The sequence below is a fragment of the Vigna unguiculata genome, chromosome 7 (genome assembly GCF_004118075.2).
Source record: "Vigna unguiculata cultivar IT97K-499-35 chromosome 7, ASM411807v1, whole genome shotgun sequence".
In the NCBI taxonomy this organism is placed as follows: Eukaryota; Viridiplantae; Streptophyta; class Magnoliopsida; order Fabales; family Fabaceae; genus Vigna; species Vigna unguiculata.
The window spans coordinates 16732475-16804563 of NC_040285.1; the positions used below are offsets into that span (position 1 = coordinate 16732475).

A 72089-nucleotide genomic window follows, 5' to 3' on the forward strand; every position below is an offset into this window, starting at 1 on the left:
TCTTTGACCCGGCTCAGACTGACATCCAATAACTACCTCTCTCTGATTGAGTTCAAGAAGTCACTAGATATAGTAAGAGTACTATACCTAATGGACTCGGACCCCAACTCCACCTACAGCCTCATGTCCCTGAACTTCTCCAGTAGTTTCACCTCTTTAATCATAAGGTGTGCAGTATGTACAGTCTTCCTACTCAAGGCATCAACCACTACATTTGCCTTCCCCGAATGATATAGCAGTTCAAAATTGTAGTCCTTCAGGAACTTCATCCATCTCCTCTGCCTCATGTTCAGCTCCTTCTGATCAAACAGATACTTAAGGCTTTTGTGGTCGCTGAACACACGAAACTGAGCACCATAGAGATAGTGCCTCCAAATCTTCAAGGCGAACACTATGGCTGCCAACTCTAGGTCATGAGTGGGATAGTTGCGCTCATGCACCTTAAGTTGTCTCGAAGTATACGCCACCGCCTTTTTCTCTTGCATTAACACGCAGCCAAGCCCCAAGTGAGAAGCATCACAATAAACTTCAAAAGATTGCCCAACATTCGGGATCACTAATATAGGCGCACTCGTCAATCTCTGTTTAAGCTCTTGAAAACTCTCCTCACACTTGTCTGTCCAAGTGAAAGGTGGGTCCTTCCGAGTAAGCTGGGTAAGGGGCGCTACTATCTTGGAGAATCCCTCTATGAACCTCCGATAGTAGCCAGCTAGCCCCACAAAGCTTCTGATCTCAGTTGCAGATTTAGGACTCTCCCACTTAACCACCGCATCCAGCTTCGCTGGATCCACCGCTATCCCACAAGCGAATATTACGTGTCCCAAGAACTGTACTTCATCCATCCAGAACTCGTACTTGGACAGTTTAGCATACAACTATTTCTCTCTCAAGACACCAAGCACTAGTCTCAGATGCTCGACATGCTCCTTCTGGGTTCTGCAATAGATAAGGATGTCATCAATGAAGACCACGACAAACTTATCTAAGAACGGTCTGAAGATCCGATTCATGTAGTCCATGAACACAGTCGGAGCATTGGTCACACAAAAAGGCATAACCACGTACTCATAGTGGCCATATTTGGATCTGAAGGCCGTCTTCTATACATCATCAACCTTCACCAATATTTGATGGTATCCCGACTGTAGGTCTATCTTCGAGAACACCGATGACCCATGTAATTGATCCATCAAGTCATCAATTATTAGGAGCGGATACTTGTTCTTGATCGTCATTTTGTTTAGTTTCTTGTAGTCCACACACAAGCGTGAACTCCCATCCTTCTTCTTCACCAACAACACTGGTACTCCCCAAGACGAAGTGCTGGGTCGGATGAACTACTTCTCCATTTGCTCCTCTATCTGTTTCTTGAGCTCCACCAACTCTGCCAGAGCCATACGATACAAGGCCATCGACACTGGGCCAATTCCAAGCACTAGGTCAATAGAGAACTCCACCTCTCTATGGGGAGGCAACCCCGGCACTTCCTCCGGAATACATCCTGATAGAGGTCGTACCCCACCAAATTAAAACATATTAAATATAGTATATGAAAGTGAACCAAGTCGTCTCCCAACGACCAATATTTTCATTTAAAGCGAAATTTCCAGATGAACACAACAATAAAACACAAAAAAGGGGGGCGGGGTTTGGCAGATTCACACAAGTTTGCTAAATTCTAATCAAAACTGAATTAAACACACAATTCAAAACGTACTGGTCCCTTGATTCCACTGAAAATCAACCAATCACAGGTTACTAAATCAAGTCTCTTATCCAATTTACTCTCATGAAATCCGAATTAATCAACTATGCGAAAATTAACACAACTTCATTATGCCATTAAGCATAGCACACATCCTTTTTTCAATTTCACACACACACACACACACACAGATTAAGCAACTGTGGCCAAAACCCGAACTCACTAAGCATGACAAGGATTCTGAAATTGTGCAAAATATGAACCCACGATTAAGCATCACAATTTCCATTTCAAAAGCTACGAAATTGAATAGGATGAAGAGAAATTGGGAATTGGAGTGCATTGCAAAACATCAACCTCATGGTTTCAATTCAGTTTCTTCAAGGAACCAATACGAAAAACTTAGCTATACATGGAAAATGAACAATCAAACACTTCAAAACTTCAATAACAAAACAGAACCAAGAACCCTATTTTATGAAATCTGAAAAACGCAATTCAAGAGCAAAAATAGAGATTTCAAAGCTTAAATGGAATGCAAAACGGTGTTGTCATATATAAATGCGAAAACCCCATGAATGGGTATTGTTCCAAGTCAATAAAACCCACAAAACGAACTGCCCAAGCAAGAAAACAAATTCCAAACGTAAAACCCTCAATGGGTGCTGTCAAATATGCATAAAAACGGTAAAAATGAGCCAAAAACGTGAAAAACCGCAAGGGGGACGTCCATGGAAGCTTGGAGAACGAAAATGGAGGTTTTGAAGAGAGGTTGAAGATGATGGAGCGGCTGGCCTCCTCTCATGCAGACCTAATTCGTGGTCATATCACCCATGCCACTCATAATTACAAAACTGCCACTCTGCCACTCAGATTTACAAAAATGCCACTCTGGGCCTCAAATGTTGACCCATTGACTTTGCTGACGTGGAAATGACATGGAAATGATGTGGCAATGATGTGGAAAGTCTCTTCAACTAAATATTAAAGTCCAAGCTCCAAAATTGCTTCACCCAAATACCTAAAAAATAATTAAAAACAAAAATTAGGCCAAATAATGTGAAATTAGTCCAAATTCGGAACAGTGGCCCAATAAAGCCCAACAGATGAAAAACACTCTAATGATGAACAATTAAGCACTAATCAACTGTCTAATGGGTACACAAAGGCTAGTGAAATGGAAGAAAATAATGACTCATCAAAATCGACCGCACTTACCCTTTTGCACTCCTGGGCAAAATTAAAGAGTAAAGCAAAGCAAGGACATCACAAACATAACAAGAGAGACACAAAGACACAAGACAAACAGACACATGACAAACGGACTCGACACAGACAAATGGAAACACATCTAACACAGAAGGATTCAAAGCTGCAAGGTATCCGTGAACATCATCCAAGCAGTTCAAAACATGTCAAGTACTCAGTTCAGCTTAAGGAGAGAATTGAAAGCAACATAACCTCATGAAATATGCACTGTATCACTCAAATCTCTAGGCTACTGTTTACTCTCAAAGCACCCTTGAAAAACAAACATCAAACAGACTTGGCAAGCCTCTAGAACGAACAACCAAACCAGAAACACATGCAGGTCAAGATCAGAAGGACTTTTCAAGGTTGTAATGGGGCTGAGGACAAGGTGTGGAACATATGGATAAGTAGCTAAGCAACCAAGGAAATAGAGGAACAGTGGGGAATAAGTCTCAATCAATCATGAAAGTAATCCCAAACACCAACACTTCCAACTTCGGTTCTCACACAATGCTCAAATCCAAACTCCTTTTTATTTCTTTTCTTTATTCTCTTTTCTTTTTTTTTCTTTTTCTCTTTTTTTTCTATACAGAGAACATGCAGAGAAACAACAATTTTGAAATCCCACTTTGGTGTACAAATGAGCAATTCCAAGAACCAACAACAAGTGCGCGCACAACCACACTTGTTGTGCGCGACCACACTTAATTGAGCACCCATTCCCAAAACAATTCCAAAGCTCCAAAATTTCCTAAGGTAGGAATAATCATGGTTTTTCAGGCTAAGGGCTTGTAATGAGCTGTAAAACAATGAAAGGGTATGCAGGCTCAAAAAGGGGTATCAACGGAAACAGTTTAAGGTAGGCTCATCTGGTTGTAGGCTCACAGAACAAAATTGCCTAAATCATATCCCAACATGCATGTAGGTTGGACAATGGGAGGGCCTTCTTACTGAAGTCTTGAATGAAGCGCCTGTAAAACCCTGCATGGCCAAGAAAAGAACGAACCTCTCGCACAGAAGAGGGGTAAGGCAATTGTGAAATAATTGAGATCTTGGCAGGGTCAACTTCAATGCTCCTTTTTGAAATTATGTGCCCCAATACTATGCCTTGTTCTACCATGAAATGACATTTCTCAAAATTGAGAACAAGGTTAGATTGGATGCACCTGTTTAAAACTCTGTCCAAACTATCCAAACATGCATCAAATGAGGAACCATATACAGTAAAGTCGTCCATAAACACCTCTATGCATTTTTCAAGAAAATCGCTAAAAATGCTAAGCATGCACCGCTGGAATGTGCCAGGGGCATTGCATAGGCCAAACGACATCCTCCTATAAGCAAAAGTGCCAAAGGGGCAGGTGAATGTGGTTTTCTCTTGGTCCTCAGGTGCAATGTGAATTTGAAAATAACCAGAAAACCCATCAAGAAAGCAATAGTGGGACTTACCTGCCAAGCGCTCAAGCATCTGATCAATAAAAGGCAGGGGGAAATGGTCTTTTCTGGTTTCTTGGTTTAGCCTTCTGTAGTCAATGCAAACCCTCCAACTGTTTTGCACTCTTGTTGGAATTAGCTCCTCTTTTTCGTTCTTGACTACAGTGAGGCCAGTCTTCTTTGGAACAACATGGATGGGGCTAACCCACTAACTGTCAGAAATGGGGTAGATGATCCCAGCTTGTAGAAGCTTGGTCACCTCCTTCTTTATAACATCCGAGATGACAGGGTTGAGTCGCCTCTGTGGCTGTCTCACTGGCTTTGCTCCATCTTCCAACAATATCCTGTGCATGCATGTTGATGGGCTAATACCAGGGATGTCAGCTAGTGTCCATCCAATTGCCTTCTTATGCTGCTTAAGAACTTGCAACAACCTCTACTCTTGTTCAGCAGTAAGGGAGGTGGAAATGATGACAGGCAGTTTGTTCTCCTCCTCTAAGTAGACATACTTGAGGTTGTCTGGCAGTGGTTTCAACTCTAGAGTACTGGATGCTGGCTGAATATCAGGAACCAGAGGGGAGGGAGAAATGGGTTCCACAGCCTGTACCTGAGCATAACAATTAGATGCATGTGTACTTCCTGCAACATGGTTAGTGCAACCTGATTGTATAACACCAAAGTGAATAGGTACAACATCCAGAGAGTCAAACTCATTAGATTCAATATTATCCACATCATATTCAGCATCATCAGAATCAGAAGCAGAATCAGAATCAAGAACATCAATGCATGCAAATTCAGATAACTCAGACACGGATGAATGTTTTAATGCATGCAAAGAGTGGAAATCAGAAATCAATCCATCAACAGCATCATCAATAATATCCACGTGAAAAACAGAATGATCCTCAGAAGGATGTTTCATGGCATCCAGAATGTTGAATCACACAACAATATCATCAAACTCCATGGACAAAGTACCTGCATGGACATCAATTTTGGTTCGTGCAGTTTTCAGAAATGGTCTGCCTAAAATGATTGGTGCAGAACCATGTGAAAATCCCTCTTCCATGTCAAGAATGTAAAAATCAGCTGGGAAAATCAATTCACCGACACGAACCAAAACATCATCAATCAAACCTGCGGGGTGGGCAACACTTCTATTTGCCAACTGAATCACCACACCCGTAGGTTGCAGGGGTCCAAGAGAAAGAGATTTAAAAATAGACAGAGGCATTACATTTATTGAAGCACCAAGATCAAGCATTGCATTTTCAAATTTATTGTTACCTATGATGCAAGGTACACAAAATGTACCTAGGTCCTTGCACTTCTCAGGAATTTGAGGAACAGATTTACCTATCAATGCTGACACATTTCTGCCCATGCTGATCTTTTCGTTTCCCTTTAGCCTCCTCTTGTGCGTGCATAGCTCCTTCAAGAACTTTGCATATCTGGGAATCTGTTTAATGGCATCCAACAGAGGTATGTTCACCTCCACCTTCCTGAAAGTTTCCAAGATCTCCCTGTCAACCTTTTCCATCTTTTTGCTTGGAATGGCTCTTGGAGGGAAAGGAAGAGGTATGGAAGGTGCAACAGTAGAGGTGGAAGGTGTAGAAGTCGCACTAGATGTGGAAGGACCAGCTGCATGAGCATCACGCTTTCTCTGAAGTGTGGCAGGGTCGGCTTCCTTTGGAGGTGTAGGCTCAGAAGTGGGAACTTCAATGTTCTTCCCAGATCTCAAAGTAATGGCACTCACATTCCTAGGATTTTCCACCGTTTGTGATGGAAGCTTGTCAGAATTCTGAGCTTGTGCCTGGTTTAGCTGAGTGGCCATCTGCCCCATTTGATTTGTCAAACTCTGGATTGAGGCCCTAGTCTCCTGCTGAAATTGCATATTTTGAAGGGTCATCATCCTGACTAACTCTTCCAATGAAGTAGAAGAAGAAGGTGCAGGTGCTGCAGCAGGAGCTAGTGTGGGTACAGGTGGAACAGGAGCAGCTTGTGGTGCAGGTGCAACTCTTTGTTGTGGAGGTGGTTGCACATTTTGAAATTGTTGGGGCTGCTGGTTACCCTGGTTTCCCCATCTCAAATTAGGGTGATTCCTCCATCCTGGATTATATCTGTTGGCTGACAAATCATGGTGGTTTTGTTGTTGCTGTTGGGGCCTATTGTTGTTGAAAATATTTGCTGCATAGGCCTGAGGGGTATCCACTGGTGTAGAAGAAGAAGCCTGTTGTTGCAATGCTGGGCAAGAGTCTGTAAAATGATCAACAAATGTACAAAGGCCACAAACTCTTGCAGCTGGAGCTCTCTGATTGGAAGCAAGTTGATTGACCAGTGTGGTAAGAGCATCAATCTTACTTTCCAACTTCTTTGTATACTCGGCTGCTCCTACATCATGAACACCTCTAACAACTATGGCATCACTCCTTGTGCCAAATTGTTGAGAATTTGAAGCCATGTTCTCTATCAGTTGTCTGGCTGCAGCTGGGGTTATGTTACCAAGGGCACCACCACTTGCGGCATCAATCATATTTCGATCCATGTGGTGCAAGCCTTCATAAAAATACTGCAGGAGGAGATGTTCAGAAATCTGATGGTGTGGACAGCTTGAACAGAGATTCTTGAACCTCTCCCAGTACTCATAAAGGGTCTCCCCAGATTGCTGCTTGATGCCAGAAATCTCCTTCCTTATGGTTGTTGTCCTTGAAGCAGGAAAGAACTTGGCAAGGAACAATCTCTTCAGGTCATCCCAGCTTGTGATGGACCTAGGTGCTAGGTAGTACAGCCAGTCTTTCGCATTACCCTCCAAAGAATGAGGGAAAGCCTTCAAGTATACATGGTCCTCTTGTACATCTGCAGGCTTCATGGTGGAACAGACGACATGAAACTGCTTCAAGTGTTTGCACGGGTCCTCACCTGCAAGACCATGAAACTTTGGCAACAAGTGTATCAAACCAGTTTTCAGCACATATGGAACCTCCTCCTCAGGGTATTGTATGCATAAACTATCATAAGTGAACTCTGGTGCAGTGAGCTCACTCATGGTTCTCTCATGAGGTGGAGGAGGTTGAGCCATGTTATCAGTATGAAAATGCTCAGAATAAACAGTATGCTCAGAATGTAAAGAATGAGGAGTGTCAGGAATGTGATGAGAATCAGAAGAATCAGGAAATGTCACTGAATATTCTGCATGCAAAGATGGATTCCTAGGATGCTACTTCCTCTATGGAATGTCCTATCAATCTCAGGGTCAAATGGTTGTAATTCACTTGGGTTTCCCCTAGTCATGCACCAAAAAGCATTAATTGTGGTGATATTGGCATAACAAAGGGTATAACTACAAGTATACTCAAACGACCTCCAAATGACTTGAAAATTGGTAGGATATTCCTTTGAGTGGTCAAACAGAAGCACAAAAAATCAGATCAAAACTCAAAGCACAAGTATTTTTAACAATTTTTCAAAAGTGGAAAAAATGAAGAAAAATCACAAAAAACATTGCTGAAATGTAGAAAATGGCATTTTCTGGAGAATCTGAGTTTGCAAACCGGCGAGGCTGGTTACAAAAAGGTAGGAAATCAAATTCTACCCCAAATCCATATAAAATAATAGTGATTCTGATAACCAGAGCAAAAGTTATGGTCCTCTGAAGTTTCACTAAAAATCAGTCCAAATTTTTTTTGAATCTCTTAACTCAGACCATACCAACTGCTCTAGCTATTTTTCCTATCAAGTTCAACGTCTTAGAAGTGGGGGAAAAAAAATTTCAAGTCAAAACAAGCTCCGTAGCTACCAAAACAAAAATCCAGAAGTTAAATGCCAGATTCGGACACTATTCAAACACTATTCACTACTACAAATGACATTATTCATGCGCGCCGCGACACTATTCACTACACTACACAGAAACACACAGGAATGGAAACAGGCACAGAACTTAACACAACATTAACATCACAATGAACATATACCAACTCAACCACACTTGAACTACACACACACCAAAACACAAAACACAAACACACTGGAAATTTTACTTTGAACGAAATGATTGGTCCCCGGCAACGGTGCCAAATTTGATAGAGGTCGTACCCCACCAAATTAAAACATATTAAATATAGTATATGAAAGTGAACCAAGTCGTCTCCCAACGACCAATATTTTCATTTAAAGCGAAATTTCTAGATGAACACAACAATAAAACACAAAAAAGGGGGGGGGGGGGTTTGGCAGATTCACACAAGTTTGCTAAATTCTAATCAAAACTGAATTAAACACACAATTCAAAACGTACTGGTCCCTTGATTCCACTGAAAATCAACCAATCACAGGTTACTAAATCAAGTCTCTTATCCAATTTACTCTCATGAAATCCGAATTAATCAACTATGCGAAAATTAACACAGCTTCATTATGCCATTAAGCATAGCACACATCCTTCTTTCAATTTCACACACACACATACACAGATTAAGCAACTGTGGCCAAAACCCGAACTCACTAAGCATGACAAGGATTCTGAAATTGTGCAAAATATGAACCCACGATTAAGCATCACAAATTCCATTTCAAAAGCTACGAAATTGAATAGGATGAAGAGAAATTGGGAATTGGAGTGCATTGCAAAACATCAACCTCATGGTTTCAATTCAGTTTCTTCAAGGAACCAATATGAAAAACTTAGCTATACATGGAAAATGAACAATCAAACACTTCAAAACTCCAATAACAAAACAGAACCAAGAACCCTATTTTATGAAATCTGAAAAACGCAATTCAAGAGCAAAAATAGAGATTTCAAAGCTTAAATGGAATGCAAAACGGTGTTGTCATATATAAATGCGAAAACCCCATGAATGGGTATTGTTCCAAGTCAATAAAACCCACAAAATGAACTGCCCAAGCAAGAAAACGAATTCCAAACGTAAAACCCTCAATGGGTGCTGTCAAATATGCATAAAAACGGTAAAAATGAGCCAAAAAGTGAAAAACCGCAAGGGGGACGTCCATGGAAGCTTGGAGAACGAAAATGGAGGTTTTGAAGAGAGGTTGAAGATGATGGAGCGGCTGGCCTCCTCTCATGCAGACCTAATTCGTGGTCATATCACCCATGCCACTCATAATTACAAAACTGCCACTCTGCCACTCAGATTTACAAAAATGCCACTCTGGGCCTCAAATGTTGACCCATTGACTTTGCTGACGTGGAAATGACATGGAAATGATGTGGCAATGATGTGGAAAGTCTCTTCAACTAAATATTAAAGTCCAAGCTCCAAAATTGCTTCACCCAAATACCTAAAAAATAATTAAAAACAAAAATCAGGCCAAATAATGTGAAATTAGTCCAAATTCGGAACAGTGGCCCAATAAAGCCCAACAGATGAAAAACACTCTAATGATGAACAATTAAGCACTAATCAACTGTCTAATGGGTACACAAAGGCTAGTGAAATGGAAAAAAATAATGACTCATCACATCCTCAAATTCCTGCACCACTGGTATAACAAACTTCATCTGTCCTCCTTCCACCTCTAGATGTGTGAAGATCATGAAGCACTGAGCACCACCTTAGCTCCTTTAGAACTCCTTGGGAGGATAACAACTCGGGCTCCTCCGAGTCGGGGAATAACAATCTCTTTTCTCGGCAATCTATAAGAATGCAATTGGCAGAGAGCCAATCCATCCCCAAGATTACCTCCAACTCTTGTAGAGGCAGGCAAATTAGGTTCACTTTGTACCTGTGTCCCTCTACCTCCACTGGACACCTAGCACATAAGGACGATGTCCTGACCAAACCCGACGTTGGAGTAGACACCGCAAGCTCACACTGCAGCTCGCACACCGCAGATCCAACCGTTTCATACATGCATTTGGCACAAAAGAGTGTGTCACTCCAGAATCATATAACACACAACATTTCATCCCAGCTATCAAACAATAACCTATAATCAGGTTACCTGAGCATGCAGTCTCCGCTCCGGTCATGGCATGCACTTTGCCTGTCGCCTGAGGCCTGTTGCCTCTGTCCTAACTAGAGGGCGTGTCGCTGCCTTAGCAAGGTTGGGGCAATCCTTCCCAAAGTGGCCTTCCTTGCCACAATTGTTGCACCGAATTTGATAACGCTGTCATTGACGCGTTCAAATTAATACTACTTATCTATAACAACTTCAGTATTGTTAAGAAAGTAGTCAACAAAATAGAAAGGATAAAGTAACCCAACGTCGTCTCCCAACAAACACGGAATTGATTTTTAACAAATTAGTTCTTATAAAACTATACAAAGCGGTTAGTCAAATAAAATAAAAAATATTGGGGATTAAGATAAACAAAGATAGAAATAAAATTTAAAAGATAAAAAGAAATAAAAACAATAGTAAAGAAAATAGATTGATTGCATTGCTTTTTCAAAATAGATTCATCATCGGTTATCTAAAGATTATTGCTCAATTAATTATTGTTGTAGATTTGCAAATTAATCAATGTAAAGTCTCAATTAATTTGTTGGCATTCTCACTTTTAACCAAAGTACAGTCTCAATTAAAAGTGAGAACTTTTAGATTATCCATAGTAAATTCAATCAAAGTACAGTCTCAATCAAATTTTACTATGCCTAATCATGTCTATTCTTTTATCTCCTCACCAAATAAAAAGCTTAATTAATCAAAGTAAAGTCTCGATTAATTTTCATTAGAGTAAATACCTTTAACCAAAGTAAAGTCTCAATTATTGGTAAAAACTCATTTAATCACATGAAAGTTTCTAAATAAAATCAAAGTAAAGTCTCAATTAAATTTAAAAACCCTTGAACTCATATGATCAACATGCATATAGATTTAAAATCATTACTTTTTACGAGATTCAAAGATAAAAGACATAGATGAATTAAAACCTCAACAATAATAAAAAGAACAAAGAAATTAATTCATTCTAACCTCAAAATCCATAATGAAATTACAATGGAATCAACCCAAGAAGTTTAGCAATCCATGGAATACAAAAGAAGAATAGAGAGAAGAAAAGAGAGAGAAAGGAAACGAAATTAGGCACCCCTAAGGGTTCCAAAACTCCGAAGTCCCGAGCTTGTCCTTCTGCTTCTCCCTTGGTCTCTTTATATAAGAATTGGACTAGGTTTTTCTGTTGCTAAAATCTCTCAAATATCTTTTAAAATAAAGATAAAGATAAATATTTAAAAAAATATTTGGAGAGATATAGACTATTTGACAAATATAATTGGTTGATAATATCAATATCTAATATAATTAAATTAATTAATTAATTAAAGATATATGATAAATTATCACCAATTAGTATTTGTATAAATTTTCCAAATCAACCCTTTGCAATCTTCTTAAATTATCTTCTAAATAATCCAATATCTTCAAAATATATTTGTTTGTTGTGGAACTAAAAAGATTCAAGAAGATCTTTTCATATTTAAAAAGATTTGGTAGTTATCATCTTTCAATATTTTGATATAATTAAATAAGATAATTATTTAAAAATATCAAATAAAATATCTAAAGATATATTTTTCCCAAATTATCTTCTATCATAAAGATAAAGAAAACCGCAAGGTCCAATTTTTTTTGTTCCTCTCTTCTTGGTTTAGCCAAACTTATTCACTTTTTCAAGTTTTTCTTGCCGTCTTCATGCAATGCTTGGCTTTGATTTTTGTGCTTTTGATAATTTCTTATTCTTGGATTTATCTTTAAGGTGTCATGAAGCTTTAATTAATTTATTTTCACACCTCCATGAGCTCAACATAGCTGCAGCTGTACTAGCACACCTCAAAATATCCAAAGAACATTTATGCAACTAAAAAGCTATTTTTAACATGTTTTTGTATCTCATGTTCAATAAACCCAATTATAGGAAATCCCAATTAAATCAATCTTTAAGCACAAAAATTCAATTAAATACCCAGAATTAAACATTAAATGAGGGCAAAAATACGCACTCATCAGGCGTGTCGCTGCCCTAGCAAGGTTGGGGCAATCCTTCCCAAAGTGGCCTTCCTTGCCACAATTGTTGCACCGACGGTAACCCTCTATACGCGGGCAGGCGTTCCTCAGGTGAGGGCCTCCACATATATAACATTGTACTCGACCCTGTTGGGAAGGGAAACTCCTAGACCCCTGGGACTGATGGTACGGTTTATCATATGGCGTCCTCCGCTCCTCATACCTAGGTTTGGACTTAGATGGTCCACCAATCTTCTGTGGTTGCTGGGGCTGCTGTGGACGTTGGCCTTCTACCTCACGTTTCATCTTCTCCATCACTCTGGCCTTCTCCACCAGAGCGGCAAAGTCCTTGATGGACAAGGGAGCCACCATCAAACGGATATCACCGCGGAGACCATTCTCAAACTTGCGGCATCTTCGTTCCTCGTCAAGCGGTAGAGTGTAGAAGTAGCTGAGATGTTTGAACTTCTCAGCATATTCGGTCACCGATTTCCCTCCCTGTGTCAATTGGAGGAATTCTACCTCCTTGGCATACCTCACGCTGTCGGGGAAATACTCTGAGAGAAACCTCCCCCTGAAAGCCTCCCACGTGACCGGCTCATCTCTCTCCTCCATGATGGACTTCGTGCAAATCCACCAATGTTCCGCTTCCCTGGTGAGCATGTATACAACAAATGAGAATTTGTTCTCTGTTGGGCACATCTTCGCATCGAAGATCCTCTCCATATCCTTCAGCCACTGGTCTGCTGCGTTTGGACTGACTCTAACATCAAATTTCACCGGATGATGTTTTAAAAAATCCTTCAGGCTCCACTCCCTAACCTTAGGTCGTGGCTCAAGACCAAACACAAGGGCAGCCGCCCTGTTCTCCTCTAGCTGGCAGAAGGCCTCCATATGTTGTCTATGTGCATCCTCGGTAGCCACTCGTGCAGCCTCCATCTGCTGCATCACTATCTGCTACTACTCAAGCGACGCCACCTATCGCTGTATCGATGCCTCATGCTGTTGCATCATCGCCGTGCTTTGCTGCGTCATAGCAGCCACCATTGCTTCTATAGCCCTGGCAATATCAGGTGCATCGCCTTGAGAGGATTGAGAGGTCCTACGATGAGGTGCCATAGTTCACTGGCACACAGAAAATCACTTGGTTAGGTTTGATAAGATAGAAATTTAACTAAGAACACTCAGAAGACACAAAGAAAGCTAAGAGGACATCCAGTCCACAGACCTAAAGAATGACCACTCTGATACCATAAATGTAACATCTCATTTAATTAATAAGCCCAATTAAAAGAAACGTCACATACAAATAGTACAACAGCGTAGTCCTGAGGTCTTAAACACAACCCCTACAATCCTAGGCACACCACAATGCCAACTATAAATCAGTTGAAAAGTCTAACAGGAGAAGATAGAGTATTAAAGGGTAAAGCAATACATGGGCCAAAGCCCAAACAAAAGCCTAAAACAAAATGCAATGTACAACCCAAACGGACTATGCAGCGAAATCGTCTCTTCCCAGTTGACCTCGAGTGCTTCTCGCATATGCTCACATCAACAAGTTGATGATCGTCGCAAGAGTAGAAGAACAACATACAAGACAATCAAACAGACAATAGGATAAGCTAGAGCCATAAAGATTTTATAAATGCAATCAAATATACTTTCGTAGTCCAATATACACACATCACCCAAGCATGTTATGACCTTCCAAATCAATACACTAAGACTCGACTCGACTTATCCAAATACATATAATCTGGTCGGATTTAGCGGATGCTTGCACTTGTGGTGGATACCTCTGCTCACTCCCGAGCTACTCACCCCGAGCTATGTGTTACAAGTGTTACAATGAATCAATTCCCTCACACACAAGGTTAGTCCTTAATGAGTTTCGGGCCTCCTGCTACTCTCACTACAAGAGTCGATCCGCTCTAAGTGAGACTAACTAACTCCTTAGAGTGTTAGGATGCAGTCCTTACCTTGAATCCTTACCAAGTTATATAGATGGGGCACCACCATGGACACCCACTAACAGGGGTCATGGAATTACGTCCCGACCATTGAAGCACGACCCAGAAATCCCACCTAGAGATTTCCAAGGAATTACGCACTGACACGGAATAAGCATACCAGACCAATCAATAAAGATTTATTACACAAATACATATACATCGCATACCATCTCTTGATAATTCACCTCTTTCATTTCCTTTCGAGTAGTTCCATGCCCATCCATTTCTCTCAAACCATAGTTGTGGAATTTCAGTTCATGCCAATACCATGCCACTTTAACACCAACCATCTCATTTAGTTTCATGCCAAGTTCATACCATACCCATCATTCACCATCCATGAATCATTCACTCATACATAGCAGTTCATTACATATTTTTCATCATAACAATCATACCCAAGCAAGCGCCAATCATCAAAGAACAATAAACAACCAAGCACCATACTGCCTCGCCCACCTCCTCGCTTAGGCTGAAGGGTCTCGCTCAAGCGAGAGGCTCTCGCAAGCCCCCTGCGCCTAGGTGAGGGCTCGAAAAGGGGAACAGTAGCCTCACGCTAAATCTCGCTTAGGCGAGACCCCTCTCGCTTGGGCGAGAAGCTCGCTTGGGCAAGAAGCTCGCTTGGGCGAGAAGCTCGCTCGCTCAAAAAGGACGTGGGTCGCCTGAGCGATCGCTCGCATGAAGCAGCTTGGGCGAGCCTCTATTGATCTCACCTAGGCGAGACATGTTCGCTTAGGCGAGAAAACCAGAGTTCACCACTGTTCTCGCGTATACAAACACACAACAACCCACACATGGTTCAATAATGTCGTTCACACATTCGTAATAGTACACCAAGCATATTATAACGGTAAAACAATAGCATAAACTGAATACACACAACAAAAGGGTGAACCCTAGCTTCCCTTACCTGGAAAAGGGCCAACAGCTGGGTTCTTGGGTGCGAATAGAGAAGTGAAGTAGCTCCTAGAGCGGTTTAGCGAGCTGGAAACACAAGAACAGAAAGACACGAAGCTACTTAGTACGACCCTAGTTGGAACTCGAAGCAACTGTGCTAAACAAGAGAGGTATGGGATGGGATGCAACTTACGTGGAACGAAACTGGCTCGAACAAGTGCGATAGAGTTCCAAGATTGAACCCTAGCGGAGTGGCGGCTGCGGCTCTAAGCACCAAGGGAGCAGATTCTGAAAGTGTAGAATGAGTCAATTAGGGCAGACTTTGGGGTGGTTTTATCCTTTGGGCCAGCCCTTAGGCCCAATAGCTTAAAGGCAACCCTTAAAACTTTAGAGTAGAAAACTGGGCCTTACATTTGAAGCATATATGTTGGTATGAGAATTTTCTTTCAAATTCCCTTTTAGAAAATAAAAGGGTTAAATATGTTTTTGGTCTTTTAAGTTTCATTGAATTTTGGAATTAGTCCCTCTTCGAAACTTTATACCAATTTAGTCCTTCATCTTTAGAAATACGTGAATTTAGTCCTTCTTACCAAATTTTGTTAGGTTTATTTAACATTTTAAACGTATTTTATGATAATATTTGAGTTAGTATTAAAGTGAAAATGTGTCAAACAGTGTAAATAATTTAAATACTATCATGAAATGCGCTTGAAACGTCAGATAAACTTAACAAACTTTGTTAAAAGGACTATATTCACTCATTTTTAAAGATGAAGGACTAAATTGGTCAAAAATTTTGAAGAGGGATTTATTCTAGATTTCACTGAAACTTGAGGGACCAAAAACATATTTAACCCAAAATAAAATTATTAGATTAGGAATAACAATGTTATTATTATATTGTATCTTGACATATATATAGTTAATATTATAGTTAACTAACTTGATAAATCAAGAAAATATGGATTGAAAATGGATGTTTGCTGGTCAATTATCAAAAGAATATGAGGAAGGGGCAAAAGAGTTTATTAGATTTGTAGTTTAGCATGCAAAAATCCCTAGTAGAATCATTTGTCCTTGCTTGAAGTGTTGTCATGCAAGGGTAGTGAACGTAGATGTGTTAGAAGAGCATTTATTATGCAACGAAATTAATAAAATTTATTCATTTTGGACCAAACATGGTGAAAATTTAGAAAATGGTATACATCATGATTTTCATGATATTGCAAGTTATGCATCAAAAGAGATTGACATAGCATATGAGTTAGATCATATTTGGCAGATTCACAATTTCAACACAAAATTAAAACGTAATTGTAGATTTGATTAAAACGCATCGATTCTTTGATTCGAATGTAATTATAGCTATTATAGTCACCAAATTAAGCACGCTATCCACAAACTCTTACGAAATCACAATTAAACGATTAAGCAAAGATTAACACGATTTCATTACATCATTTAATCAAACCCAGTGATTAATCATCTATGAGACAACCACAAACAACAACCCAAAAATATTAAGCATGAATTCAAGTGTATTTCAATGTAAGTATGAAAATCCTAACATTAAGCATGTCCAAAATTTGTATTCAACAACAACCCACCGATTAAAATGATGAAGAGCAACATAAATAGGGAAAATCATGCACATAATCTCAAGATTTCCTTACACTCTCCTCAGAAAATCAATTGCAATGTTTACCTAGCCATGTAAATGAATTTGCAATATAAACAAAAATGAAAATGCATTATAAGAGTAAGGAATCCCCGACTTTTTCAATTGGGTATATAGATGAGTATGGGAATTTTCATATCCGTCCTCGTCCCCAAACCCGTTAGAATACCCATCCTGGCCATATCCCCATCCCCGTTTAAATTATTAAAACATTCACAATTAAGTAAGTAACCTTATATATATATATATATATATATATATATATATATATATATTATTACACAATTTCTATTTTTATTTCTTCTAATTGTTTTGTTTGTCATGAAATTCATTCGCATCTCCAATATATTTTTCATCTTATCATAACATTTATGTAATTATGTTCAAATTATGTATGTCAATTAAATATTTTTTATGCTTCAAATTTGAATATTTCTATTATTTTTTAATATTTTTATTTATTGTATCTTTTCCTTTTACATAAGAATGTTTAAAACTCTCACTTTAAGTGTTTATTACCATAAACCTTTTATTTACTAGGTAATATAAAAAATTATCTTATTTACTCTATTATTATTAATTTTTGTTTCATTTGAAGAACTTTTTTGTTTCACTAAAACAATTTTCATTATTTCTCAACCATTAACTATGTTGATATTTGAAAAGTTTTCTTAGATCTCTAAGGTATTTTTCATCTTATCATACCCTTAATTCTACATTTGCTTTCCTTTGTACAATTTCATTCAATAATCTCTTATTGTTTCTAAGACACACATTTGATAATTTTTTAATATTTTTATTTGTTGTTTATTTTTATCATGTAGAATACTATTTTGATATATTTTATATAATTATTTTTTATTTTCTAACTCATTATCAATCATATTGTAACTTTTTTACTATAATTATATAAATAAGTTTTATTTACTATAATATAAAAATTTAATGTCATTGCCATGAATTTTGTTTTGTCACCATCCAACATATATTGAAGTTCAAAAGATACAAGATCTATGTTAAAATTTAATTATTATTAATTTAATATTTGTTCTATGCATGATTTTGATAAAGTGATGTATTATAACTTTTATTTACTATCATATAAAAAATTAATGTAATTGCCATGAATTTTTTTTATTACCATCCAACATATATTGAAGTTGAAAAGATACAATATCTATGTTAAAATTTAATTATTATTAGTTTTATATTTGTTCTTTCCATTTTGCGTGATTTTGATAAAGTAATGTATTATAGGTTTTATTAGTGTATAAAAAAGATATTTATTAGAATTGAAAAAATTAAAGTAAACAAATATTTAAAATATATTTTAATTTAAATAATTGTTTTCCTTTTATATTTTTAAAAAATACTTTTACATTTTATCAACTATGTTCCATTAATGTTTGCAAATTAAAAATGTTTTGGTTCTCGTAAAGTTTTATTTGGTATTCTAATTTGAAATGTATACATTTATAATTTCTTTCTAAATATTTGATATTGAAGAAACAACACTCCTCGTAACATTGAATATTTGATAATATTATGTTTCATTTAGAGTAATTGTTTATTATTTTATAAAATATAATTAATTAATATTGAAATAGTAAGAAAACGGGTACTGATATGAGGATGGTGATGAATTTTTTTTATGTGGATGGGTATGGATAACAAAACCCGTCCCCGTCCCGTCACGTTGCCTTTTACTTTATGCTTTATGCCTTTGCTTTACTCTCTCCTCTACATCATTTATGCTCTCCAATCACCATGTGCCACCTAGTATTGCTTTCTTACTCCTAATTAACCTACAAAGCAAATAAACATAGATTACCATGTTAGCTTAAGTCAAGTCAACTATAGTCAACAAGTCAAACCTAGTCAAAGGTCAACAAGTCAACTAAAGTTGATTCAACTAAGTCAACTTAGGGAATCAAAAATAGCAAACACAAATGAAAGGGATGAAGGATTAGTGAACTTCCTTTCTAAACATGCTTAGTCTTCTTAAGCATTTGCCTCCATCCTTGGTTGGGGTCAATCCTTCATCATCCTCCCCTCCTTGGAGAGAATTTGACCACAAATTCTTTAAGCCTTTGTAGATGGAGCTTGACTTGATTTGGGGGAGGATTTGCGCATCCCTTTTATGAGCTCTTGTTCCATCCTTTCTAAGGGTATTACCCCTAGCTTTGGTTAGGCCATCTTTATTTTCTAAACTATTCTTCCTCTCTTGCTTGTGCTTTGGGCCTTCCTTTTTGGCTTGGGAAGAGAAGGAAGGGTGATGTATATCTTGCTTTGGAAGAATTTTTTTGTAGGCAAGTAACACCTTGGTGAAAGCTTGCCCCTTTTCTTTTTCTTCTTTATCTTTTCTTATTATATTTCTATCCTTATTAACTTCTTGAGGTGATAGAGGTTGTAAAGATGTCTTTTTCCCATTTATGAAGAAAATGTATTGGTTGGTATGACCATCATGTAAAGTTTGTTTATCAAATTGCCATGGCCTACCTAGTAAGATATGTGTGACTTCCATGGGAACAACATCACATAACACCTCATCTTTGTAGCTTCCTATAGAGAAGTTAATTAGGACTTGTTTATTGACATCTATTTCTCCCTCTTTACTTATCCAAGCAAGCTTGTAGGGCTTAGCATGAGGAATGGTCTCTAAGCTAAGCTTTTCCACCAACCTTGTGCTAGCTATATTGGTACTACTTCCTCCATCAATAATTAGAGAGCAAACCCATTTGGTAATTTTGCATCTAGATTGAAAAAAGTTTTCTCTTTGAGTTGGCTCAAGCTCACTTTGATCTTGACCTATCTTGCGCCTTAATAACATAGGATCTTTATCAAAAATTTTAGTTTTACTAGAGGAAGAAGATTCGTTTGAAAGAGAATGGGGAGATGAGTGTTCACTTTCAACATTACTCTTTTTTAAGATCATGGTCCTTTTGGTTGGGCAATTTAAAGCAATGTGATTATAACCCAAACATTTAAAACATTTAATGGAACTTGATCTTTGAGAAGTGGAATGGTGAATGTGATAACTTGGTGACTTACTTTTACTTGGTGGTTCTTGATGAGAGTTAGAAGGGAACTTATCATGTTTCTTTTTATCCTTTCCCTTCCATGAGTGACTAAAGTAGTGCTTGGGTGAGTAACTCTTCTTTGCCCTTCTTTTTCTTTTCAATTGAATTTCAATCCCAAGGGCAAGTGTGAAAACATTATCAAGAGTGAAGTACTCATACAACTCTACTTGGTCTTGTATGTCTCTCCTAAGACCACTCACAAATCTTTTTATTTTCTCTTTGTTAGTTTCTTTTACTTCAACCCTACGCATTTAAGACTTTAATTCTTTAAAGTATTCACTCACACTCATAGGACCTTGGTTAAGCCTTTGGAGCTTCAAAAGAAGTTCCTTCCTATAGGAGGGGGGAACAAATCTAGCGCGCATAAGAGTTTTAATGTCCATCCAAGAAGCCGCGGGTGGCCCTTGATCATAATTCTTACAAAATTTATGCCACCAAGTATTGGCATACTCCAAAAATCCTAAAACTACTAGATCAACTTGTGCTTGATCCTTTACATGATTTTCAATGAAAATTTGATCAACTTTAGCTTCCCAATTAAGGAAGATTTTGGGATCACTTCCACCATAAAACTTAGGAATCTTTGGAGTTTGCTTCTCTTGTGATGGGTTGCGCCTAGAATGACCTCTTTTCCTAGCCTCTCTTTCTTGCTCTTTAGCTTCAAGCCTTTGAATGTGCTCTTGGATTCTTAGGTCACTTTGCTCCTTGTCTTTTCTCAATTGTTCAAAGGTCTCCTTCCTAGACAACTCCAAATCCCAAAGCAATCTCATCAATGTATTGTTTTTGTTTGGTGTAGGTGCATTTGATGAACTTACCATGATTCCTACAACAAAAACACTCAAATTCGAGACAAAATAAATGGATTAGAGGTTAGACAACATGAAAACCAAGACCAAATCCAACCCAAAATGTAACCCAAGTGTTTAGATCATTCTCCCAAAATAACAAGGCAAGGCTAGCACTCAAAATCCACCAAAGAAGTGAAGCAAACACTTTTAAAAACTTGTTCAGAACCTTTCAAATGCAAGACAAGTGATTCGGCTACAATACCCCAAGAGTTTCAAGAAAAGAAAACTACTAAGACAAAACAAAGAACACCTAGTAACAAGCAAGAAAAACACAAAAACAAGGAAAACTAAACTCTAAAGAAGAAAAGTTTGAGGCAAAACTTTTAATAAGACTAAAACAAGAAAAACACATTTTAAAGACTCTTTGAAAAGTACTTGACAAGCATCTTCGAGTCTTAAATCATGCATACACCAAGAAAGATCATAACTAAGTTAAAGCATGGAACTAATTAGCCAATATCACCCAATTCTCAAGTATGAAAACTAGTAGCATAACACCTAGCGAAAAACACACTTTTAATTCACCAAGGAGCAAGGTTGCTCTTGGGTTTTAGGCAAAAATTGGTGCAAAATTTTCTTCTTTCACAACTAGTTTCATAAAATGGTGAGAAAGAGTTTTAGGTGGCTTGGACACTTAGTTCCTCAAGTTTTAGGCCAAAATCAATTTCATGGAGCATACATCAAACAAGACATAAAGTGAAAGCAAGATTCAAATACTTGGAAAACAAGAATAAGAAAACTTCAAGTTAACATATGACATATGACTCAAGCAAAAGTTAGGCACATTTAAAGACTCAACATGACATACACAAACACACAAACATGTAGTTATCATGCATTTAAACTCATGGATTTGAGGCTCAAAGACTAAGCATCCAAAGACATGTTATCCAACCACATTTAGGAGCTTAAAGAGGTGCAAAAACCGTAGCCAAACTGCCACAACAGAACTTGAAAACGTTGATTCACGTATTCTTGGCAGATCTGACCTTTGCTCACTAATTTGATCATAACTTTCTCCATGGAACATCAAATGTGTTGGTTCTTTTTTTTCTGGAAACTAGACTCAAAGATCTTTCTTTTGACATTGAAAACGTAATTTTTGGACCGCTGAGCAGGTGCAGTTTAATGTTTTAAAATCGTCAAATTTTCTGCCAGCACTATTTTTTGTGTGTAATGGAAGTGGATTCGAACCATACAAAGATAGCTACAACAAGACAATGTTAGCACATGAAAAACACCATATTCAAGATAACCTAGGCTCTAGATACCAAATGATGAAGGATTAACTTGTTTCCTTTTAAGATTATTGAATATGGTGTGAGTTGATTAAGAAAGCTAAGTGAAATCCCCACTGGACATTAAGATAGCAAGCTATCTAGATCTGAAGGTTCCTTTCACAAAGCTCAAGAGAAGAAGATGATGGATTGATTCAAATCAAAAAGGAAATGGAAAGCACATAAACCATAGAAAACCAAGAACAATTGATGAGTGCGTATTTTTGCCCTCATTCAGTGTTTAATTCTGGGTATTTAATTGAATTTTTGTGTTTAAAGATTGATTTAATTAGAATTTCCTATAATTGGGTTTATTGAGCATGAGGTACAAAAGCATGTTAAAAATAGCTTTTTAGTTGCATAAATTTTCTTTGGATATTTTGAGGTGTGTTAGTGCAGCTGCAGCTAAGTTGAGCTCATGGAGGTGTGGAAATAAATTTCTCAAAGCTTCATGACACCTTAAACTTAAATCCAAGAATAGGAAATTATCAAAATCACAAAAATCCGAGCCAAGCATTCCATGAAGACGGCAAGAAAAACTTGAAAAAGTGAAGAAGTTTGGCTAAACCAAGAAGAGAGGAACAAAAAAGTTGGACCTTGCGGTTTTCTTTATCTTTATGATAGAAGATAATTTGGGAAAAATATATCTTTAGATATTTTATTTGATATTTTTAAATAATTATCTTATTTAATTATATCATAAAATATTAAAAGATATTAACTACCAAATATTTTTAAATATGACAAGATCTTCTGGAATCTTTTTAGATCCAGAACAAACAAATATATCTTGAAGATATTGGATTATTTAGAAGATAATTTGAGGAGATTGCAAAGGGTTGATTTGGAAAATTAATACAAATATTAATTGGTGATAATTTATCATATATCTTTAAGTAATTAATTTATTTAATTATATTAGATATTGATATTATCAACCAACTATATTTGTGAAATACTCTATATCTCTCTAAATATTTTTAAATATTTGTATTTATCTTTATTTTAAAAGATATTTGAGAGATTTTAGCAATAGAAAAGCCAGTTCAATTCCTATATAAAGACACCAAGGGAGAAGCAGAAGGAAGAAGCTCGGCACGTCGGAATTTAGGAACCCTTAGGGGGGCCTAATTTCTTTCTCTCTCTTTTCTTCTCTCTATTCTTCTTTTATCTTTATTTTGCATTCATGGAGTTCTAAACTTCTTGGGTTGATTCCATTGTAATTTCTTAATTGGATTCTGAGGTTAGATCAACTAATTTCTTTGTTCTTTTTATTATTATTGAGGTTTTAATTCATCTATGTCTTTTATCTTTGAATCACATAAGAAGTAATGATTTTAAATCTATATGCATGTTGGTCATATGAGTCCAAGGATTTTTAAATTGAATTGAGACTTTAATTTGATTTTATTTAGAAACTTTCATATGATTAAATGAGTTTTTACCAATAATTGAGACTTTACTTTGGTTAAAGATATTTACTCTAACTACAATTAATTGAGACTTTACTTTAATTAATTAAGCTTTTTATTTGGTGAGGAGATAAAACAATAGACATGATTAGGCATAGTAAATTTGATTGAGACTGTACTTTGGTTGAATTTACTGTGGATAATCTAAAAGTTCTCACTTTTAATTGATATTGTACTTTGGTTAAAAGTGAGAACGCCAACAAATTAATTGAGACTTTACATTGATTAATTTGTAAATCTACAACAATAATTAATTGAGCAATAATCTTTAGATAACCGATGATGAATCTATTTTGAAAAAGCAATGGAATCAATCTACTTACTTTACTATTGTTTATATCTTATTTTATCTTTTAATCTTTATCCCTCATATTTTTATAATTTTATTTGACTAACTCTTGTATAGTTTTACAAGAACTAACTTGTTAAAAATCAATTCCGTGTTCGTTGGGAGACGACTTTGGGTTACTTTACCCTTACTATTTTGTTGACTATTTTCTTAACAATACTGAAGTTGTTATAGATAAGTAGTATTAATTTGATCGCGTCAATGACAGCGTTATCAACAATTAAAGGAAGAAGAAAACATAAAATGAAAAGGAAAGGAATGGTAAAAATGTGAGAAGCACGCCACTACAAGGCTAGGCTAGAAGCCATGGCAACCTTGAAGATGAGTGGATGTGTGCCGCCACTTGCTGTGCAAGATAAGGCTTAAAAGTATTCACTCCCAAGGGAGGAAACTCTCACAAATGGTTGAGACACAAGAGTGTTTTTACTTCAAAATCTTCAACCCTTTTACATGTCTAGGAACACCCCTTATATAGAAGAGTTTAGGGGCCTCTAAGCAAATAAAAGATACCTAAGGATGTCTCTACAAAAATCTAACCCTAGCTTCTAGAAACTAGGTCAAATAAGGCTACAAAAAATGAGAGACAAAAGAGCTAACTATGGTGTGTGCAAGGCTAATTTCGTTCTAGCACAAAAGGAGACAAAGAATGTGTCTCATATGTCTCCAAAAAGTGGCCAAAGTGTGCTAAAAATAAACAAGATCAAAGGTACATAGGTACACTTGCTTCATGCCTTTTACTTTATGCTTTATGCCTTTGCTTTACTCTCTCCTCCACATCATTTATGTTCCCTATTCACCATGCGCCACCTAGCATTGCTTTCTTACTCTTAATTAACCTACAAAGCAAATAAACATAGATTAGCATGTTGGCTTAAGTCAAGTCAACTATAGTCAACAAGTCAAACCTAGTCAAAGGTCAACAAGTCAACTAAAGTTGATTCAACTACACTAGTGCAGAATTTCCTTATATGCTTCGGTTGGCCAAGAACCAAAGCATATAATGGCGCGGTGGCATTTTTGCAATTCCAGCCAAGTTTTATGCCTCGGTTCAGCTAACACCCGAAGCCAAAGACAGCTATAGGCCTCGGTTCGCGCAAAACCGGTGCCAAAGAGTGCTATAGGCCTCGGTCCAACAAGACCCGAAGCCAAAAAGGGACTGCATTTTTGAAAAAGCTTTTGTCTAGGGTACCACCCGAGGCAGAAAGCTGAAGGGGAAAGGTTCTAGGGTTTAAAATTGGGCAAATATATCATCTTTTTTGCATTTCTCTTCACGAGTCACGACTTCCTTCTTATGCGCGTTGTTGTTTCATCCTCTTCGTGTTGCTCCCGTTGGCACCGTTGTTCTGCACCTCCACCACCGTTGCTGTGCGCGTCCACCGTAGTTGCCATCGTCACTGCTGTGCACATCCATCGCAGTTTTCATCGTCGCTGTTGTGTGTGTCCACCTCGTTGCTGTGCGCGTCCACCGCAAGCCGTCGTCGCTACTATGCGCGTACACCGCCACTGCTGTGCGCGTCCATCGTTGTTGCTGTGTGCATCCACCGCAACTGTCGCCGTCGTTGTTGTGCTGGTCCACCGCAGCTGCCGTCGTCGCTGTTGTGCGCGACCAACTCGCTACTTGCCGGTCCATCGCCACCGCTGTTGTGCGCGTCCGTGGTCGCTGCTCTGCACGTTCGTCGTCGCCGTTGTGCCCGTCCACCGCCGTTGTTCATCACGTCTCCACTGCTACAACTACTGTTAGTGTTGTTGAGGATAGAGGTCGTGCAGTGCTGCACGAAACCACCGTTGGTTTTTTTGCTACATTTTTTAATTTATTTTTTATCCTTTATGTGTGTAATGGTGGTCCCTTGTGTTTTGCAGGATGGGGAAGAGAAAATTGAATGAAAGTGATAGTGATTATAGTGATGATTCTGATGTAGAGAGAAAATGGAGAAATCAGATTTATTGAATGACCAGAACGAGTCCGAGTCAACTAAGGCTGAGGGTAGTCTGGGTTCGGTGACTGGTGGAGGAGGCACCTCTAGTTCCGGCTCATGTTAAAGTGGCTCCGAGGAAGAGCAGGAAATTGTTGGACAAGGAAAAGTGGGATCTGTTAGGTTGTAGAGTGATGAAAGTATTGAACCCGTATTTTTTATTTATTTTAATCACTTTTATGCCTCGGTTGCAACTATACCCGAAGCAGAAAGTCCAGTTCTGATTTTTTTTAATGCTCATTAGGCCTCGATTGCCTATAGAACCGAGGCAGTAACTGTTGAATATGTCTCGGTTGAAAACCGAGGCAAAAAAGTGACCTTTTTGGCCTCGGTTTTATATGCCTCGGTTTTGAAACCAGGGCAGAATAGTAAAAATAACCGCAACCAAATGCCCTGTTTGTACTGGTGCTAAGTCAACTTTGGGAATCAAAAATAACAAACACAAATGAAAGGGATGAAGGATTAGTAAACTTCCTTTCTAAACATGCTTAGTCTTCATAAGCGTGTGCCTCCATCCTTGGTTGGGGTCAATCCTTCATCATCCTTATTTTCCAAAACTGATAGTTTAGGCCACGAAACATAGGTGGGTCTATGAATAGAGGCACCTTCAGCAAAAGGGAGTTTACTTTTAGTTATTTCAAAAGATTTTCTATCAAACTTGAATACGTTTCAAGAACCTTGCTCTAGATACCAATTGTTAGTTTAGAAATGGTGAGTTTAGCCAAGAAGGGGGGTGAATTGGCTTTATAAAACCTTTTCGAAAGCTTAAACTTCTTTTCAATTGAATCTAATGGACTAGAAAGTTTGGATGTAAATGCAGCAGACCCGTACACTTTCAGTCGATTAAAATATAAAACAACAGACTAAATTGTTCTTGATGCTATGAAATAGTCGATTAAAAAGACAAATCAGTCGGCTAAAATACTGGAGAATCATGCAAAATGCAGAATTTGCGAATTGAACTCAAACAAGTATCTTTTACATACAAGACTTGTTCCAATCAGTATTTGTAACAAGTATAAAGCCTCAGATTCCACAAGAACGCATTAAATCACACCAAAGATCAAATTGCTTGGTTTTCTTGAGTTTTTAAAGAGTTTCAAAGAAAGCGAGATGAATCACAACTATTTTTCTACTGGTTCACTCAATCACAGAGCTACATCCAGTTTACCAGGACAACCTAAGCCTGGTTTCCACTATATTCAAAAGTTTTACCAATCAAACACCAAGATTACACTTTTGAATAACAAAACTCACAAGATTTTGACTCACACAGAAATCTAGACACACAACCTACAAGAATCACACTTGTAGACCTAAAATCACTTCAGGCAAACCATCCAAAGGCACAAGAACATCCAAACCTGATGGTGGTTGTCCCTAGCCAACCATACATGTGTTCTTCAAGCTACTCACAAGCCAAAATGCCTCCAAGATCAACCAAGTTCTTCAAAACACAACTTATATAGTCTGGTTTAAGTGAAAACAGTGGATTGAATTTTTCGTACAGTCAGCTGATTTCACCTGACTTAAGTGAAATCAGTCGATTGAAAAATAATTCAACTAACTAAATGCATTCATACTAGAAACTATATACAGCGGGACTTTTAACCTGTTAAAACCCATTTTACTAGATTAAAAGAGACATACTAAGACACACAAGACATCTAACCTATGTCATATAGCCTATCAACAATGTATAACACTAACACATTACATTTAACATGTTATTTATATATTTAAGACATTAAAACTAAATCTTCAAGTGGATCTTCATCAATCTTCATCAAACACCTAAGATCTCATGCACATGACTTTATCAATTCTTTGCTTCAAGCTTGCTTGTGCCAACACCCCCAATTTCTTGCAAATGAACCACAGTAAAAATTTTCTACCCCGTATTTGTATTTATAACCAGCGTCTCAAACGTTTCAATTTTTCTCGCCAGAAGTAACGATTAGACGAAGCGTCACAACGAAATACGAAACGTCACAACACTCTAAACGACGACACCCTATGATTAGACCTCTGACATCTGCCACCCTTTCACCTACTACCACCTCTTAAGACTTTAGCCTTAACACTATTCATCACACTTAAAGGTTAGGGGACTAGTGTTCTGCACCTAGACAGACTAATGATATTACTCACACTTCTCATCCTTTGTCGCTATGCCTTCATCGACAAAGGCTAGGGAACTAGTGTACTGCACCTAGGCGGACTGATAAAACTGCATGGCTAAGCCCGCCTACATATAGCCCCACAAGCATTTATTAAATGACTAACCGAACAAGCGTAAGCGGCCTGGGCCGCCTTAGAGGACAAGACGACATATGTTGACCAGTCCAAACTTAGAATATTACAGACAAGACCCTTAGTACCAACAATCATTAACTAAGGGCCTGGGCCAAGCCCAAGCCCAGGGCCGTCTATGACCCAAATAATGGCCCAACCCATGAAAAGGCCAAACATAATTAATAACTCTATAAATACATGTGGACCCCAATAATTAAAGGTACGCATACATTAATCCCTTAATCAAGAGATTTTACTTTCTGAGAATCCTTTGGCTGACTTGATCGTCGGAACCCTTTCTGCAGGTAACCTTTCATGGGTCCAAACCGTGTACAGCAACAGATGGCATACGCAAGCCGAGGAGGAGCCAACTCGAGAGATTGAGGATTGAGGTAAGGTGATATTTATGTCCTTAACATCTCTTATTTGTTTCCGCAGGAACACGTTCTTACAAATATTAGTTTATGTTGTGAATTTAAAGTGAAATTTGGGGAAGAAGAATGTAATTGGTATGATTTGAAATAATTTAATCAAAATTTGATGAAAAAGCTTATTAGAAATCGATTTATTAAAACAAAAGAGTAAGTTATGATGTGTGTTAAAAGAAAAGTTAGATAAAAATATTATAACTTAGCAACGGATAGCTAGAGTTTTGAACTCGATATAATATAAAAATAAATGGAAAAGGAGTTAGTGTTCGAAAGTTAGTAAAAAAGAAGCATATTGTTAAAAAGATCAAAGGGTTATAAAAGAGAAAATCATTTTGTAAAGGTGGATCTCTACAAAGAGAATGAGTGTGACTTTGACAAAACTAGGGAGTTCATATAAGCTCCTCCTTATTATATATTAATAATGGTCAATTTAATCTATAAATAAAGTTTGAATGTGAGAAGTGAAAAAAAATATATATGTACCACACCGGGCCAACTTAGTAAAATAACAATAAACGATCACCATATTTACACGCAGAATCATTCAAGTAACCGGCCTGAGCTGACGTAAGCCTAGTCGGCCTACACTGGTAACATAAGACGCTAAGAGGAATAACCCACCTAAAACACCATATGCGGACCGTTAAAGAAAGTAGTCGGTTCAGGCCGACAACCTTAAGACACTTAGCTAAATCAAATCCCTTTGATATCCAATGAGCCCATAGTAATCGAACTAAAGGCCTAGGCTAGGGCCCAGGCCCACCTACAGCCCAAACTAGGGCCCAGCCCATGACATGGCCAGACATAATTAATACTCTATAAATACACATGGACCCCAGTAATTAAATGTATGCATTCATTACTCCATTAATTACCTGATTTGACTTTTTGAGAGCTTTGGCTGACTTAAGCTTCGGAGTCCCTTCTGCAGGTAACCCCTCCCGGGTCCAAGCTGACATATGCCAACTGGGAAAGAGGCCAATTGAGGAGATAGCAGACCATGTGGGTAAGGTGACACTTGTGCCTAACTTATCTTGTTTATTCTAATTTATATACAAAATCAAATATACATTAAAAAAAAAAAGAAACTGTAGTTCCAAATGTTGGTAGACACCCAAAATAAATAAAAAAATGTGTAAAGTATTATGTCCTATGATGCACCGATACTTTAATTTTGGGTTACGTATCTGTGTCCGACACGTATTCGTGTCTGATATTTTAGGATACTTTATCGATACTTTATCGATAGTTATCAATGAAGTATCTAATTTATAAAGTCGTAGTAGATTACAAGAAAATATTTGAATAATGACCAATTTTAGTGACAAAAATAAATAATTACTATAATGAACAATTTAGGTAACAATTTATAAACTAAACATTATTGGTAACTAAAATAGTTCAAAAAATTATAATTGGTCTCTACATTGTTAACTAAAATAGTTTCCATTATAAATTAATTTATAAATTGATCATTAACATTAGCTACCAATATTTTAATTTGATTTGCACAATAACAATCATATATTTATTATGTTTTTAAGAATTATTGTACATTTTTTAATATTTATATATCATGTATCTATTACGTATCATATCCTATTATTTTTAAAATAAATATATTGACGTATCGGATACGATACACGTATCGTTTACGTGCATAATAGATTATGCCACCTATTCTTGTATGAAAATTTATATTCATGTCTCTTTCTTATAGAAAAGAAATATTTGTATTTCTGTTTAATATATTTCTTTATTTTAATTGTTTATTTTACCTATCCATAATTCGTTCTACAATTTAATATCCTTAGATTGATTATTCACGTCTTATTATTTGTTTTTATGTTGTTCCTTTTACTTATAACTTTAAGAATTCAAATTGGAAGTTCAATACATATTCAAAAACATTATTTTCCGAAATTAAAGTGGTATGTGATAGCCAGCTTTACTTTTCAAAATTAAACTATATTTCTCTGTTTACCTTTTCTCGGTGAATAGAGAAACGTCCAATTTTATTTTTGAAACCATTGAGATGCCTCAAATGTCAAATGAAATGAAAGTTGAGCAAGAAATTCTAACACACGACTTTTCCGTTTATGTTCTTCACATGCCTCAAATAGTTAATTAATATTAGTGCACTTAAAACTTGATATCTCTTAGCAATATAGTGTAGGGTTATCACTTTTTGTAATCATTGATTATACTTGATTTGGATTAAGCACAATAGATACAAAACCCAACGACCATTTATGTTCACATAAAGATGGGTTATTGGACGGTGGTATTCCCCACAATATATTATTTTAAGTCCTAACTTTAATGTAACTTTTAAGAAAAAAATTATTTAATCATACTTTAATTTAAATTTATTCAAATATTATAAATTTTGGATACTCACTTTTTAAAAGTAAGATTTTTATTTATTTTCCATTCTAAACTAGAACAGACTTTTATTACTTTTAAAATAATATCATCTTTAAATTTAAATAAATTAAATATTATTTCATATATGAATTTGATTCATTAAGAACGTAATAAATCCATTTTAATTCATATAACAAAATAATTATATATAAAAGTAAATTTACTTCATAGAAACATAGAAAATAAATATATATATATATATATATATATATATATATATATATATATATATATATATATATATATATATATTATTCCAACTATATATGACACAGTAAAATAGATATTGATTCTTTGATTTTACTTAGTCATCCCTTTAACACTTCAGTATCTCATGTAGCAAACACACTTGAAACATTCAAACATGCATCATATATCCAAATGTGGCAAAAGGAATATTAATAGAATACCAATGAATTAATAGAACCCCTCACCCTTGCGGTCTACACCACCAACACTTCAACACTGCAGGGCCACCACCTAGACACTACAAACAACCCCTTTTTTCAGTTGGCCTCCCACCACCTCACCTTCAATCGACAAAATAGTAGCCAAGCATTTCGGAAATTGTTATTCAATCAGGAAACAAATTTCTTCAAATGATAAATATATTTAAATATGAGGGATTAGAACTCACTACCTCTTTTCATAGAGAATGCAAGAAAAATGTCGAAGCCACCATCTCCCTTTCGGTGCCCACTACCCACCTCCTTCAGCACCAAAGAAACACCGAAGAGAACACGAATATGAACCCACCACGTCTTCCGAGTCCAACAGTCGATAGCTCCACCACCTCTTCAGGGTCGATCCGGCCGCTCTTCAGTAACCACAACAAGGGCCGAAATGGTTTTCCGTTGAGCGCAAATTAAAGAGGAAACCGAAACTTTCTGAGTGGAAGGAGGGATTGAAAATGAGAAAGCAAAGGAAGCAAAATGAGAATGGAGAGAAAGAAACTCTCTGCGCGCGAGAACGAAAGTGAAGAGTTAAATTTTGGTAAAGTGAAAATGAGGCAATTGGTAAAGTTAAAATTTATCTCAACTTTTCACCTACTTCTTTAAGCGTCGGCCAACTCACTCTCCCTTCTAAAAAAATAATATTTTTTTTTAACTTAGGCCAAGCCATCTCTGCAAAATTAATTTTTAATTTTATTTTTATTAAATTGCGTCGTCTAGCTCACGCTACTGATTATGTCCCTTAGCTCTCCCTACTATCTTAATCTATTTTTCCATTAAAAATAAGATAAGAGTGTCGATCAACCCACTCTATTCTTTAATAATAATGTTTTTTTTTACTTTACTCTAAGCCATCTCCGCAAAATTATTTTTCCTTTTTTTATTTTTCTAACTTGCGTCGGCTAACTGATGCTACCGATTGTGACTTAATTTATCCTTTTTCATTACTTATACAAAATAAGATCAAAGCGTCCCTTGAGCGACGCTAGTCTAAAATACAATTGTGTCCCATAACCATTGTTCTGAAATTTATCTTTCTTTTAATACATTTTTTTTGTAATACTGAGTAACTAGCGTCCCTCACGCTAAGGGTGATTATCAAGAGTCGCATAGCCCACGCTAAACTTATTATTTTATTTTGTGACTCTTAGCCGTCGTTATTTTTGACTCTAATAGCATGCAGGATAAAGTCGACGTTAATATTTCGACTCTAATTGCTTGAATTCTTATAGTGTTTGGATCAAGAGATTGGATTTAAGTAGGTTTGAGTGGATTTGGAGAGATAGTCGTTTAGATTAAGAAAAAGATTGTGTGATTTAAGTGCATTTGAGATAAAAGTTTATAAAAGTTTGTGTACAAAACCTGCAACGGATAGAGAATGGATATTGTAAATAGATATGCATGAGTAATGGGTACGTGTATTTTTTATATCCACATGTTAATGGAACGAATATGCGTATCGTATCCACACCCGTAGAAAGTTGTACCAGTTATACTATAATTTAAATTAAAAATAAAAAATGATTAAAATATTAACGCATTGATTTTGAATGAGTTAATTGGTTTTAAAAAATCTTCATTTCTTTGTAAATTATCATTCAGTATTATTTAAACTTTGTTTGAAATGTATGAATCTTATATATTGTATTTTATTTGAATTTATAGTTAAAATATGTTGTTAAATATTTTAAACCTTTTTTTGTAAATATTCACAAGTATTCGTAATGTATCATAGTAATGTATCATACCCGTTCGGTTGACATCCTTAGATATGAGAGATTAAAAAATTATTTTATTTTTTAAAATTAGATGATAATCATTTTACCTTAATGATAAATGTGATATTACTATTATTATTATTATTATTATTATTAATATTATTATTATTATTATTATTTATTATTTTAACCTCTTCTTCTTTTGTAATTGCAGAGGTTTCATCTTTTTCATCCATCTAAGCGTCTTCTCTATCCCTCTCGTTAGAAGCCTGCGGCCATAGTTCTTCCACTCCCCATCAGAATAAATGCCTTAAGCATCATCACTGCCTTAAGAAAAATTCTCAGAACAAAACTCTTTTCCCTCGTGCATCAAAACTTTTTTCCATCCACTCAACTGCTTACGCCCTTGATCTCCTCCCACTGGTGCAGCTGTCAGGGCGTTATTGGCATCGCTTCCAGAAAGACATGATGGATTCTTCAATATTAATTCAAATCGTTCAAAAAGAAACACGCATGAACATTATTCAAGGGTACTTTAGTATATTTACACTTGATGAGTTGGCTTCCTTGATTTATCATTGCATTTGAGCGAACATCGTATTTCAACAATTCCCGCAAATTTTCACTCCTAAATCTCCTCGAATCAACATAAACAAGCATACACATTGTGCGCTCTTCGTTCGTCGTAAACAACATTCACAAAATGTAAAGACATAAAAATTATATTTCACAACCAATAAATATTTAAAAATAATGAAATTCGATTATTTTAATATTTAAAGTTTTAGTATAAATAGTTTTATTATTAAAGAATTTTATTATTTTAAAACATACTATTTCTTTATAAATTACTTTTCTAAAGTTTTCTGACTTTCTTTTTAAGAGTTCTTTCTCTCTGGTCGTTTGATTGAATAATTGAGACCGTAGTATTGATCCTCTTGGTGAGCTCTTCAATTTATACCGATCAGTTACTCCATTCGTGGAAGTTAGTTTTCTACCCTTTTTCTTAGTCCAATTTGTTTCGCCTTTGCATGCAGTCTTTCTTTTGGTTGCATGTGTTGTTTAAATCATCAGTATGAGTCTTTGCTTATCAGTGATCGTAACGATATGTCTTAATCATTCTTGTGATGTTTTTAAGTGTAGATAGAGATGTTTGGTGTTTATAGAGTTGTCTAAGTTGGATAGTAGGCAAGGGAAGATAATTGCACTATTTTAAGTTATAGACATGTTGGAATTACTAATTGCATGATTATATTGTGATTTGCTGGCATGATTGAGTTATGTGATGAGTTTTACATGTTAAATCGGGGTTTAAATCCTCAAATTTACTTGATTTGGGTTGTAAGATGAAATTATGAAATGTTGTATGGCTAGTACTGCAAATGTGATAAATTGAGTTGATAAATGCTGTGAAATTGTAGTTTGTATGTGTCTGGCATATGTGAAGGTTCTTGAGTTGCTGAGATTTGACTGGGAATGCATAATTATGCAGAATCATGTTTTGCATAATTATGCTGACTTGTTGGTCGAGGGATAGTTCGCTCAACAAATCCAAATTCAGAGGCTCAATGACTTGGGAGTTGCTCAGCGAATCCAAAGTCAGCGAGTTTACTAACTTTGCAGTCGTTGGTTGAGAACACCCTTGCTGAGCGAATTTTAGAAGGACTTTCCTCCTAAAGTTCCAATGGTACACTCGCTAGGTGAGCCATCTAGTCACTAGACGAGTGGATATTTGTGCACTTTTTGCCTAACAAGGAGATGGTTTCGCTGAGTAAGTGGATTAGAGCTTGAGTAGTTGTTAGATGATAAATTGTAGAGGCTTTGCGATTTCTATGAATGATTGCTTAAGAAATGATTGGTACATGAGATGTAACTGAGATTTGTCGATACTAGTTCAAGGAGAATTAGTGGTGAATTGTCGTAGTGTATGCATTGATGTAGGGATTCAGTTGGAAGTTATCCTGACTCTCTAATAACCATTCAATTCTCAAGTAGAAAAAATAGGGTATGTGGTGAGAAAAGTAGGAGGTCTTGGGTTTTACTTTGACCAAAGTCATTAACGGACTGTCCCTTAGTAGAGCATTGTACACCATATAAGTGCACAACTTACCAAAGTCCACTATAAATGCATGTATCTGGATAATTAAGTCATAACTTAAGGTCTTTGTATGAAATAGGATGATTGATTATGTATGACTTAAGTGATTGTATTATTTAATGATTAAATCTTTTTGCACGTTAGCTTACCCTATTAATGGACTAACCTTGTATATGGTACAGTAAAACTTTTAGTCTATCACTCAACAGTGCATTGGATGCCATTACAAGTGCACAACTTACCAAAGTCTAATATCAATGCATATATCCAGATAATTGAATCATAGCTTTAGGTCTTTGTATGAAATAGGACGATTGATTATGTATGACTTAAGTGATTGTATTCTTTAATGATTAAATCTTTTTGCACATTAGATTATCTTTCTTCTGTGTTTCTGTCTTGTGTTGTTTGTCTTTCTTTTGTGATGATCACTTATTTGGTAGAAGCAGATGTAGTTACAAGTTTAAAGAGACCTCTAAAGGATGAAGAGCCATCAATTATGTTTGTGGAAGGTCTTGGTAGGTTGTATAGTAAGTGATTAGTCTATGTATAAATGATATATTTTTATAGCTTTATCTTTTGTAAGACTGTATATATTTTATACAATAAATTATCTGTTTTAAATACTATGATAAAATATTTTATTTTATTAGTTTTAAGTTTGGGATGTTACACAAAACCAAACATATGCTTCAAGAGTTTAGTTTTCCGGACAAAAGAGTTATCTGTTAATACTTAATTAATTAATTAAACTGTCCTATGTAAACAAACTTTGATACTTAAGCTAGCCGAAACAAAACTAAACTCAATAAAGTCATGTCATAATCATGAAAAATACTCAATATAAAAAAGTAGTTAAAAAATAATGTAGTGTTGTTTTAAAAACAGCCACTGTTTTGTGCATACTTCTACGGAATCGACAATTTTATTAATTTTACACGATTTATGGATATTTAGTCTAACTAAAATGAAATTGTAGAACTTATGTTTTCATATTGTTATTTAAATATGTTATCTTGAACCGACATAAAACATTAAAAAAACATCGAATGACGGAGTGAGTAGGAAGTTGTCGGTAGACTTTACCGGCAGGTGGCAGCATCTAGGTGCGGCGTTCGGCGGAAAAATAAACAAAAAGTCACAAGGCCTTACCAATTTTGAGATTCAACAAACCGCGTAATAGTTAATCATGAAATTCAACTTAAGCACACACCAGTGTATCAACAAATAACATCGAAGAACTTTAACTAATTACATACATAAAACACTTGAATGTTTTTTTTAATTAAGTGAATTTTGATTTTATATTAATTTTTTCCTTAAGATTATTATTAAACGTTGAATGGGATATCAAATGATTAGCATGTGAATCTTCTTTCATGTTATCTCTACAGCAATTCTAAAGTAAGATAACAAATGTCCACCCTTTTTATATTTTCAACCGTTGTTAATCAATTTCTAAAACAAAATTATTAATTTCAGTAAAACTAAAGTTTAATCAATCATTTGGTTCTTATATTTTTCTTCACTGGCATGCTTTAGCTTGTATACGTAGACACTTTAGATTTTAGTGGTTATCTTAACCATTTTGTATATCAATATTTTACAAACATGAATAGAAACTTAACAATAAGAATTATGTTTTGAATTTGTTTATAAGACTTAACTGCCTAATTTATGAGGATTAAAGAAATTGATAATTTAGTTTATATAGTATTGAATTTAATACTATACCAAGGAATGAAGCTTAATTCTATAATACTAAAAAAATGAACTTGAACGTGTGAGTGAGATATATATACATTTGACCGAAAAAGATGATGACCTTGACGCTGTGTGTAGTAAGAAGCATTAGGGTAATTAAGAGTCAAAATAAGTCAGCTAAAGATGATTTGAAAAACTAGTCCCTTGTTGGGTGTATGATTGATAAATGTTCCCTTAGAACCCTACACATGTGCCTCCCTTGTCGACCATTCACATCTTTTACAAGACACTTTCCCTCCCTTTCTGTCTCTTATTCGCACTCATGTCCCACCACCATAACCATTTACATTTCCTTCTCCTCTCTTCACCATAAATAAATCCCCACATTTCTGCACCATTTCCTAGTCTACCCGTGTGTCTGACTCAAAACTTTCCTTCACTTCTTTCACCTCACACGCACAATACAGACAATAATAACAATATTATTACACTTCCATTATTCTAAACCATCCACACGCACGTGCGCTATGGCTTCTGCAACAACTGCAAATGACGCTGCTTCTGCTTCTTCTTCTTCCTTAGGATCTCCCTGTGGGGCATGCAAGTTCCTGCGAAGAAAATGTGCTGCAGACTGCATCTTTGCACCCTACTTTTGCTCCGAACAAGGAGCTGCAAGATTCGCAGCCATTCATAAGGTTTTCGGGGCTAGCAACGTTTCCAAGTTGCTCTTGCGTATACCAGATAACGATCGTTTTGAGGCAATGGTCACAATCGCTTATGAAGCCCAAGCTCGCATCAGAGACCCCGTTTACGGTTGTGTCTCCCATATATTCGCCCTGCAACAACAGGTACAATTATACATTACTGATTGCATTATTTCTCTCTACGTTTTCATGTTTTAGAAATGTTACATGATTTTTGTTTTCAGCATTGTTTTTGGTTCAATTTAGGGAATTAGTTTTTGTGTTGGTCTGTGCGTAGGTAGCAAGCTTGCAGGCACAGCTAGTGCAAATGAAGGCACAGCTGGATCAGAACCAGATGGTGTACAGGAGCATGGAGAATCATTGGTCAGAGAATGTTGGACAAACATTCAATCCGTTTTGTCTCACTTCCATGAATAATCCTATTTCTCCTCAGAGCTCACTTGATTCAATTGATTACACCAGCAATATAAATGATGGAATAAGCATGCAAGATGTGCACAACGGAGATGATTTCTCATTCCAAGCTTGTTCTTGGAAAAGATCATACAGCAATGACTTGGGTGAGCTGCAAGAATTGGCACTCAGAATGATGAGGAAGTGTGATTAGAATAGCTATAAAGAAAATCCTTAGTTGTTTGTCTTTGTTTTCTTTGGGGTGATGGATTTTTACCTAGTGTTGTATATACTGACGAGAGAAAACGTGTTTGTCATAAATGATAAGCCTGAACCCGCTACCATTACAGGCTTTTCTACTTGTGGACTCATTGCACAAGAAATCCAATTTTTGAAGACTAGCAAAGTCTTTCTTTCTCTTGCTCTCTCACTCGCTATATACTGCGTTATAGTTTCTCAGATTAGTGTAGTAGTTAGCTTCCAATGTTTAAATAAAATGTACTTTTATTGAAAATGTGTACAATAATAGACACACCCTTGAACTACACTTAGAAAGCTTACTATAATTCATTGGTTTCCCTTTAGAATTATGTCCCTTTCTTCTTCTCCACCATTGTCCTGTGCAGAAGTCTAACTAAGCACTCTCGACAAAATATTATAAAAGATTAAATAAGACAAAATATTATTACTGTTATTATATCTAGAATTCTCTCTTGTCTACACATTAAAATATTAAGCAATTTTATTTGACCATAATAATTAGGACATTTTATTCAATATTATATATACTTGAGGTTAAAATATATGGTTCAATATCAAAAGTGTGTCTTACATGTATATGACCATGCTGTCTATAGAAAGCCAACACATTCAAAGGAGACTGTCACTATCTTAATGTCTTAATTACTACTACAAATATAATAGCAACATTAAAGTTTTTTCTTTCAAAATTTCTTTATGGAATACTCTTTTTCAATCCGTTTCTCTTGAAAGATAAACACATAGACCCTCTCTGTCCTTATATTCCATGCTACTATAAGCAGTTTTATTCGCAATAATTGTAAGCAATTTGACAAAAACAAGTATGAATAAAAATTTTGGGCACTACTTTTTCTTCAGAAAGAAACGAAAAAGCAACTAAGGGGGACCAAAAGATATCACGCACGAGACTTAATCATTCCCTTGAAGTCCGTTTGTCTGTAAAACTTCTGTATATGTTATGTTGCCAAAAGTTGGAAATGATCAGTAACTTAAGTCAAAAGTTATCAAAGTGCTATGTTTCGATCCAAATGCAATGTTTCCTAGGGTGTATTTATGAGACTTCTTTTTAACATTTTTCTTTGGAAAAAGAACGAATATATCACCTTTCAGTGTTTTTTTTTTTTTTATAATTATTCTCACATCCTTTCAGTCACCTTGGGAAGAAAACTTAAACATAATAGTAAATATTAGTTTTCAATTAAAATTTACAAATTTTGTGTAACGTCCCAATTAAATAGATAAATCCAATTTAATAAAACGCCACATACATAAATATCCAGAGAGTACGGAAATTGGGATATGAAGTACACAATATCCCAAACATATTCATAACAAAAGAAAAGAGGCACCACCTTGTCTAACATGAATACAATAGTTCAAAAGTAGCATAAATTCTTGAACAAGAAAAATCTAACTAATAAAATTCCTTTAGCTGCAAGCTCCATAGTGAGCGCAATACCCGTCCATAACCATCAAGCTGCAGCATCCCTATTGTCATTACCACTGCCAGGGGTTCTTACATCTGCTCACATCAATAGAATCGATGATCATCGCAAAGGAAAAAAACCCACACACAAACACATAAGCAAGCAGAAGGGTAAGCTAGTGTAAACAAATTCTTATATCATAACACTCAACATTCAATCACATAGTCAAGCATAAATGACGGGAAACCACACATGAGGTACCAAACCATTTAAGACTCTAAGACTAGACTATCCGGATACGCAAAATGAGGCACCACAATGAGACAGTAGAATTATGTCCTAGCAGTGAGGCGTCACCACGAGGCCTTCGCGGAATTACACCCTTACATGAGGCACCACCACGTGGCCTTCGTGGAATTACGTCCTGGCCTTGAGGCACCACCATGATACTTGCGTGGAATTACGTCCTTATGTTGAGGCACCACCATGAACTCTCACCACGAGGTTCATGGAATTAAGTCCAATAGATGAGGCACCACCAATGACTCTCACTAGGAAGGTCCATGGGATTACGTCCATCAGATGAGGCACCACCATGAACTCTCACTACAAGAGTCATGGAATTATGCCCTACTCACACTTTGTACATGTTTCACCAACCAATCAGAAAGTTCCCATAATACTAATATCATGTATAAACAACCAATCATACAACTCATGCTTTCCAACTCATACACAATAAAGCAATATATCATTTCCATCTCAACCTCATATATTAATCAAGGCATCATCCCTCAAACCTTTCTAGTAAAGCATTCAAGTCAGGCAAACAAGCAACCACATCATTGGCCATTCACATTATAGCACAAAACATGCCCTAGTCTCGCTCAGGCTAGAAGACCTCGCTCAAGCGGGAGAGATCCTCTCGCTCAGGCGAGCCCCTTCTCGCCTAGGCGAGAGCTCGAGCAGTGGAACAGTGGCTCCTGCAATTCTCGTTCAGGCGAGCTCCTTCTCGCCTAAGCGACAGTTTGCACAAAATGAAGCCGAGTCACCTGAGCGACAATTCACACAAAAAAGCTTGGGCGAGCCTCTATTATTCTCGCCTAGGCGAGACACGCTCACTTGCGTGAGAAAAACAGTGCTCACCATTATTCACTCGTGAAAACGCAAAACACAACACCAAAAATCATGCTTTCATCAATATCAAGCAATCAAACCATAAACATACTTCAAGCATATGATTTAGACTTAGAAAGAATACTAAAAATGCAAATGACTATAAACCCTAGCTTCTCTTACCTGGAAAGAGCTAGTGGAAAACCTCGACTCTTAAGCTACGAGCACCACAATTTTTGGGAACAGATCTGAGGAGCTGAAAATAATGGTGGAAACGGATTCTACATGGGTTATCACGGTGAACCCTAACTAGAAATATGAAAATCCAACTAAAGGGATGAGTACGAAATGGAAACAAGTTACGTGGATGGGAGAATGAGCCAAACTCACTTGAAATCGAATGGGTCTCAAAACCCTAGCAGAGCATAGTTGGGAAGATTGAGAGTGTAAGGTGGCTGCGTTTCTGTAATGTGGTAGAAAAGAGAGTGTTAGCTGGGGTTAGGGTCTTTAGTTCCTTATGGACCAGCCCTAGACCCAAATCGATTTGAGGCAGCCCCTCCAAAATTAGGGTAGAAAATAAATGGGCTTTACATTTCGTCTTAATAATTCACACAATAAAATATCTGTCATCAAATATTTATGTAAAAGATGATACTCTATTAACAACGTATATACAATTTTTTCATAAATACTTTTAGGAAATAAATATATAATAAGTGAAATAAATTTCTTTTAATTAGACATGTCAAAGTGAGCCAACCCGGCTCACACGGGTTGGCTCACCACGAGTCGAGTTGAAAATGAGTGAACCCAACCCGGCTCACTTTATGGTGAGCCAGAAATTTTGTAACCCGGCTAAACCCACCACGGGTTGGTGGGTTAAGTGGGTTGGCTCACCAACCCACCTAAAAAAATTATTTTTTAATTTATTTTTTAGTATTTAAATATTTAAATAATTTTTAAGTAACCCATGAGATGACAATCATAGTAAAATAAAGAACCAAGGTTTTGATCATGCTCACCACCAATATATGAAGAATTATTTTCAAGAAATTATCCATATAGTCTAAGAAAGCACAACTAATATTACAAATTTTCTGTCATGCTATTCAACAAAATATAAATAAAAAAAACTATACATTTTTTTTCTTGCTAATTTAGAAAAAATTGTTTATAAGATGGTTATTTGAGTAATTTACTATAAAAATTATAGTTAAAGATTAAAGTATCAATATATATAACTTGACAATCAAATTAATTAAACATTCAAATTATTCAAATATAATTAAGCAACATTCTAGCATTTAAAAATATGAAATTGTGAACAAGTATAATAGGAGTAGTAAATAATTATTTAAAAAAATTAAAAAAATTAAAAGAAAATTTAAAAAAAAATAAAAAAAAATTGTAAAAAAATATTGGTGGGTTAAGTGGGCCAACCCACCTTCAACTCACTTTTTAAAAAGTTAAATTTTTCTCAATCCAACCCGTGGTAAGCCAAGTTGGCTCACGGGTTGAAACCCATTTTGACATCTCTACTTTTAATATTAAAACTGGTTTATGTATAAGTTAATGTGCAAAAAAAAATTCTGTAAATTTTTAAAACTTTTATTGTCTAACTTACAAGTTGATTTTAACTTATTTTTATTTTAATTAAAAATTATTTAAATATGTCCAGAGTGTGTATTTTCTAATCAGAATTAAAATTTTATCTCTTAAGGTGTGTAACTATTTTATCAAATGCTTATTTTTAGGGTTGGTCCTCGTTTTTGTAGCAAAATCTCAATTTGGTCCTCGTATTTTTATTGGTCTCAATTAGGTCCTCATTTTTGTAAATTAGTATCAATTAGGTCATTTTCGTTAATAGAGAACTAACACCGTTAAGTAGGTGCCACGTGTCAACTTCTCATTTTTTTGAATTTTTTTTATTTTTTTATTTTTTAAATTTTTTATTTTTTAAATTTTTTTTAAATTTTTTTTAAAAATATTTATGCCACGTGTCACTTCTGTAATGTGCCACGTGTCAATCTAATATGGTGACACGTGTCAAATTAATGTATGAATATCAATTTGGTCCTCATATTTATTAATTTGATTTGATTTCAGTCCCAAATTTTTTTAAAATAATTTTAATTTCATATGCTCCAAATTTAGAACAAATTTAATTTTTTTATAAATGTAATGATGATACTTTTATTACAAGTGATATTTCTATTAGATATTTTTAACAACATTTAATTTATTTAAATTTATATTTTACATTAAACTTTATTTAAATTTTATTTTAAAATTATAAATATATAAATTAATAAATTTATATTCGAAATATTTGTATAATATTCAATATCAATAATATTTTAGAGTTGGCTTAAAAATAACAATTTTATAAATTCAAATTTAAAATTTTAAAATAATTTTATAAAAAATTAAAATAAATATATTTAAAATTTTAATATTAAATATAATTAATATTATTAAAATATTTAATAAAAATATCAATTTTAATAAAAATAATCATAACATTATATAAAAGTAAAATTTGGTCTAAATTTGGATTGCCCGAAATTGAAATTTTTTTAAAAAAGTTGGGACTCAAATCAAATCAATTTAACAAATATGAGGACCAAATTGAGATTCATACATTAATTTGACACGTGTCACCATATTAGATTGACACGTGGCATATCACAGAAGTGACACGTGGCATAAATATTTTTTTTAAAAAAATTAAAAAAATTTTAAAAAAAAATTAAAAATTTTAAAAAAAAATTAAAAAAAAAATTAAAAAATTCAAAAAAACGAGGAGTTGACACGTGGCACCTACTTAACGGTGTTAGTTCTCTACTAACGGAAAGGACCTAATTGATACTAATTTACAAAAATGAGGACCTAATTGAGACTAATAAAAATACGAGGACCAAATTGAGATTCTGCAACAAAAACGAGGACCAACGGAGTATTTTAACCTTACTTTTTCTTATGTTGCTGTGACGGGAGAAATTTATCATTGTTCATTCGTGGTTAAAGCCAAAAAGCCAAGCATAGAAAGGTTAATTATTGGATCCCACTTAACTCGTTCTTGGGGGCTTCTCTTGTACTTCCAAAACATTCTCCAATATTCCAAAACTTTTTTAAATTCCATCTTTGCCCCCATTAAAATTAAAAGAAGAAACAGTAAAATAATCTACCCACCTTCTGCACCTCCAAACTCGTGCACCTCACTACAAGAATACTTAAAAATGGCTTCCGTAAATTAGAGTGGGTGAGACAAAGGACACTAATAGCATTCCATTAGCGTCACAGAGAAGTAAAACAGAAAAAAAGGAAAAAAATATAAAATTCTTAGAGTGGGCTGAACCCACTTAAAAATATTATTTAAATTTTAAAATTAATTAAAAATAGATTCTGTAGGTTCAAGTGATATTAAAGTTTATGCTACACTATCAAAGAATAGGATTGGTCAACATAGGACTATATTAGAGTGGGTCAAGCCCACTCTAGACTGATCCTTAATAAATAAAATTAAATATACTAAATACATCTCTAAATTGATTACGTATAGCTGCACATCGAAAAATGAAAAGACTAAATATCAAAAAAGAAAAGATTAATTTAAACAAATAAAGTGTGAGGAGTGAAAAATGAAAAGTTAAATTAACTTTTTCTTTTGCTTTTGTGATCCACACACTCAATAAATAACAGTAGTTGAATCCCTCACTCGATTCATTAACCCTTATTTATTATTGTTATCTTTAACCTCTCACTCCTTTCTCATATCATGGACTACACACTTCTTCACCTTAGGTAAATCTCTCACTTTTCTCTCACCAACTCCAGTAGCTTCCTCCCCCAAATCACATCACTTCACTCTTGTCTGTACCTTCTTCTCTATTCTTCCTCATTCTTCCTCATTCATCTTATTTTCTAAATTCCTTTTTCTTCTTGCAAACTCAAGAGAGCGTGAATTTGACAAACTCGGTGACGAAGACAGAACAAGACACACCGGAAGTACCCCCTCTCACCACTACCATCCTCCCACGCTCATTCTCAACACCAAATCCAACACCCACATGAAAAAAAAGATATGAGACCACACTCTTGAGAAAAAACCTTCATCCTTCCCTTCGATCACGCCGCCAATCACAATGCCTCAAACACATGAGTTATGTGACGCCTCCATTATGAGCGAACGGTAGTGGTCTGCTCTGTGCGACTGTACTAAGCAAATCTCGGACCTTGGATCAACTCCGGCAACGCCCACATGAACTGCAACATCTACGTTTCGAGCCCCAACACTGTCGTCGCCAACTACACTAATTCAGATTAGTGAATTTGTGGAAAAAAAGTCTAGTTAATGATAGGGTTATGTGTAATTTAGAAATTCAGGAACTGATTTCTTACTATTTTACTACTTTACTTGGTTTCCAGTTAATGAGTGCAATTTGGAGGGTCTTTGGTTGCATCTAACATTAAGTTAGAATCTAACATTAAGTTAGAAGAAGAACTTGCTTGGTTGTACCATTACTTTTGTTAATGAAAATTATTTGCTCATTTGTTAGATGAAGGTTATTTGTAATTGTAATCTTACGTGGAATGTTTATTGTAGGATCGATTATGAATTTTGTAGTTTAAAAATAATATTTTAAAAACATCAGCAACATGGGTTTAGTTAGGGCTTCATTATGCTACACAATAAATTAATTAAATATTATAGAGTCCCCTTTGGGTGGGTAGGACCGTCGCTAGTTTGCTTCCCACTTCTAGCGCACGCTAAAACAAGAAAGCTTCCTTCTATGTTGCATCTGCTCAAAATGGACACATATGGGATGCTATAACGTCCGTTTTATGCTCTTGGGTGGGTTTAATTGGGACTCTATTTCTGTTTTCTTGTAGTGCCCCCAAAGAATACCCACCCACCTCCTGAACCCCAAATTAATACCCAGACCTTGCACCTTTGACCTAACCATTTTCTCTTTCTCTCGCAGCGCACTTCCTCCACTCTACTCTGCACTGTATTCCTCTTCCTCTTCCATTCGCATCACCATTGTCTCACAGTCACAGTGTCTCGCAGCCTCGTAGCAGCAGCACACACATCTGCCTCCACTCCACCAAATCTAGTAAGTTATTCATTGCATCGAGACAATGCGTTAAATAAAAACACAAAAAAAATTGAAACGGATGTCGACATCCGCAACTCAAATGTCTAGAGCGGATGTCGACATCTGTAATACCCCAAAAAACAAAAAAATGAAATGGATGTCCCTGCAACACAATTTTCTGATGCGGATGTCGACATTCATAATACAAAAAACAAAACAAATTACAAAACGGATGTCGAGATCTGCAACACAATTTTTTGAAGCGGATGTCGACATCTGTAATATAAAAAAACATAAAAAAAGAGAAACAGATGTTGACATTTGCAACACAATTTTCTAAAGCGGATGTCGACATCCGCATCATAATTTTCTGAAGCGGATGTCGACATCCGCAACGGTAACAAAACAAAAAAAAATTACAAAATGAATGTCAACATCCGCAACATAAGTTTCTGAAGTGGATGTCGACATCCGTAATACAGAAAAAAATAAAGAAACAGATGTCAACATCCACAACTCAATTGTCTGAAGTGGATATCGACATTCGCAATGGTAAGAAAAGTAAATTTTAATGTATATCAGTGATAACAAACAACATTCAAGTGATTCTAGTGATAAGAAACAAGATTACAATTGGAATATGATTACAATGGGATTATAAATACTAACTTAGAAGAAAAGAGCTTTTAAGAGCTTTGATGAAACAAGACACCACTCAGAGAGCTTGAAGCACGAATGGAAGAAGCAGCTTGAAGCAGGGACCACTGGGACCACAGGTGGGAGCTTGAAGCACAGAGACACAGGGAGCACAGAGCATCACAAATATTGGGAGGAAACGGACACGAAAGAAAATAGAACGGGAGGAAAGTTGGGGGTGCAAGCACTCGCAGAAATAAAAAGAAGAGGACTGGTAGCAACGCAGTAAATTTGCTTTCACTGCTTTCAACCACCAAGGTAGGTGTACTGCACCTAGGCGGTCTAACAAAACTACACGGTTAAACCCGCCTACGTAAAGCCACACAAGTGCGAAAGTAGTTATCAAACGAATCAGCAGACAAGCATAAGCGGCCTAGGCCATCTACTTCAGAGGACAAGACGACATTTGTCAACCATTCTTGACTTAGAGTACTACAAACAAAGCCCTTAAAACCAATAATCATTAAACTAGGGGCCTGAGCCAGGCCCAGGCCCACCTACGACGCAATCAATGGCCCAGCCTAGGATAAGGCCAGACATAATTAATGACTTTATAAATACGCGTGGACCCTAGTAATTAAAGGTACGCCTTCATTAATCCCTTAATCACAAGATTTGACTTTTTGAGAATCTTTTGGCTGACTTGATCTTCGGAGTCCTCTCCGTAGGTAATCCCTCATGGGTCCAAACCGGATACCAACAGATAACATACACAAGCCGAGTAGGAGCCAACTAGGGAGATTGCGGATTGAGGTAAGGTGATATTTATGTTTGACTTCTCTTATTTGTTCTCCCACAGGAACAATTGGTGCCCACCATGGGGCCCGAAGTAACACATTACATATCAACCCGCATACTGTCGACAATGGTTTCTACTCGTAGTAGAGCTGAAGTCCCACAACGCGTGCTAGCATCACCCCAGACTTGGCCGCCATCCTTGAAAGCCAAGTCAAGATGCAACAAGAGCTCGCTAACCTGAGAAAGTGTAGTGCTGATGAGATGGAGGCACTCAGGCAAGAAAACTCATGGCTGAGAAGGAAGATCGAGGCTGACCCCACCCAGAAGGGGAAAGCCAAGGAAGCGTCAGAAGCCCCCAAGTCTCCGGCTTACTAGCCTAGTGAGGAAGAAAGCGAGTACAACCCTACCTCGCATACCTTCACCACCACTCAACAAACGCCCATCATCTCTACCTATCACACAAACATCCATCCCACCATCCCCAAACACACCGCAACACCTACCCCCGCTGCCACCCTTCCCACTACCCATATACCACCTCACAACATCACCACTACTTTCCCTACCCTCGTCCACCACCCCATTCCATCACACCCGTTACCACCCCAACCACCCAGGCGTCACCACCTTTTCACTAATACCATCACCAACACCCCTATCCTTGCCCACTGGAAACCCTTAACACTGGATCGTTATACGGGAGAAACCGACCTTGACGAGCACATCAAAATATACATAACCGATGTCGTCCTTTATACATCCCACGATGTCGTCTTCTGCAAAGCTTTTCTCACCACCCTCAAAGGTCCTGCCCTTGAATGGTTCATGATGAAGGCGTCACCACCTCCTTAGAAGCTCCCTTAAGAAGGATCACTAGAAGCATGTCTAGAGGGGAGTCTTCTATTCCATCACCTTTATCTTTGTTTTGCATTACTTTAGTTTGAATTCCCTAAGTTGGTTTCTAGTTGACTTATTTTGGTTGACTAATTGACTTTGATCCAAAGTTGACCTTTGACCAAGATTAGATTAACTTAAACCAACATGCTAATGCTTGTTTGTCTTGTTTTGTAGGTAATTAAGAGAAAGTAGAGCATGACTATGTGACACTTGGTGACTGGAGCACTCGGATGAAGTGGAAGAGAGAAGAAAGAAAAAAGCGTAAAGCAAAAGCAAAAGTAGACATGTACCTTGTCTCCTTTTACCTTTGTGGTTTATGCCTTAGAAGGTCACTTGGTCTCCTTCCTCTTTTGGCCTAGAATCCTAATGGGAATGCCTCCACCAATCATCTCCCTTCACTTGGCTAAGACTCACTCTCACATTAGGTTTAGGGTTTGCTAGTTAATCCTTTTTCATGTTTTTGAATTTGCTAAAGGACCCCTATGAACTCCTATTTAAAGGGTTCTCCTTGTCTTGTAAAAGGGTTGATCATTTTGTTTCTAAACTATTGTGTTTCAACCATTAAATTTTCGTGAGCTCTCCTTCCTAGAAGTGAACTCACCTTTGCCTTATCTTGCTTGCAAGTGGTGGCACCATCACTCATCTCTAGGGCTTGGTTGGCTTAGATCCCCCCTATGAGTGGCGTGCTTCTTCCATGCTTCATCTTCTATGCTTTCCGTTTTTAATGTTTCTTCTTTCATTTTGGTTCTTTAAGTGTTGTTAATGCTGTGTGAGTTTAAGCTTGAATCCAACTATCTTCTTCCTTTCATGAGCTTGAGAAATGAACCTTCACATCTAGATAGCTTGCTATCTTAATGTCCAGTGGGAATTTTCAAAAAGCTTTCTTAAACAACTTCACCATATTCATAACTCTAAAAGAAAACAAGATAATCCTTCATCATTTGGTATCTAGAGCTTTGGTTGTCCTTGAATATGGTGTTTTCATGTTCTAACCTTATCTTGTGTAGCTATCTTTGAATGGTCCACATAAAAACAGTGATGGCAGCAACGTGTGCGTTTTTGAAAAAAATACTGCAGCTAGCTCAATGGTCCAAAGGTAACGTTCTTTATATCAAAAGAAAGCTATGTGAGTCTAGTTTCCAACAAAAACAACGTTTTCAGAGCTGCCGAGAATACGAAAAAACAACGTTTTCAGGTTATGTTGTGGCAATTTTGGCTTCAGTTTTGTGACTCTTTTGCTCCTAAATGTGGTTGGATAACATGTCTTTTGATGCTTACTCTTTGAGCCTCGAATCCATGAGTTTAAATGCATGATAGCTACATGTTTGTGCCTTTGTGTATGTCATGTTGAGTCTTTAAATGTGTCTAACTTTTTCTTGAGTCTCTTGTCATATGCTTCTTTGAGTTTTCTTGTTCTTGTTTCTATGTTTTTGAACTATTGCATGAGATCTATGTCTTGTGTTGTTGTATGCTTCTTGAAATTGATTTTGACCTAATTTTAAGGAACTAAGTGTTCAAGACACCCTAAAACATCATTCTCATCATTTTAAGTACCTAGTTTTGAAAAGAAAAAAGTGTTTTCAAGACCAAAAACAGTTTGGCCGAGAGCTTTTACAATGCTTGGTGAATCCATTTGGCCATTTTTACTAGGTGTTATGCTACCAAAATTTATACTTGGATTTTGGGTGATATTGGCAAATTAGTTCCATGCATTGACTTGGTTATGATCTTTCATGGTGTATGCATAATTTGAGGTATAATCTTGGCTTGTTCAAATGCTTTCCATAGAGTCCTTAAAAGTGCTTTTCATTGTTTTAGTCTTGTTCAAGTTTTGTCTTTAAAAACAAGTTTCCTTAGAAGTTAAACTTTCTTGTTTTTTTTGAGCTTTGCTTGCTTGTCTTTAGGTAATCTTTGTTTTGTCTTAGTAGTTTTCTTTTCCTTGTCTTCCTAGAGTGTTGTGGCCGAGCCACTTGTTTGAGCTTTGAAAAGGTTTTCATCTCTTTAAAGGTGTTTTCACTTGTTTGGAAGGTTTTTGAGTGCTAGCATTGCTTGTGTGCTTTGGGAGTGTGATAAAAAACACTTGGGTGCTTGAGAAGACCACACTTGGTCTCGGGTTTGGAATTTTTTGTTAGCTAACCTCTTCCTTGTCTCGGTTTTTGGTGAGTTTTTGGTGTAGGAACATGAATATGGATCCAATCTTGGAGGTAGAAGAAGAGGAGGAGTCGGCCTCACCTTATTCCCCTCCCATGGTGACTCCTATGGCCCAAGAAAGTGAACAAATGACCCTTGCCAACATCTTACGTGAGATGGAAGTGAGTAGGAGAGAAACTTTTGACCAATTGAGGGCAGATAAGAGGCAAAGTGAGATCTTCCTACAAGAGCACATCCAAAGACTTGAGCTTTGGGAAGATGAGAGGAGAAGGAGGAGGTCCTCTTCCGAGGACTCTAGCCATGGTGGAAGAAGAAGAAGACACGACTATGATGGTGGTGCAAGGCGCAATCAACTCCCACAAAGAGAACCTCCACCAATCAAGATTCCAAAGTTCAAGGGGGAGAATGATCCAAACCTCTACATAGAGTGGGAGCAAAAAGTGGACCAAATCTTCAATATTCATTTAGTTAGTGATCAAGAACAAGTAGATTTAATAGTTTTAGAATTTGAAGATTATGCCATGACATGGTGGCATCAATTGTGTATGGACAATATTAACCAAGAGCCACCCACGGCCTCTTGGATGGACATTAAAACTTTGATGCGCGCTAGATTTGTTCCTTCTTACTATAGGAGGGAGACTCTTTTGAAGCTCCAAAGGCTTCAACAAGGGTCTATGTGTGTGAATGAATACTTTAAAATGATGGAGTCCATGCTTCTCAAAGTAGGACTCCAATTGAAAGTGAAGAAGAAAAGGTAGCTAGATTTGTGAGTGGTCTTAGAAGAGAAGTTCAAGATGTAGTTGCGTTGTATGAGTATTCCACTCTTGACAAAATTTTACACTTGGCCTTAAAAGTTGAAAGTCAATTGAAAAAGAAACAAGAGGTTAAGAGGAATACTTCATACAATGAATACTACTCTAGAACTTGGAAAGGAAAGGAAAGAAAGGGTGAGAAACCACCTTCCAAAGACCACCCACCTAGGACTAATTCGTCTAGAACCTCCCATGAAAGTGCAAACTCTTCTCAAAGTTCAAGAACTAGTTCCATCAAATGTTTTAAGTGTTTGGGCTATGGTCACATTGCTTCAAATTGCCCAACAAAGAGGAACATGATCTTGAACCCTAAAGGAGAGGTTGAAAGTGAACATTCTTCTCCCCCCTCCCCTAAAAGTTCTTCCTCCCACACTTCTTCCCAATCTTCAAGTGAGGATGAAATCAAACCTAATGAAGGAGGTTTGTTGGTGCTTAGGCGCATGCTAGGCCAAGTGCCTAAAGAATTTGAAAACCAAAGAGAAAATATTTTTCACTCAAGGTGCCAAATCAACAATAAAACTTGCTCCCTCATAATTGATAGTGGAAGTTGTGTTAATGTGGCTAGCACAAGGGTTATGGACAAGCTTGGCTTGAAAACCATCCCTCATGCCAAGCCCTATAAGCTTTCTTGGCTTAGTGGGAAAGGTGAGATTAAAGTGGACAAACAAGTCCTTATTAACTTCTCCATTGGAAACTACAAGGATGAGGTATTATGTGACTTAGTGCCCATGGAAGCAACCCACATTTTATTAGGAAGGCCATGGCAATTTGATAGGAAAGCTTTTCATGATGGCCATGCCAACAAATTTACCTTTAGCTTCCAAGGCAAAAAGATCACATTACTACCTCTTTCACCAAGAGAAGTCAATGAGGACCAATTGCAAATGATAAAGAAAAGAAAAGAAGAGAAGGCGCAAAAGAGGGCGCAAGGGCATGGCAATGAGTCCAAGAAGAGCATGATCACCCTTAAAGGGGTGAAGAAGGTAATGCTTGTCCAAAAACCCATCTTCCTAGCTTATCCTAGTGAATCTTCCCCCTCCTTCCAAAACCCTCACTCTAGATGTCCCTTAGACTTGTCATTGGTCTTAGATGAGTTCAAAGATGTTTTTCAAGAACCTCCAAAGGGTCTCCCACCCCTAAGAGGTATAGAACACCAAATTGATTTTATACAAGGCTCATCTTTGCCTAATAGGCCAGCCTATAGGACTAGTCCCGAGGAGGCTAAGGAAATTCAAAAACAAGTGAATGAGTTGTTAGAAAAGGGGTGGGTGCAACATAGCATAAGTCCTTGTGCAATGCCCGTGATTCTTGTCCCCAAAAAGGATGGAACATGGAGAATGTGCATAGATTGTAGGTTTATCAATAACATAACCATCAAGTATAGGCATCCTATTCCTAGATTAGATGATTTGATTGATGAGTTACATGGTGCAACCATATTTTCCAAAATAGACTTGAAGAGTGGGTACAATCAAATTAGAATCAAAGAAGGTGATGAATGGAAAACCTCTTTCAAGACTAAGTTTGGATTATATAAGTGGTTAGTCGTGCCTTTTGGCTTGACCAATGCACCTAGTACATTCATGAGACTCATGCACCATGTTCTTAGAGAATTCTGAGGGAAGTTTGTTGTGGTGTACTTTGATGACATTCTCATTTATAATATGTCTCAAGATGACCACTTGCATCATTTAAGGAGTGTGTTAGAGACCTTAAGGAAGGCATCCTTGTATGCTAACATGGAGAAATGTGTGTTTGGGATGGATCATGTGATCTTCCTAGGTTTCAAAATAAATCAACATGGGGTCCATGTGGACCAAGAAAAAGTGATGGCCATCCAGGATTGGCCTCCCCCAAAGAATGTAAGTGAGCTTAGGTCTTTCCATGGGTTGGCTAGTTTTTATAGGAGGTTTGTGCCAAACTTTAGCACAATAACCGCCCCTCTCAATGAATTGGTCAAGAAAGGTATGGTCTATAAGTGGGGCAAAGATCAAGAAAAGGCTTTTGAAACTTTAAAACAAAAGTTGATCAATGCACCACTCTTAGCCCTCCCTAACTTCTCCAAAACTTTTGAAATTGAGTGTGATGCATCCAATGTAGGCATTGGGGCCGTGCTTCTCCAAGAAGGGCACCCCATAGCCTATTTTAGTGAGAAACTCAAGGGGAGTCACATCAACTACTCCACCTATGACAAAGAGCTTTATGCTCTTGTGAGAACTTTGCAAACTTGGCAACATTATCTTCTTTCAAAAGAGTTTGTGATACATAGTGACCATGAGCCACTCAAATTTTTGAAAAGCCAAGGCAAGTTGAACAAGAGACATGCTAGGTGGGTAGAGTTCTTAGAGCAATTCCCATATGTGATCAAACATAAGCAAGGAAAGGCTAACATTGTGGCGGATGCACTTTCAAGAAGGCATTCCCTCCTTTCAATTCTTCAACCTAAATTTCTTAGTTTTGATCATATTAAGGAATTGTATCCAAGGGAAGTTGATTTCTCCTCCATTCTTAGTAAGTGCCACCAAGGGGCTTACAAAGACTTTTACCTTCTCAATCAATATCTTTTCAAAGGTAAAAGACTTTGCATTCCCCAAGGTTCCTTAAGAGCCTCACTCATTAGAGAGGCACATGAAGGAGGATTAATGAGACATTTTGGGCCAAACAAGACTTTGGAAGTCTTGAAAGAACACTTCTATTGGCCTCACATGAGGAAGCATGTAGATAGGCATTGCAAAAGTTTCATAGCATGCATGAAAGTCAAGTCTAGAGTCCAACCCCATGGTCTTTACATTCCCTTGCCTATCCCTTCCAAGCCTTGGGTTGACATATCTATGGATTTTGTCTTAGGCCTCCCAAGGACCAAAAAAGGTAGGGATTCCATTTTTGTAGTGGTGGATAGGTTCTCTAAGAAGGCCCATTTCATTCCTTGCCATAAGATTGATGATGCAACTTATATTGCAAATCTTTTTTTCAAGGAAGTGGTAAGAATACATGGCCTACCTAGGTCCATTGTAAGTGATAGGGACTCCAAGTTCCTAAGCCATTTTTGGAGAACCTTGTGGGGTAAACTTGGCACCAAGCTTCTTTTCTCCACCACCTGCCATCCCCAAAGTGATGGCCAAACCGAGGTGGTTAATAGAACCCTAGGGCAAATGCTAAGATGTATGATAGTGCAAAACATTAGAGAGTGGGAGGAACTTCTTCCCCACATAGAGTTTGCCTACAATAGGGTTGTGCATTCCACTACTTCTCATTCCCCTTTTGAGGTTGTGTATGGGTTCAATCCCCTAACTCCCTTAGACCTCCTTCCCCTTCCCACTCATGAGGCATGGACTTGCAAAGATGGTGTGGCCAAAGCCAAGTACATCCAAGACTTGCATTCACAAGTCAAGGAAACCATTGAGAGGAGAGTTAAGAAACAACAAGAGAATGGTAATAAGGGAAGAAAGGAAGTCATCTTCCAAGAGGGAGATTGAGTTTGGCTTCACTTGAGAAAGGAGAGATTCCCTACTCAAAGGAAGTCCAAGCTCCTCCCTAGAGGGGATAGCCCCTTTCAAGTCATTAGGAGAATTAACAACAATGCTTATGAGTTAGACTTACCCCTAAGCTACAACATAAGTAACTCATTCAATGTTTGTGACCTTTCTCCTTTTGATGTAGGGTTTAAGAATTCGTGGTCGAATTCTCTCCAAGAAGGGGAGGATGATGAAGGCGTGACCACCTCCTTAGAAGCTCCCTCAAGAAGGATCACTAGAAGCATGCCTAGAGGGGAGTCTTCTATTCCATCACCTTTATCTTTGTTTTGCATTACTTTAGTTTGAATTCCCTAAGTTGGTTTCTAGTTGACTTATTTTGGTTGACTAATTAACTTTGATCCAAAGTTGACCTTTGACCAAGATTAGATTAACTTAAACCAACATGCTAATCCTTGTTTGTCTTGTTTTGTAGGTAATTAAGAGAAAGTAGAGTATGGCTAGGTGGCACTTGGATGAAGTGGAAGAGAGAGGAAAGCAAAAAGCATAAAGCAAAAGCAAAAGTAGACATGTACCTTGTCTCCTTTTACCTTTGTGGTTTATGCCTTAGAAGGTCACTTGGTCTCCTTCCTCTTTTGGCCTAGAATCCTCATGGGAATGCCTCCACCAATCATCTCCCTTCACTTGGCTAAGACTCACTCTCACATTAGGTTTAGGGTTTGCTAGTTAATCATTTTTCATGTTTTTGTATTTGTTAAAGGACCCCTACGAACTCCTATTTAAAGGGTGCTCCTTGTCTTGTAAAAGGGTTGATCATTTTGTTTCTAAACTATTGTGTTTCAACCATTAAATTTTCGTGAGCTCTCCTTCCTAGAAGTGAACTCACCTTTGCCTTATCTTGCTTGCAAGTGGTGGCACCATCACTCATCTCTAGGGCTTGGTTGCCATGTGAGTTTGAGCTTGAATCCAACTCTCTTCTTCCTTTCATGAGCTTGAGAAGTGAACCTTCACATCTAGATAGCTTGCTATCTTAATGTCCAGTGGGAATTTTCAAAAAGTTTTCGTAAACAACTTCACCATATTCATAACTCTAAAAGAAAACAAGATAATCCTTCATCAGTTCACTACTCTCCCGCTATACTCCATTGATTGTTTTGACACCCTCTCCCAAATGTTTACTACCCATTTCGCTAGCAGCCGCCCACACCAAACCACAACTCTCTCCCTCCTCGACGTTAGACAAGAACAACACGAGATGCTACGGGCTTTCATTGACCGCTTCAGCAAGGTCGTGTCGCGGACTTGAGCTCCGTGTCGCGAACCTCCACCCCCCGCATCCATGCACGAACTTGAGCTTCGTGTCGTGAACTACATTTGCATGGAAGAGATGCAGACCCTTCACACCAAGTTCAGCAATGATTACACCCCCTCAACTGCTGCCCGCAATAAACCACCCCCACGACCAGACTCCAGACCTAGAGAGCCCAGAAAACCATGCTTCACCAGATACGCGCCGTTAAGTGTCTTCAGATCCCGCTTTCTAGATGAAGCCGTCAATGCTGACCTTATCCTACCACCTCGTAAAACATCCAACCCTCCCAACGCAGACATGACCAAGTACTGCCGCTACCACAAAAACAATGGCCATACCACGAACGAATGCAAAACACTCCAAGATAAAATAAAAGAATTGGTTCAGGTCAGCCATTTCCGTCGCTTCGTCTATAGAGACGAACACCCACATCCATCACGATCTGATAATAGATATCCCCCCGCAATACTCGACACGATCGACGCCCCACCCACCCAACCAGCCAAGACCCACAACCTGCCCACACTGACATCACCATGTCTGATCTCCCACTACGCGACACAATTAACACCATCTCTTGAGGCTTTGCCAGCGACGGATCCACCTCCTTAGCTAGTAAGAAACGTCTATGTCAACTTCAGTCCATTAACCACATATTCCACTCTCACCACCAGTAGGATGATCCCATGGTCATCATAGTGGAACTCGAGAACTACGCGATAAAAAAGGTTCTGATCGACCAAGGCAATTCGAGTGACATCCTATAATAGACAACATACCAGAAACTCCAGCTCCCCCCCAATGCCATGATCCCCTATGATGAACCTATCTACGGCTTCTCCGGAGAGAAGGTATCCACCCGTGGGTACATAGACCTACTGATGAGTCCAAATTTTTGCCCTCATTTAATATTTAAATTTGGGGATTTAATTGAATTTTTTGTGCTTAAAGATTGATTTAATTAGGATTTGTGATTATTGGATTTATTGAGTGAGTTTGGTAAAAGTGGCGTAAAAATTGATTTTAGTTGCATAAAATATTATTGGATATTCTAACTTTTGTTAATACAGTTGGAATTTATTTTTGGTCATTAATAGTTTGGATCTGAAATATTCAAAGTTACAAAAATAAGTCCAAAATCAGGAAATTCTGGAAAAGAATAAACCAGGAGCTAAATGCACCCCTAGATTTTATTTGCACACTCCTTCTAAAGTGGACAGCCAAAAATCTGTTCTCCACCCCCAGTTTTCACTAAATTGCACCCCTCCTACCACATAAACTCCACTCAACTAGATCATGCCATGTGGCAATCCCCACCTTTTAAAATTAGCCAACCAGAACAAGCCACGTGTCATAATCCTCCACTCACCAAATTGACCAGTCAGATCTTGCCATGTCATCATCTCCTCCATCTCACACATGAAACCCTAACCTTAATTTTCCTCCTCTCCTACCATCACCATGGCAGCCTCCAGCCACCATTCACGGACCTCGCCGTTAGCCGCGCCACCACCACAGATCTGCATCTAAACCATCTTCAACCTTCATTCGCAACTCGCAAACCTCTAGCCACCACAGTTCCACCATCTTCCAACCTTGGGCCACCATGGAAGCTTATTTCACGCACCACCATCACCATTTTCCATCTCCGCGCACCACCGACCTGCAGCAGAGCCACCACCCCGGAAATAGCAACGCAGCCGGCTACTGCAACTCCACCTTGACCCAAAAACATCTCTATCTTCTTCGTAGACCATCCTTGCGCACCGTCACTGTTCGTCGGAGTAGCACCACACTCCTGCGCAGCGCATCCAATCTCACGAGCAACCACCATGCATCTGCACTGCGTGAAAGCACCGAACTGAACCGGCAGTCACCGTTGCCCCCATGAAAACGTGAGAACCTCCATTTTTGTGCAGCATCTGCAACCATGTTTGCAACGAGCAACACCTCCCTCTCGCGCAGCAAGCACCATCTCTTCCACGAGCCAAATCTGCACACACCGTTCACGAACCTGCACCAGCAACCATGGCAGCGCCCCTCCATCCTTCTGATAAGCGAACAACAGCAGTCCGTGAGCCATCAACCTTCACGCCGGAGCAACCACCATGGTAGCCGTCGTTGCAATTCTCTACAGCCAAGGGAGGGAGAATAGTGTGAGAGTGAAACCCTAATTCTGGGGGGAGACTCTGCACAACGTGTCAGGCTGCTATTGGACAGTCAAACTGGTCAATACTGGTCAAATGGTCAAAGTCAATAGTCAACTCTGGTCAAAACTGCAAAAATGGTTAAACAAGAGGGGCAGAATTGGAAATTGGATAGAAATTAAGTTGCTAATTAATTAAATAAAAATAAAAGATTTTAGCAACAGATAGATAAAGCCCAAAGTCCAGTTGAAGCCTATATAAAGAGACTTACGGGAGCAAAAATAACTAACAACTGAGACACTTAAAAGTCTCTGGTTTTGGCAGACACTGTCATCCATCACATCTCTCATTCTCTCTTTTCTTTTATTTTCTTTCTTTCATCGTATATTATCATGTATTCCATCAAAGCCATGGAGGGCTAAGCTTTAAGGGTTAATTCCACTGTAATTTCTTAACTGGATTCTGAGGTTAGATGAATTTATGTGTTTGTTATTTTGATTATTGTTGTGGTTTTTGTTTATCTATGTCCTTTGCTTCTTAATCGAATAGAAAATAATGATTTTAAATCTACATGCATACTAATCATATGAGTTAAAAGGTTTTTAAATTAAATTGAGACTTTACTTTGATTTTATTTAGAAACTTTCATTTGATTAAATAAGTTTTTGCCAATAATTGAGACTCTACTTTGATTAGAGGTAATTACTTTAACTAAAATTAGTCAAGACTTTACTTTGATTAATTAAGTTTTCTATTTGTTGAAGAAACAAAGGAATAGACATGATTAGGCATAGTAAAATTTAATTGAGACTGTACTTTGATTAAATTTACTATGGATAATCTAAAAATTCTCACTTTTAATTGAGACTGTACTTTGATTAAAAGTGAGAATGCCAACAAATGAATTGAGTCTTTACATTGATTGATTTGTAAATCAATAACAATAATTAATTTAACAATAATCTCTAGATAACCAATGAAGAATCTTATTTAGAAAAAGCAATGGAATTGACCTATTTACTATTACTGTGTTTACAATCTTCCGTGTCATTTTCTTTGCATATCAAAACCCCCTATTTTTATAGTTGCTAGTTTTAATTGCATTTTTAAGAATCAAATATTTGAGATCAATTCCGTATTCGTTGTGAGACGACTCAGGGTTATCTTAACCCTAACTATTTTGTTCACTACTAACTTGACAATACTGAAGTTGCTAAAGTTAAGTAGTGGTAATTTGATCACCTAACGACAGCGATATCACCTACACACTATTTTTCTCGACAACACTCAAACCAAAACAATCCCCATCCGATCCTTGGCCGACCATCCCTTAACACTTTAGGCGTTGTCATCTCTACGCCCCACCTAGCCATGAAATTCCCCTCTCCGTCTAGTGACATCCTTATCCCCCACTACGCAACACAATTAACACCATCTCTAGAGGCTTTGCCAGCGGCGGATCCACCTCCTCAACTAGAAAGAAACATCTCCGTCAACTCTAGTCCATTAACCACAAAACCCACTCTCACCATAGACGTCGTATGCCTCCCATTACCTTTACGAATGATGATTTCCACGGCGTCGACCACCAACAGGATGATCCCATGGTCATCACAGTTGAACTCGAGAACTACGCGGTAAAAAAGGTCCTCATCGACCAAGGCAGTTTGGTTGACATCCTGTACTGGAATACATACCAGAAACTCTAGCTTCCCCCAATGCCATGATCCCTTATGATGAACCTATCTACGACTTCTCCGGGGAGAAGGTCTCCACCCGTGGGTACATAGACCTACACACTGTTTTTCGCGACAACACTCAAACCAAAAGAATCCCCATTCGGTTCCTTGGCCGACCATCCCTAAACACTTTAGACGTTGTCGTCTCTATGCCCCACCTAGCCATGAAATTCCCCTCTCCGTCTGGTGACATCCTTACCATCCACGGTGACTAACGACTCGCACAAGAATGCTACATGGCTAGCCTACGTCCTCAATTGCCAATCCTGCAAACAAACATCATTGAACGCCCACCCGACTCTGACATAGCCTTATCGAGTGATGACTTGGACCCTAGAGTAGGATGCGACGCACGTCTCAAACCAGTTCATGACACTGTAACCTTGGAGCTCACTAATGGCTGCACCCTCAAGCTGGGCATTGGCCTCCAATAAGAACAACGTGATATCTTGACACCCACCCTCATAAACAACATTGACCTCTTTGCTTGGTCAGCCGCAGACTTACCCGACGTCGACCCTCAGGTCGCGGTCCACAATCTCTCCATCAATAAGGAAGCCAGATATGTCTCCCAGAAAAAGCGAAAGCTCGGAGAAGAACGTCAACTGGCAGCGAAAGTAGAAGCCAACAAGTTGCTTAACGCATGGCTTCATCGAGAAAGCCCACTACATCACTTGGCTATCCAACGTGATTCTGGTAAAAAAAGCAAATGGCAAATGGCGAATGTGTGTTGACTATACAGATCTCAATAAGGCCTGCCCCAGAGACGCTTATCCCCTACCCAACATTGACCAACTAGTTGACGGTGCAGCTGATAACAAGGTCCTCGATTTTTTAGACGCATACTCCGGATACAACCAGATCCCAATGGCCACAACCGACATGAACAAGACCGCTTTCATCACCGACGACGCCAATTACTTTTACAAAGTCATGCCTTTCGGCCTAAAAAACGTAGGAGCAACTTATCAATGATTGATGGACAAAGTCTTCAACCACATAATGGCCAAGTGTGTCGAAGTGTATGTTGACGACATGGTTGTCAAATCCCCAAGCCACCAATAGCATGCACATGACTTATCCACAGTATTCTCTGCATTACGACAATACAACCTCAGACTCAACCCTGAAAAGTGCATTTTTGGCGTCGATCGTGGCAAATTCCTAGGCTTCATGCTAACACAACGCGGCATCAAAGCAAACCCTGAAAAGTGTAATGCTATCATTGAGATGCGAAGCCCCAACAATATCAAAGAAGTATAACGTATCATCGACCGCTTAACCACCATCTCCCATTTCCTACCTAAATTAGCCGAACAGACCCAACCCATCTTCCAACTACTCAATAAATCCGCAAAGTTGTTTTGGAACGACGAATGCGAACAAGTTTTCCAAAACCTCAAAACCTCCCTTACATCTCCACCTATCCTCCACAAGCCAGATATCCACCAACCACTCCTCGTCTACATCACCGCAACAAATCACACTGTAAGCGCAACGCTAGTCCAAGAAATCATTGGTATTCAACACCCTGTATACTTTGTTAGCCGAACCTTGCAAGATCCAGAAACCAGGTACCAAATGGTGGAAAAGATGGCACTATCTCTACTGCATGCAGCACGACGCCTACGCCTCTACTTCCAAAACCACAACATCATTGTCAAGATCGACTACGCCATTTAGAAAATACTCCAAAAGCCTGACCTTGCTGGTCGAATGTCGTCCTGAGTCGTGGAACTGTCTGAATTCAACATTCGTTACGAACCACACAGCCTCATCAAAGCTCAATGCCTACTCGACTTCGTCAACGACCTTTAACACACCCCTAAGGAGGACCAATGGGCACTTTATGTAGACGATTCCTCAAATCCAAAGGGTGCAGGAGCCGACATCGTCTTGGAAGGCCCCAACGATATCCTCATCGAAAAATCTCTCCACTTTGCCTTCAAAACCTCAAACAATCAAGCCGAATACAAAGCCATCCTAGTTGTCTTATCCCTCACACGCGAAGTTGGCGTCAAAATGCTCACAAGCAAGACTGATTCCAAACTCACTGTAGGCAATCTGAACGACGAATTCCAAATCAAAGACCCTACTCTCTTGCAATACTATCACTGGTTTGCAACGTCATCAAGTCTGCTTTTGATCGTGTATGCGTCCAACTCATCCCTAGAAGTGAGAATGTCAGGGCTGACATCCTATCCAAACTAGCCACACTAAGCTGAAAAGTAGGCACATATCCCTCTTACAACAGACATTATCCGCACCATCTATATCAAACATTTGCCTCAACCTGGACCATGCTGAAAATTGGACAACTCTGTACATCCAATACCTCAAAACTGGTAACCCCCCACGCAATGCTGAGAAGGGCTAGCTTGTAACATCCCGACCGGATGTTACGGATTTAAAAAAAGTAAAAATAATGAAGTAAATAATAAAACTTCATTTATTATAACTGATATTCCCAAAACGCGGGAAAATTAAAAACTTTTATTACTTTCACAATAAACCAAAATTCATAAGTATAAATAAGATTGTAATTATCCAAAAGTCCAGAATATTCATAATTACAATTTATTTGAAAGCATAAAAAAACTTCATAAAAGTTCTGATAAAATCTTCTCCCAAAACTAGCCTCGCTCCGTCTCTAGGCCTCACCAGATCCACTACAAAACATCTGCTCTCGTGTACCGCGTACACGATCATCGCCAAACATAAGCAGATAGGGTGAGCTAACAAATTACACATATACATAAATATTGCACAGTTATATATATCACACAATCACACCAATACTGCTGCAGTAAAATCGCCTGGCGGGGGACACGTACCGCCAAGCGCTGCTCGCTTCCAAACCGCCTGGAAGGTATGATGAGTCGAACCTTGGCTCACATTCAATACTTAAATTTTGGGAATTTAATATTATTTTTGCGCTTAAAAATTGTATTTAGTTGCGTACCACATTATTGGATATTATTGAGTTTAATAATGCAGCTATAATTTAATTTAGGTCCTTAAGAGTGTAAATAAGGAATTTTTTAATTCATAAATTAAGTCCCAAAATAGGAATTTTGGAGAGAAATAGTTCAAGTACTAAATGCAACCCAAATTCTCATGTTTACACTCCCTTTTTCCAATTGGAATATCTATTTCTAAAAAAAAACATTTCTAGAGCTAGCTGCACCTCTTGTTTTCAGGTTTACACCCCCTTATGTAAATTAACTTTAAATTTTTGCTCTGCACCCTTACTTTTTACTAAGCTGCACTCCTAATATCACTTAAAATCTAGTCCACCAGATTTTGCCATGTGGCAATCTTCCACTTACTAAATTAACCAATTAAAGCTTGCCACGTCCTCAATCCCTCACTCACTAAAATAACCACTCACAGTTTGCCACATCATCAATCCTCCACTAACTCAAATCACCAATCGAAACAAGCCACCTCATCACTCTCTCTCCTTCACACAACCAAAACCCTAACCCAAACTCCTTCTCTCCTTCCATCTTCATGCCGCAATTGCCACCCCCGAAGTTGGCCATCATCGCCATTCTAACCGTCGCTGCAGCTTGCCAGAACGTGGTCACCAGAAACTCCGGCAACGCCTGCGCCACTACCCCCATCTTCTCGCACCAACTGCCATTCTCGCGCCTCTTCCTCTCCTTCATCCCGAAGCCACCACCGTCGCTCCATTGCCAGGAAACACATCCCCCCGCTGCTGCAATCGGAATCTGCGACTGCTTCATCTTCTTTACACGTTCGAAGCCACCACCACGCCGTGATAGCACTTGTAGAGACAGCGACCTGCCGTCACGAACACAAAGCCGCTGTACCATCTTCTTCCTCACGCACCAGCCTTCATACTTTGCTGCTTCAGATCTGTGCGGACATCGATCCACCACGGACTAGCCCCTCCGTTCACATTTACCATGAGCCTGGCAGCCACCGCGAATCCTACATTTCCTTCAAAATCGAGAGCTGTGACGCAACGCAGCACCTCCATACCTACACCTGCGCGTGAATCACCTTCTTCCTCGCGACGTCAACCATGGAAACCATCGAACCAGTAGTTGCGTCTTACGTCGGAATCAGATCTGCGTCTTCTTCGTCATGGCAACGCTCACGGCAGCGAGAATCCCTAATTGCGGAAAGGAATTCTGATTTGGGAGAGAGACTACTCTGACATGTGGTAGCCTCTCGTTGGACAGTCAACGAGTCTGCACTAGTGAACTAGTCAACTTTGGGTAAAGATTTGGTCAACCGTGGTCCAAACGCTATTTTACACTATATCTGGCAGGTGGTTCCTCTATAGGAACTCTAATTGTCTAAAAAAGGAAAAAATCATCTGGCGACAGTTCATCACCGATCAGACAATTTCTGGAAATTTCCCATAACCATAACTTTAATTGGAATATCAAATTCATACATAACCATACCATATTTAGCATGCCATACCATATTTTACAATGCTCTCAAAAATCCAGCCTCCAAACCCCTCTATTCTCTCACAATTTGTCTTTTAATGGTGTCTTAATTAACAATAATGAAGGGAAAACGAAAATGACGTTAAGATTGATTTTAATTGTCAATCAAAGTCACTTATGGACTGTTTTCCCAGCCTTCCTTGGCTGCTCATTCAGCTAGGGTTTTCTCCACCCTTTCACCTTCATTCTAAAACTAATTGTAGCAAAAAAGAAGTTTAATTTAGAATTACCAAGGTTCAAACCCGTAACCATGCCAATGTCAATTCAATGCACAACCATTCAACCAATTCATGTTTCGTGATATTTAATATAATTCTATGATTATATTATCACTCAACATGATCAAGCATATTATTAAAAAAATAATAAATTAAATAAGACATAATTGGCATACATAAGACTTGAACCTAAGTCCTCTCACACAATTAAAGTACTCTCAACCACTTGAGCTAGGACTTTTCCACATCATATAAATCAATAATTAATGCCTTAAAGGCTCCCACTACCCGCATTTATTAATTAATTATTTATTTAATTATTTAATTTTCACAGGTCTTACAAAGGTGGCTAAAGCCGAAAGGTATACAATGATAGGTGACAACTTCTACAAACACGGATATGGTCATCCACTTCTCAAATGAGTAACAACGGAACAAGCCCAATACGTAATAAGAGAACTGCATGAAGGCATATGCGGATATCACTCTGGCGCATGAACCATGACCACCAGTATACTCAGAGTCGGCTACTTCTAACCAACTATGGAGGCAGATTGCCACACCTTTGTCAAAAAATGCATACCATGTCAGAAGCATGGTAACCTCATTCATACGAAGCAAGAACAACTCCATGCCATACTCTCCCCATGGTCGTTTGCAAAGTGGGGAATGGACATCCTCAGCCCCTTTACCCCGAAAAAAGGGCAAGTGAAATTCTTCATAGTAGCCATCGACTACTTCACCAAATGGATAGAAGCCAAACCCTTAGCCACCATCACAGCTCAACAAGTCTAGTAGTTCGTCTGGAAGGATATTATATGCTGTTATGGCGTGCCGCATACCATCATAACCGACAGTGGTCGATAATTAATAGACAAGGAGCTAGCCAAATTCTACATCAGTCTCGGCATCAAACATATCACAAGCTTTGTCGAACATCCGCAGACCAATGGCCAAGCCGAAGCTGCCAACAAAGTCATACTATTAGAATTGCAAAAATGATTGGATAGCGTTGAGGGCCGATGGCCGGAAGATTTATTGGAAGTATTGTGGGCCTACAGATGCACCCCCAATCCGCTACAAATGAGTTCCTCTTCAGCTTAGTACACGGCACAAAAGCCATGATACCGGTTGAGATTGGCGAACCATCGCTACACCGAAAACTGTACGAGTCAGATCAGAACCACCAAAATATGTGTACCCACCTCGACCTTTTGCCCGAAGTAAGAGACAAAGCACAAATTTGTAACATGGCAATCAAGCAAAGAGCAGGCAAGAGATATAACGCAAACCTATGCTCACGATCATTTGTAAAAGGAGACCTAATTTGGCGTATGGCAAGCAGTGCAAGTAAGAAGGATGACAAATTCTTCGCTAATTGGGACGGACTATACCGAATACGTGATGATACAAGAAGAGACGCCTACAAGCTTGAGCAACTTACATGAGAAGAGATACCGAACACATGGAATGTATCTCACCTAAAATTCTATTTTAGTTAACGTGTTGTACCGAACACTTGTAACCCTAGATGTACTCTTTTTCCACACCTGGCATTTTTTCCCTAAGGAGGGTTTTGGCTAGGGAGTTTTTAACGAGGCACCCCAAGACTCATGAATGAAACTGAGGGTTTTCTCCACCATATACCTACTCGCACTTTTAATTTTAATTGTTTAAGTTCCCCACCCTTACCACAAGTAAGCAGTCTGGGTCGAACACCCGCTCTCTAATTTTAATTATTTAAGTTCCCCACTCTTACCACAAGTAAGCGGCCTGGGTCGAACACCCGCTCCCTAATTTTAATTGTTTAAGTTCCCCACCCTTACCACAAGTAAGCGGCTTGGGTCGAACACCCACTCTCTAATTTTAATTGTTTAAGTTCCCCACCCTTACCATAAGTAAACGGTCTGGGTCGAACACCTACTCTCTAATTTTAATTGTTTAAGTTTCCTACCCTTACCACAAGTAAGTGGCCTGGGTCGAACACCTGCTCTCTAATTTTAATTGTTTAAGTTCCCCACCCTTACCACAAGTAAGCGGCATGGGTCGAACACCCATCGTTTAAATTGCAATCATAGTATTACAACAAGTTACATTCTATCATACACATACCATCATTCACGTAAACGCGCGCACACAATGTAAACAATCGACATCAACACAACCATAAACATAACAAGCATATTAAGCTATATTAAACCAAACAAATATACAACGTATGAACATATATGAAATGTACGTCAAAGAGAAACAATGTACGAATTATTACAGACTTAGGATTCAAATCAAACAAGAACAATAAAATTCTAATCTTAGTTTGCTTTCTCCTCCACAACTACTACGACCTCTTCTCCGTTGTTCTCGTCCTCCACTGCCATCTTCTTCGGCTGCTACTCCAGGCTGCTCTCCACCTCATTTATCAGTTGGCCATCAACTACATCTTTATTTACATCAAACCTAGAATCCAACACATCCACATCCTTGCAAAAGAAGGTCGCCTGTCGCAAACCTTTCTGAAAACTGTTGACATGCTCTTGGATGATACAACCCTTCAGACCTTCCAACTCAACTTCTAGGCCTTCATGTTATTCTTTCAACTCATCGTAGTCGGCCTCCAAGTCAGCAATTCTACCCTTTAACTTCTCCTCTGAATCCAAACAGCTAACCTTCCAAGTTTCGGGCCTCTTCTTCTCCTCCCGCCATTCTTCCCTCTCCTTTTCCCAGGTCACCTTCTCTTCGCCGTGCTTTTCAACCTGACTCTACAGATCCTTAAGCTTAGACCGATTCCCCTTCTTCAGCTCCCTCTGGTACAAAGACCCCACTCTTCATCCCAATATTAACGCCTTACTATTGAACTCCACTATAGCCTTAACCAACGCGTTCGACTCCATGTTGTCGATCGAGTTGACCAGCGTCTCTGACAAAGTAATCTCAATGTCATGCCGGAACACAGTCTCTGGCAACTCGATAAGTCCAGCCTCTGGTCCCCTCCCACCAGAAGAAGATCCTAACCCTAACAAAGCGGCTCACACCTTCACATTCTTCCCCCCTGTCAGGCCTAACCGGTAACTCAACCTTCCTTTTCGAGCCCCCGTGAACATGCACTTCTACAAGCGGCTCTTGCAGATTAGGAACTTCAACGCTCCCTACAGCCTTCGCCCTGACCGCCTTCTCTTTACGAAGAGTCTGAAAAAGACTTAAATTCTTCTTACCCATCTAAGCCATATGACCTGTATAGAACAATGAATGTTGGTTAGTTAGCTCAAACACACTATAATACTAAAAAATTCCAAAAGATACATTCTATATCAATAATCGGATGAACCGAATTATAAACCCTAACTAAGCCCTTAATGGGCATCTTATCGCTAAACTACATCATGGCATCATCCACCTCCCTATCCGCCACCGATAACTTTTCCCTCGTCATTCCCTTATATCTCCAAGGGTTGTCGGTTTAGAAGAAAGGAAACTTAGTGCTCCTGTCACCAGTATAAAAGTGTGAACACCCCGCTTGCCTCACCACTACCTTGAAGAACCCATCCTTAAAGTGCTTAAAGGACTGGGTAAACGCATCCAATCTATTAATCCCTGGCCGACTTATGAGCGATAATAAGGTTGTTGGATTCCTCAACCGGGTATCGAAAAAATGAAGGAACGAATGTGGCGACGGTTGGAAATACAACACCTTACACAACACCCAGAACGCCTACAAATAGGCCCAGCTATTCGAATGCAACTGAGTAGGGGCGACATTCAGCAATCGCAGCACCCCCATTGTAAAGTTGTCGAACGGCAGCCTAATGTACAATTGTGAAAAGTGGCAAATGTACATGTAAAAGAACTCCTCAGCAGCTCCCTCTCGACCATGACACACACAATCGACGTCATTGACCATTTCCAATGCCCCAATATCTTTCTGAGCACCCCTCTCAAATATGGGGATGCAATTTAGCCACGACTTCAGCAATCGCGACCACCGAAACAGAGAATACTGTGTCTGCACGTCCTTTGCTACCCATCCGTATCCTGCTTTTGCTGGCCAGTTCCTCTCTACCAACTCCTCTGGTGGGTCTTCCCTAACTTCAGTTGTCGTCTCCATAGTAATTCTCCCTTCACCTCCCAACTGCCCCCTCTCACTACTAGTCGACTGACTACTTCCATCCCTCCCTGACCGCTCACTACCACTACCAAAACTCGACAAGGAAACACTATCACTATAACTAAACATACCTTTTTCTTTTTAAAACAAGTAGACGATGGAAACACTGAAGATATCAGACAAGATCTCACGCAGACAGATAGCTCCCCCCAATTTCTTGCAAATGAACCACATTAAAAGTTTTTGCCATCCATATTTGTACTTATACCCAGTATCTCAAACGATTCAATTTTTCCGGCCAGAAACAACGATTAGACGAAGCATCAGAACTAATTCTCGAAATGTCACAACATTTCAAACGTCGCACCCGATGATTAGACCTCTAACATCTGCCACCCTTTCACCTACTACCACCTATTAAAACTTTAGCCTTAACACTGTTCATCACACTTAAAGGTTGGGGGACTAGTGTACTGCACCTAGGCGGCCTGATAGTACTGCTCACACTTTTCATCCTTTGCTGCTATATCTCCACCGACAAAGGCTGAGGGACTGGTGTACTGCACCTAGGTGGTCTAACAAAACTACATAGTTAAACCCGCCTACATAAAGCCCCACAAGTGTGCAAGTAGTTATCAAATGAATCAGCGAACAAGCATAAGCTACCTAGGCCGCCTACTTCAAAGGACAAGACGACATCTGTTGACCATTCCTGACTTAGAGTACTACAAACAAAGCCCCTAAAACCAACAATCATTAAACTAGGGGCCTAGGCCAGGCCCAAGCCCACCTACGAGCCAATCATTGGCCCAATCCATGACAAGGCCAAACATAATTAATGACTCTATAAATACGTGTGGACCCTAGTAATTAAAGGTACGCATTCATTAATCCCTTAATCATAAGATTTGACTTTCTAAGAATCTTTTGGCTGACTTGATCGTCAGAGTTCTCTCCGCAGGTAACCCCTCATGGGTCCAAACCGGATACCAGCAGATAACATACACAAGCCGAGCAGGAGCCAACTAGGGAGATTGCGGATATAGGTAAGGTGATATTTGTGTTTGACTTCTCTTATTTGTTCTCACGTCGCCAGGCAAACACTGGGTCCAGACCACCTGGCGGGCATCACACACCGTCGGGCGCCACGCGCCTGCAACATCATCACTGCACCGTCACCGCCAGGCGGACTCCACCATGCCGCCGGGTGCCACTCACCGCCACCGCGTGGCGCTTCCTCCTCGCGCCGCCAAGCGCCATTGCGCCTTCAAGGTCTCTGTTGCACCATTCCGCCTGGCGGAGCCCTCCCTACCACCAGGTGCCTTGCTCGCACTGTGACCCCTGTCACAGATTTGTGTCCTGTCCGCATGGCGGCTTGCTCACGCCGCCAAGCGCCATACCAGCAGCGCATTGCTAGTGATTTTTGGCACTTAAAATAGATCCTATTGGACCTCAAATCACACATTAATCCAAACTCCAATCACATTCACAGTTATTCATTTATACTACGCAGCTCAATTACAATACACACATTTAAGTCATATCAATAAGACAATTCTTTTCATTTATACGCACCATGTTGTTTTTCAGGTACTGAATTGAAACCTATCTCATCCCACTCAATGTGGTCCAAATCTTATACTCATACTAATCAATATTCATACACATCATGCTATCAAGATTTTCAATAATATACATTTAATTTTGAACTACACATACATGGATGCGTACAAACTCAATCATTCTTGGCATTACACACCTTCATTCATTTATGAATATAATTACAGTAAGCACTCCTACCCACCCTGTACCTACCATCTTACTCAGTTATTAGCATATATTTTAATTAACTATAATGCACATTCTTGTACACAATTCACTTCACAACTTCTAGCACCCAAAGTTCATCATCTCACATGTAAGGTTCTATTCTCACACTTCGGTCCCTTACATAAATTTTACATGTCAAGGTTTCATTCCCTTCCACACTCGAACCCATCACGAGACAAATCAATGTCTCTGCTTGCGCCTGCGTTGTCGCCTGGCGGTAACCCAGGTGCCGCTAGGCGGTGTATAAAAATTATGGATCTTGCCCAGATTGCTCTCGCCCAGCCATGACTCAAACATCCCACTGACAGCACACCATCATATTGACATAAATTCTAGTGCACACATCATACCAGATTAGACATCATCCATATTATTCTCAAATCTGTAAAATCTGTGTATTAATTATTGAGATAGTTTATGTTCATTGTCCCCAATCCCAGCATAAACCCTAACCCCCAATTTCCTTCGCAAGTTCACGCAACTTCCATCAATTTAGGAACTGTAGACCACAATTCGTCATACAATTCATATATGTGCAATAAGAATACCACCGACTACCACAACATCAATGTCAATACATCAAAACGAGAGAGAAATAACAACAGCAACAGCAGCGCCTGGCGGGTCACTCCCGACCGCCAGGCGGATCATACGAAAATCCAAAAACTGGGTGCAATCACATGTGCCGCCTGACGGCAGTTCATGCGCCGCCAGGCGGTTGTTCATGCGCCGCCAAGCGGTTTCTGGAAAATTCTAGAAAAACGCAAACAGAACCAGGATTCAAAAGCTTTCACAATTCAAACATGATCCATGACACATCATTATAAGATAGCAAAAAATAAAACACGGAATAGGAACTCCCCTAACCTGTATTCCTTGCTTAATTTGATAAGTTCTCTATTTCCTCCTTGATCGCCAATAGCCTTCTTGCTCCTCTTCCAACTTAGCCCCCAACCTCACTCAACACTCACCAAAGCTCACAATTTCGTGCTCTCTTCTGCAACCACAATTACAGCCCAACCAAAACCTTCTCTCCTCCTCAAAGTACCCTTTTAAAATGGTCTTAAAGTGGGTTTAATGTGAGAAAACGAAAATGGCATTAATCCTAAGTTAATTACCATTCAATATCCTAATTAACTTCAGTTTTTCAGCCACTCTTGGCTGCCATGTCCATTAGAGTTTTCCTTTAACCCTTCAAATTCCAATCCAGAGCCAAAATAGCCAAAAATGAAGTTCAATTTGGGTTCCTCAAGGCTTGAACCCATAACCCTGAAATGCCAAGTCAATACCAAACCATCATGCCAATTCATGTTTCATGCTAATTAATATAATTTAATTACTATATCCTTCCCCAACATGATTATATATATGGGATACATGGGACTCGAACCCAAGTCCTCTCACCCAAT

The 72089-nt window shown here is 38.2% G+C and overlaps 1 protein-coding gene and 1 non-coding gene across 2 annotated transcripts; both read left to right on the top strand.

The window, feature by feature from the left end:
* The first annotated feature begins 6984 nt into the window (after positions 1-6984).
* On the top strand, positions 6985-7091 carry LOC114192840. Its single transcript, XR_003606159.1, has one exon. It is a non-coding gene; the product is annotated as a small nucleolar RNA R71 (small nucleolar RNA).
* Positions 7092-37458: 30367 nt separating this feature from the next.
* LOC114192405 (LOB domain-containing protein 16-like) lies at positions 37459-38697 on the top strand. Its single transcript, XM_028082116.1, has 2 exons — positions 37459-37923; positions 38057-38697. The coding sequence occupies exons 1-2, from the start codon at positions 37603-37605 to the stop codon at positions 38384-38386; spliced, it is 651 nt and encodes a 216-aa protein (XP_027937917.1). The 5' UTR covers positions 37459-37602; the 3' UTR covers positions 38387-38697.
* Positions 38698-72089: the final 33392 nt, after the last annotated feature.

Bases quoted from the DNA above. Each gene is read 5' to 3' on its own strand.
- LOC114192405 (XM_028082116.1), top strand. From the start codon at position 37,603: ATGGCTTCTGCAACAACTGCAAATGACGCTGCTTCTGCTTCTTCTTCT. The intron at 37,924-38,056 runs GTACAATTATAC...GTCTGTGCGTAG, and splicing joins TATTCGCCCTGCAACAACAG to GTAGCAAGCTTGCAGGCACA.